Here is a 68,229-nt window from a genome sequence, read left to right on the forward strand (position 1 = left end):
TGGGCCTCTGGACGAGGTGATTGTTTATTAGTTTTATTGGCAGCTGTGTCCTGTCAGTCTGCTCTTCGGAGCAGAGGAGGAATAATTTGCTTAGGATTGGGAATGGGGTCAGAGAAATATTTTCCTCCTCTTAGCTCTTGGGGCTAAAGTGATATGGTGGGGTGGGGGAAGCAAGATCAGGATGTTGAATTTGATGATCAAGGTGAAGGAGCAGGTTCATCGGGCCGAATGACCTTTTTTAAAATTCAGTGATGGGACATGAGTGTCGCTGACTGGACAGCGTTTATTGCCCATCCCTAGTTGCTCTTGGAGGGCAGTTGAAAGTCAACCACATTGCTGTGGGTCTGGAGTCACATGTAGGCCAGACCAGGTAAGGACGGCAGATTTCCTTCCCTAAAGGGACATGAGTGACCCAGGCGGGTTTTTCTGATAATTGACAACGGTTTCATTGTCATCAGTAGATTCTTAATTCCAGGTATTTTTTATTGAATTTCAATCCCACCAACTGCCGTGGTGGGATTCGAACCCGGGTTCCCAGAACCATCTTTTGCTTCTATTTTCTCTTTTGATTGGCTGTTGATTGATTTCCTCTTGTTCCAACAGGTTGGCAGAGGTGGGCACTGTTCTACTGAGGATGCCTTTGCCACCATGGATTTGTATCAACTGGTTAGAGCTCAGTGGGAGCAGAGCCTGTGCGAACTTCTGCCGAAGGTAGAACATGAACACGTGGCCACTGAAACGAACCCTGATGTTGATCACTACATGGATGACCAATATTGGCCAGCTGATTTACACGAAGACAGTAAATGATCAGAAAAAATATTCAGTCAGCAGCAAAAATGAACATTACTGGAACATCTAATCTCCAGAGGCATGGTACATTCTCCTGGTTTAATTCTTGGCACAGCAGTTATCACTGCTGCTTCACAGCGTCAGGGACCCGGGTTCAATGCCCAGCTTGGGTAACTGTCTGTGTGAAGTTTGCACATTCTCCCCGTGTCTGTGTGGGTTTCCTCATTCTCCCCGTGACTGTGTGGGTTTCCTCTGGGTGCTCCAGTTTTCTACCACAGTCTGAAAGACATGCTGGTTAGGTGCATTGGCCATGCTAAATTCCCCCTCTGTGTACCCGAACAGGCATCAGAGTGTGGCGACCTCGGGGATTTTCACAGTAATTTCATTGTTGTGTTTATGTAAGCCTACTTGAGACAGTAATAAAATAAACTAACAAAATTCCTGAAATATAACAATACGTAACCAAATATGGCAAGGTCTCACCCGGGACCTGCAATACCAGGGACCTGGGTTCGATTCCTAGCTTGAGTCATTGTCTATGTGGAGTTTGCACGTTCTCCGTTTGCATGGATTTTCTCTGGGTGCTCTGGTTTCCACCCACAGCCCAAAGATGTGCGGGTTAGGTTAATTGGCCATGCTAAATTGCCTCTTAGTGTCAGGGGTTAGCAGGGTAAATAAGTGGGGTTATAAGAACATAAGAAATAGGAGCAGGAGTAGGCCATCCAGCCCTTCGAGCCTGCCCCACCATTCAATAAGATCATGGCTGATCTGTCGTGTCTCAGTTCCACCTTCCCGCCCTCTCCCCATAACCCTTAACCCCCTTGCCTATCAAAAACCTATCAACCCGCGTCTTAAATATATTTAGCAAGGCAGCCTCCACCACTTCAACGGGCAGAGAATCCCAGAGATTCACCACCCTTTGAGTGAAGAAGTTCCTCCTCAACTCCGTTCTAAACCGCCCCCCCTTTATCTTGAGGCTGTGCCCTCTAGTCCTACTGTCCTTTCTGAGCGGGAAGAGCCTCTCCACCTCTATCCTATCCATCCCATTCATCATCATGTACGTCTCAATGAGATCTCCCCTCATTCTTCTAAACTCTAACGAGTACAAGCCTAGTTTATTCAGCCTCTCCTCATAGTTCAATCCCCTCAACTCCGGTATCAGCCTAGTAAACCTCCTCTGCACTCCCTCCAAGGCCAAAATATCCTTGCGTAAGTGCGGCGACCAAAACTGCACACAGTACTCTAGCTGCGGCCTCACCAGTGCCCTGTACGGTTGCAGCAAGACCTCCCTACTTTTATACTCAATTCCCCTCGCTATGAAGGCCAGCATCCCATTCGCCTTCCTGACCACCTGCTGCACCTGCAGGCTGGGTTTTTGCGACTCATGCACAAGGACCCCGAGGTCCCTCTGCACCATCGCGTGCTGCAGTTTTTCGCCATGTAAGTAATAGTCCTTCCTACCAAAGTGGACAACTTCACACTTGCCAACATTAAATCCCATTTGCCAGTTCCTGGCCCATTCGCCCAGCCTATCTAGATCCTTCTGCAGACTGTCCACACCCTCCGCACAATTTGCCGTTCCACCAATCTTGGTGTCATAAGCAAATTTCGACACCATACACTCGGTTCCCTCCTCCAGATCATCTATATAAATGGTAAATAGCTGAGGCCCCAGCACCGACCCCTGGGGCACTCCACTAGTCACCAACCGCCAATCCGAATAGCACCCATTGACCCCCACTCTCTGCCTCCTATTTGACAGCCAATCCCCTATCCACGCTAACACCCTACCCCCAACTCCATGCCCCCCTGACCTTCTGTAATAACCTCTTGTAATAGAGCCTGGGAGGGACTGTGATTGGTACAGACTCGATGGGCCAAGTGACCTCTTTCTGCAGTGTAGGGATTCTATGATTCTCAAGTCTTCCCCTTTCCATATCTTGACCCAGCAAAACAAATACTTAATCCCTCTGAGTTTTACCAGTGGAATTGGTCTGAGAGGAAGCGTGGAGTGGCTGAAAGTCACTGTCTGAGTACTGCTAATAGATAAGCATACATCTGGGATCTTTCTGTACCATGTGGCTTGGTACTGTGCCAAAGAGTGGGTATTCACCAGAGAGAGTGTGAACATCTGTAAGGAGTGTGGGTGTTGCACTAGGTCCTATTCTGCTCTTTCATCCCTGAGTCCTGGGGCAAGAGCAAAAATATAAAACTGCTCTCTGTGATAGCAGGATAGCTGTTGTAGGAAATAGAGGTATGCTCAATTGAGAGTACTGTCCTGTGGTATGAACTGAGGCAAATAGTTGGGGCACAATCGAGGGAGAACTGCAGTCAGTGTCCACTCTTTATCAGACCTAACCTGGTAGTGCTTGGTGCTAATTCTGTTCCATGTGTCTTGATATTTAAATGTGCGGATGATTTGTCCATTGCTATGAGTTCAAACCTTGCTCGTTTCCCCATTATGTTCGTACATGGTGAGGTGAGTTCTTCCCACCACAGGAATCGGAGCAGGCAAGATGCAGACCATGGGAAAGTCTGTTGACCTGGTGGGATTTTCCGGTTTCAAGGCAAGTGTGACCAGGAAATCTCGCCCAGTATGTTTGGAGCAGCGACAGATTGCTGTTCTGCCACTCCTCGTTTTCCTACTTTATGAATGTTCATTTTACCAATTTCTCCTTCCTCCAAATATGCTGACTCTTGCTGGGGTACAGTTCAACTGATGCAAATTGCCCTCTGCTTGCTCTGTCACACTCATTAGAAACCCTGTGTTACTCTTCTTATCTCTGAGGCTAATTTCAACATCCAAACTGGATTCTACCAGAGATCAAAGGAACTTGGTGCAAAGCTGAATGGCACGGGGTAGTTATTCTCCATGAGGCTGACATTGGGAAGAATTGCAGGAGGCAGAATGTTTGTTTCTTTCCCCTGTGACATCATCTGTGGGGCAGTGATTTGTGGGTATCATTCCCCATTGATGATGTCACATGAGGGAGGAGTTCTATACAAAATGTCTGCTTTGAGGCTGTCTAAACAGTATAATTCAGACTAACAAAGTGTGATGGAGATGGCAGTAAGTGTACAGCTCCAGTTCATCTCTGTAAATGTTCAGCTGATGCGCAGGAATAGTTGTGGAAATGCTGTTTGTTCTCGTTTTGGGAGCAGCTGGAGAGAGAGGATGTCATCTGGATTTAATTTTTGATTATAGTTTAAAGCCATCATCTTGTGGATTAACGATTAGGAATTTCAGCCCCAAGAGGCTACCAGGCTCTTGTTGGCTCACCACTGGATTCTTGAATCCCAGTTTCTTCTTTAGACTTTTTGCCCTGTGTTTAACTTGGTCTCATTGCCTTTAACTGGTTCACATGCTCGTGCCTTCCAGGTTTTAGCTTCGCTTTGTATGTGCATTGTACCAAAGAGCTACGAGATCATAAAGAGAAGTAATTGTACTACAACTCTACGTAATTTGCAAGAAAAAGAAGGCTTGTTGTCTGGAAACCTTGTTGAATGGTGTAAATCATTACCTGCATAGTGTGAGCTTGCTGTGATTACATGTCGGGTGTTGGGAGGGGGGGGTGAATTATGAGGGGTTACCCCTTTCTTTCACTGGGGGCTGAGAAAGAAAAACAGCTGTATGAAGCCTGCTCTTTCACTGCTTAAGTGGTTTGTTGAGTTCAAATGAGCCTCAGCACATTTGGTTTCCATTTGGCAAAAATCAAACTCTTTGTCTTCCCTGTCCCAATATTCTTCCTTTCTTTTCTGAAGGCACAATGAAGAATGAAGATTCCTCTTGTGCAACACCCCCTGTCTGTTTTCTTTCCTATGCAATCCTACTTATTGTTATGTCCTTTACCTAGGAAATGTTTGTATGTGCTGAGGCCTGACTGCCCCACCTGCCTCAGACGAAGGTGAGATGCCATTACTCTGCTTGTGGAAGAGCAGGGGAAGTTCATCCAGTATCCTGGTCAACGTGTCTCTGGAGTTTGGTGGTGGTGGGACACAAAAAAACACTGGGAAGAAAAATGGTTTAGTTAATTGGTCATTTGTCTTGAGGCTGTTGGCTATGCACAAAATGGTTGCCATACCTGCCTACAACATGGCTATTGAATATCAAATAATTCATTGTATGCAAAGAGTTTCAAAGCATTGCTGAGAGATGTGTTGCCTTAATTAAACACTTTCTTGGGTGTCAGCTGTGGCTCAAGCATTGAGGAGTACCTGTGTCTCTGACGCAGGAGCTAAGCACCATTCTCTGCTGATTCAGAGACTTGAGATCAAATTAAAACTGTTCTTAAAAAAAAAACAGGTGGGTACGTTACCTTGGTGTCCTGGCCAGGATTTATTCCTTAACCAGCAACTAAAACAAACAGGTGAACCGGTCATTATCACATTGTTCTTTGTGGGACCTTGTTTTGCAGAAACTTGCTGCACATTTTCTACATTACACTTCAAAAGATGATGTCCTTAGTTCGCAAAATCCACTACAGAAATGCAAAGTTGTTTTTCGACGTTCAGTTTAATTGCAGGGCAGTCTACTTTGTTTTTCTGTATTAAAAGTTGGTTGAAGGTTTACAAAAGCAGTTTGGAATGATGTGTAATTATTAATTTCAGAACAGGTTCCTCAGGCAGGTGAAACTACCACTGTTCAGCCTGTTATTGGATTGACAAGAATTTCTACATAAGAAATAGGAGCAGGAGTAGGCCATCTAGCCCTTCGAGCCTGCCCCGCCATTCAATAAGATCATGGCTGATCTGAAGTGGCTCAGTTCCACTTTCCCGCCTTCTCCCCATAACCCTTAATCCCCTTGCCTACCAAAAACCTATCTACCCGCGTCTTAAATATATTTAGTGAGGCAGCCTCCACCACTTCAACAGGCAGGGAATTCCAGAGATTCACCACCCTTTGAGTGAAGAAGTTCCTCCTCAACTCTGTTCTAAACTGCCCCCCGCCCCTTATCTTGAGGCTGTGCCCTCTAGTCCTAAAGCTAAAGTTGCCCTCTAGTTACTCTTCTGTTGCGTTTTTGTTTTTTTTTTGTTCTGAGTTTAATGCATCAAGGCATCTGTTTTCTGATGTTTTCTCCTGTAGGTTGCATTGTTGTTTCTTTGCCGCATTCTCAATTCTCTGTGGTTCAGTTAGAGCCAGAGAGATCAGGAAGTTCCCAAATTGGCTGGTTTGAGCAGGGCAGAGGGGACACACACCACTGCCACATTACCCTTGATCTCAGCACCCTTGGGTTAAAAAATGTGTAAAAAATCATCAGCTAGTGTTCCCACTCCTCTTTAATATTCCCTTGACACCTCCCCCTCGCCCATTCAATCAGACAAAAGTGTGGAGATATTCAGTTTGCAGTGAGAACTGAGGCTTCCCAATATTGATTAGCTTGATGACAAGTTGCCTCATTTGTGAAGGAAGGTACTTGCATGGGAAAGCAGGGCATCAGCAACCTACACTGGATTGAGTTGTTGCCTTCAGGACAGAAAGGGAATGAGTTCTGTGCATGAAGTGTTTACAATTGCTTTTCAAAAACAATCGAAAGTAGATAGAGACGACCATTTGGCCTATCATAGCTTGTGCATCCAAAAGGAACCACACAGTTGCCATCATTACATTTTATGGAGTTTTTTATGTGATATTACTCCCCTAACTAATAACTGGTCGTTAATGTTGACCATTCACTCTGACAAAAGAGTTCCTGAATGTAAATCCTAATCTTGCTGTTCACCACTTTCACCCTGTGCCTGCCTCTCCCATTTAAGCAGTCTGATTTGGTATCATTTGGATGAATTTACTCCGCGGTTCATTGGGCAATAAATTGCTTTCAAACATTTGGTTGTTGTCTCTCTCATCCTGTCAGGTATGTTGGTTTCAACTATGTGTAGTCTTTGTAATACTATCCAGTTCTTGGAGTTGTCCATTAGAAACGGGACACAATAAACATTCGGGTATAGCAAGCTGCCATTTGAAGGCAGTCGGAAACCCACATCCTGTTGATGTCTGCTGCCAACGTACATTGGACATGACATCAGGTGGCATGGTTAAAATGGGGATATTAGAACTTAATTTGAGACTACAGGTAGTGCAAAGTAAACTCTGCAGTAAAATAGCCAATTCCTATATAGAATTGCATCCCTAACTCCATTTCACATTGAATGAATTTGAGGTGCGCTGACTTACATAGACAAACAGTTTGTCTACATCTGAATTGAGATGAGTGTTTTGAATACTGATTTGCAGACCCTGCTATTGTTGACTTAAGACAATTTTCCACAACAGGCTTTGATTTGACTCGACTCTACCTTAGCTTGGGTCCAATTGGTTATCCTAGGCGGTGCAGACTGGTGGGATTGGGGGGGTGATGGATTTGCAGATCTTGTCCAAAATTGCTTGACACTCAACAGTTGGTGATTTTAAGTGGAACAGGAGCAGTGGTAAAGTGCTCGGTGTTGGCCTGGGCTGTGAGATCTGTATTTGAGATATGGTTAGGCTGGATGGTACTGGCTGAAGTGATCTGATTTTCTCTCTTACCCCCTTGTCCCCCCCCTCCCAATTTGTCCTAGGGTCAATGGATTTGATGTCATGGCAAATCAAAACAGCCACCTCTGCTCTGGTAGAAGTTGGGAATCTTTTGGAAAGTGGAGACAATTTTTGGGATTTCATTAGCAACAGCCCCCTTCCCCAACATGCGCATGTGTACACTCCTATACCTCTGTCTCTAGAGATACACCTGAAAAAAAACTTGTCTTCATCAGTACTGGAATTGGGACCTGGATCTCGTCATTTTGCATGTGGAGATAAAGATAGAAAATGGATCACGTTCTATCTTGGACACTGGTGGTCAGAAGCAGCCACTCCCAAAGTAGGTATAAATTCATTGCCCAACAAAGTCCTTCAGTAAATCATAGAATCCTGCAGTGCAAAAGGAAACCATTCGGCCCATCGAGTTTGCAACAATCACAGGCCCATCCAGACCCTACCCCCACAATCCCATGCATTTACCCTAGCTAGTCCCCCTGACACTAAGGGACAATTTATTATGACCAATACACCTAACCCACATTACTTTGAACTGTGGGAGGAAACTGAAGAAAACCCACAGAACGTGCAAACTCCACACAGTGACACAAGCTGGGAATCCCTCGTGCTGTGAGGCAGTGGTGCTAACCACCGTACCATTGTGCTGCCTAGCAGTAAAGTGCCTGTTGTGTGGCATCTAACACTTTGTGGTGTCTCTGCCAATTTGCCTTCATAAATTTGGAAGGGGGCTGGTTGGTATGATGTGATAGTCACTGTGTTTTCACTTCTGGTACATGTAGTCAAATCCACTCACTGTCACAAGAGTCTTTCTTCACTGATTACATATGCTGGTTATGAAGTTTTTTTTAATGTTGCATGACTTTGCTAATTGGTAATTAGAATAATGTTTCTCCAAATTCATTTGCAATAGATGCACTCAGCTTCTGCCCCTCTACCGTTGGCTACATTTGTGACCAGGTGTCCCTGTAGTGGGAGCATGCAGTGTTCATGACATCATAAAGGCCTGCCATGCCTGTTGGGCACCGCAGGGACTGGGCAGCCTTATTGACTCTTTTAATCATATTTTGGTTTGATGGTTTGAGTTAAAATTGAAATCTGTTTCTGTTTAGGGCAGTTTCTCTTTTTTTAATTTTGTCCCTCTATTTGTCTAACTTGGTTTAATTGGTTAACTCAAAAGAGTTGCGTATATTCAGCCAAATGAGTTTGGGTTGGACTTGATTGTAAATCCCAGAGGTGAAAGTCTAGTTTAAGAACATGGGAGTAGGCCACTTAATCTCTTGAACCTGATTTGTCATTCACTAAGTCATGGCTGATCTGCATCTGAAGCTCAGTTCATAGAAACCCTACAGTACCGAAAGAGGCCATTTGGCCCATCAAGTCTGCACTGACCACAATCCCACCCAGGTCCTATCCCCATATCTCTAGATATTTACCCACTAATCCCTCTAACCTATACGTCTCAGGACACTAAGGGGCAATTTTAGCTTAGCCAATCAACCTAACCTGCACATCTTTGGATTGTGGGAGGAAACCGGAGGAAACTCGCACAGACACGAGGAGAATGTGCAAATTCCACACAGTTGCTCATCTCCATATCCCTTGATGCTTTTGTCTAATAATCAGAGTCTTGGAAGTAACTTGGCTGCTGACACCACCTGGGAAGTGTTCTAGATGCATCCTATCCTTTGTGTAAAAGAATGCTTACTGCTTTCAATCCAAAATGGCCTACATGCATTTTTTTAAGATTATGTTGCCTTGTTCTAGATTCTTCTACCAAAGGACTTAAAATTTCTCTTCATCTCCCCTCCCTAAATCCCTTTGAATTATTCACCTCAGCTGTCATCCTTCAAACTCCACAGCCTTCTTCCAACCCCCAATTTCTGACCATTTTCAGGAAATTTCTGAAGGAACCGTGGCTCTTAGCAGGCAAACAACCTGGTAGCTGAATACTCAAATCATAGTTTAACAAATTATGAAGTTAGAATGTTTTAAATTGAGTGGTTTATAGGATAACACAGTGATTGTGGAGGCTCTTGGTTGTTTGTGGCAAATGGTTGCAATTAATGTTAAACAAGAACTCGGGTGTTTGTATTTTCCTGCTGGAGGATGCCAGGTCGCGTTAGCTATTCACTGGTATGGTGAGGTACGTGGCATTCTCCAGCTTTGCACAGCATATTCAGCAGCCAGCACTGACCACTACCGTTGAATACTTAGACTTGTGATATATTGCAGTCATGTCAACAGTTGATTCTCGTCCAGTAAATAAAAGTAAGTCATTGGCCTTGTCCTTTTTAATCTATTGAGGACAATTTGTACAGATGGGAAAGGAAGATAAGTTGTACCCAGTGCATGTTTGCTTAGCCCACAGATGAAGATCCTTTGCCTTTGGCTCCACTCTCCACTTCCACTGCCACATCCTCCCCTTCCTCTGATCTACCTCCACCTCCATCTCTTTTCCTTGACCATTAAAATTATAATCCATGCATTTGACACTTCGTGGTTAGATTTCCCCATTGATTGTTGGAATCCCTGATTTGAGCATTTGTTAAAAGACAAATTGTCAAGAATGCTCTCTGAACAATCTGCATCCTTGTTAGCCATGTCCATGGCAAGATTGCTAATTTCACCATAAAGCTCACCTTTTCCTCTTTCATGCATTTCTTCCAGCCCTATGTCTACACTCCCAGTAGTCAACAACTGGCCCACTTTTTTTTAAGAAGTTTATTTATTAGTCACAAGTAGGCTTACATTAGCACTGCAATGAAGTTACTGTAAAATTCCCCTCGTCATAGAATCTCTACAGTGCAGAAGGAGGCCATTTGGCCTATCGAGTCTGCACCGACCACAATCCCATTCAGACCCTATCCCCATAACCCCACACATTTACCCTAGCTGGTCCCACTAACACTAAAGGACAATTTAGCATAGCCAATCCACCTAACCTCACATCTTTGGACTGTGGGAGGACATCAGAGTACCCGGAGAAAACCTATGCAGACTCCACGTAGACAGTGATCCAAGCTGGGAATCAAACCCAGGTCCCAGTGTGAGGCAGCAGTGCTAACCATTAATAATGGTTAATTAATCATAATTAAAAATATAAGCCATTCAAAAACAAATAGCTGCAGAATAGAGAATCACGTTGACTTATGGATCAGCCACAGGCTGGGATGTGTTCATACGGTGGTTTAGATAGAGCCACGAGGCTGGGGTTGAAAATATGGGTCATGTGTCAAATAACAAGCATGAGGGAAAAATTGTTCCTTCTTCACATAGTTCATTGTTAGATTAAATTAGTTCAAATAATCAGATTCAATTTTTAAAATACAAAAGAATCATTTAGCTTTGTGATATTTGGATCATAATTTTATTCAGTGCCAATAATTCAATTTATCTGAAATGGCGGAGATCCTTTTTAAAAAATAATTTTCTCAAATACTAAATTTCCTGGATTTGACAATTTATTTCAAAGGTACAATTTCAAAATGGTTCCTCAAACGTGCATGTATTGTCTTCTATTCCTGTGGCTGTACATGTAGTAGATGGGAAGAAGACAGTTCAGTCAATGCTGTTGATTACAATTGGACTTGTGCACCTGTCGCCGATGTAGCAAAAGTTTAACTGTCCAACCAGTATGTTAAAGTTGTCCTGTCTTTCCACAGCTCTGACCCATTGAATTACAGCCTCTGCTTTGAGAGTAGTAGGAAACATAGAACATTACAGCACAGTACAGGCCCTTCGGCCCTCAATGTTGTGCCGAGCTATGTCCAATCCCAAGATCAAGCTATTCCCTCCCTATAATTCTGGAGTGCTCTATGTGCCTACCCAATAACCGCTTGAAAGTTCCTAAAGTGTCCGACTCCACTATCACAGCAGGCAGTCTATTCCACACCCCATCCACTTTGAGTAAAGAATCTACCTCAGACATCCCTCCTATATCTCCCAACATGAACCTTTATAGTTATGCCCCCTCGTAACAGCTAAATCCACCCAAGGAAATAGAGTGGATGTGCAGAGACTATCAATCCCTCTCGTCCTCTTATAAACCTCTATTAAGTCGCGCCTCATCCTCCTCCACTCCAAAGAGAAAAGCCAGCCCAGCTCCCTCAACCTTTCCTCATAAGACCTAACCTCCAAACCAGGCAGCATCCTGGTAGATCTCCTCTGTACTATCTCCCATGCATCCACATCCTTATAACGAGGTGACCAGAACTGAACACAATATTCCAAATGTATTAGTGAACCAGGTGGGTTCTTCCGACAATCAACAATGGTTTCATAGTCATCAGTCGATTTTTAATTCCAGATATATTTTATTGAATTCAAAATCTACCACTTGCCGTGGTGGGATTTGAACCCAGGTTCCCAGATCATTAGCTGAGTTTCTGGATTAATAGTCTAGTGATAATACCACTAGGCCATTGCCTCCTCTGAAGTGCTCATTAAAGGAAGGTCGAATTTTGTACAGACTCAAAGCCAATAGAGGGATGGACGGGTATAGTCAATTAACCCTATCTGACTCCATCCCAGCAATGGAGTGGTGATAAAAAAAACCCAGATGATGTTCATGACCATCAACCCAGCTAAGATGAGAACTCATAGGAACGTAGGAAGCAAGGAACAAAGAGATAGGAGGAGGCCATTCAATCCCTCAAACCCATTCTGTCATTCACTTAGATCATGGTTGATCTGTGTCATAACTCCATAGTACTACCCTCTCAGTTCTGTAACTTTGCCAAACAAAAAATTATGAGTTTTGGTTTTGAGACCCTCAGCCACAACAGCTTTATGGGGGTTTGGGGGGTGGGGGTTGGTGCTGGGGAGAGGTGTAGAGTTCCAGATTTCCACCACTGTGTGAACAAGTGCTTCCTGACATCACCTCAGGATGGTTCAGTTCTAATTTTAAGGCAATTCTCCCTCATCCTAGACTCCCTCAGTCAGAGCTGTACTCAGACCAGTCACAGAACGTTTGAGCTATCCCAATGAGCAAAATTCTTTGCTATATTTAGTGCCTGTATTACGACATTGTGTGTGTCAGCTGATAAAAATTGTATGCAAGGGGGAATTTTGACTTACTGGTGCTAATCAGTGAACTGGTAACAGCACACAATGTGAGTTTAGCCCCCAGGCAGTGTGCTTCAAAGAACAAAGAACATTACAGCACAGGAACAGGCCCTTCTGCCTTCCAAGCCTGTGCCAACCATGCTGTCTATCTGAACTAAAACCCAACCCTACCCTTCTGGGGACCATATTCCTCTATTCCCATCCTATTCATGTATTTGTCCAGACACCTCTTAAAACTCACTATCGTATTTGCTTCCACTATTCCCCCTGCAGTGAGTTCCAGGCACTGACCACCCTCTGTGTAAAAAAAAAAGCCTCATACATCTTTAAACCTTGTCTCTCATACCTTAAATCTATGCCCCTGAGTAATTGACTCTTCCACCCTGGGAAAAAGCTTCTGACTATCCACTCTGTCCATGCCCCTTGTAATCTTGTAGACTTTTATCAGGTCGCCCCTCAACCTCCATTGTTCCAGTGAGAACAAACCAAATTTCTCCAACCTCTTCTCATAGCTAATGCCCTCCACACCAGGCAACATCCTGGTAAATATTTTCTGTACCCTCTCCAAAGCCTCCACATCCTTCTGGTAGTGTGGCGACCAGAATTGAACACTATATTCCAAGTGTGGCCTAACTAAGTTTCTACAAAGCTGCAACATGACTTGCCAATTTTTAAATTCAATGCCCCAAGCAGCGGAACCATGTCAAGGGAGTAGATTGAAGGTGTACACTCAGAAAAAAGCAAACAGGCTGCATATGTAACAAAAAAGGGGTTTGAAATTGCCCCCTTTTTTTTAAGAACAAAACGACAGATTTTTTAAAAAATTGCTGTATAGATAGAGCAGTTTGATTGGTACTTAGAAGTAAAGCTTATTTAAAATGTATTTATTAGTCACAAGTAGGCTTACTTTAATACTGCAATGAAGTTACTGTGAAAATCCCTGAGTCGCCACACTCCGGCACCTGTTCGGGTACACCGAGGGAGAATTTAGCATAGCCAATGTACCTAACTGACACGTCCGTCGGACTGCGGGAGGAAACCCATGCAGAGATGGGGAGAACATGCAGACTCGGCACAGACAGTGACCCAAGCCAGGAATCGAGTCTCGGTCCATGTTGCTGTGAGGCAGCAGTGCTAACCACTGTAACCACCGTGCCATCATGTAGGAAGGTAGGGTCTTCTAGGATGATGCCCTTTGTCAGAACCCCAATATACTGAGATAAATGATGTCCAGACGTATCTGGCATCTACAGAATGGCCTTAAGAATGTGTGTGCCCATGTGTCAGCGTTTCAGAGGGATAGAGCTAATGAACCCTGGGGGTCGGGGAGGCTGGGGGAAAGCACTTCTGCTTAAATTCAGTGGCTCAAAAGAGCAGGAACCCGATGTTAGAGGCGAGTATTTGTCAAGTCAACTTGGCTTTCTCAGGAGGGGGAGAATTCTGCCCTTGGCCTCTGCGATCAAATAAAAACAAGAATACGTGTTTAAATTCTGTGTGCATGATTGCGGAATGCAGAACCATCGCAACAGTGTAGAAACAAATGTGGGTGGCATGGTGGCACAGTGGTTAGGTGCCTCACAGCGCCAGGGTCCTAGGTTCAATTCCCGGGTCACTGTCTGTGTGGAGTCTGCACATTCTCCCCGTGTCAGCGTAGGGTTTCATCTGGGTGCTACAGTTTCCTCCCACAATCCAAAGATGTGTGGGTTAGGTTGATTGGCCATACTAGTGTCAAGGATCTAGCAGGGTAAATGAATGAGGTTGTGGGAATAGGGCCTGAATGGGATTGTGGTCAGTGCAGAATCGATGGGCCGAACGGCCTCCTTCTGCACTGTAGGGATTCTAAAAACAGAAGTGTAACGATGGGCGCTCTGGGGGTGTGGGTGCAACTCTTGTTGCTGTGCAATTGACCTGACACAAAGCCGGAAGTGGGTGACACGAGGTTTAAAGCCATTCTGTTGAAGTTGTGTTTCTGTTTGTTATGTTTTCCCATTCTCTCTCTCTCTCTCTCGCGAATGCAGGCAAGGTACTCTGTACAAAGGTGGCGCCATTGAACTCAACGAGCTGGATGAGGAAGTGTATAAAGGAGGAAGCAACGTTTCGCTGTTTCATTTTGAGTTGGCCACAGTGTGCGAGAGGTGGGCAGGAAAACTGGCCACACACAAGCCGGACTGAAAGATGGTAGACTATTCCAAGTACGTTGCCATTGATTGTGAGATGGTGGGACTTGGCCCCAATGGCTTTGAGAGTGGGCTGGCACGCTGCAGCATTGTGGACTACAGTGGGTCAGTGATCTATGACAAATTCATCAAACCAGATGGGAGGATAACCGATTTCAGGACCCCTGTGAGCGGAATTCGCCCATTAGACATGGATACTGCTTTGCCTTATCTTGTCGCCAGGGAAGAGGTAAGCCACAATCTTGTCATCTTGTTTAAAACCGTGCGCTCCTCCAAGACCCTTGTCAGACTTCCCTGGAGTGCTTTACAACTCTTGTCCTTAAAGGGAAATCATCCTAAAGGAAAGAACAAACCGAGAACCACCACCCACCACCAGTGAAGACTCGATTGCCAAAAAAAAAGTTTCCTGACATCAGCAAAACTTAATAAAGCAAAGTTTACTGAAAATATAGAGGAAATAAAGGGAATCGTAGCTCAGTTGTATGGGTTTTAGATGCTTCCGAGTTTGTAGAGGGAATTGGTTCATGATAATGGTTGGGGGGGGGGGGAAGTTTTCTGATAACTCAAAGGATGGGAGGCTTCCAGCCAAGCCAGGGGCTCCAGGACAGACCAGAAATTTGGACAGATGAGGGCAAATGTTGTTATTGGGCAAGTGAGGTGGTGGTGGTGGGGGGGGGGGGTAGGTGATCGGCAGAAGAATTAAATGTAATGGGAACCTAAGAAAAACGCCGTTAACTATCCGGAGGGCAGTAGGAGACATTCCCATGAAAGCCGAGAGAGGGGAAAAATACTACATAGTTTAAGAAATGAAAACTAAGTGGAATGCGGTCAAGTTTCAGTTTCGGTTTCCCTGCGGCAATGACAACACATTATTCGCTTGGAAAGCATCGGGTGCTACGTGTTTGTATATCCTTTCCTTTTCCGGGAAGGGAAGAGATTGTGGGAAAGAAACTGCCAGCAGGCTGTAATGAAACTGACAGCGATGCAAATACACACTTGGAGCCGGAAACTTGTGGCTTAACTCCGTTACTGGGCGGGGGTGGAGGGGGGTGTGGGGGGAGGGGAGTGATGGGGGTAACTTCCCAGTGTATCCAGTAAGGTGACACCTAGATGTAACCTGGTTGTTGGGGGGCGGTGGGGAATCAGATTAATGTAAAAGATGTCTCAAACAAAGACATGTAGATTACAGTTCGGAAGGGGAGTGGTGGGGGAATAGAGGGTTTTTGAACGTGTAGACACTGCTGTGTGTAAACGTTTGCTCACTCAGCTGGGCTATTTGAGTAAAGTCAAGGACTTTGGGACTGCGACTGTTGTGTGGAGTTTGCACATTCTCCCTGTGACTTTCTTCCGGGTGCTCTGGTTTCCTCCCAGGGTGTGGGTATGCCGGCGTTGGACTGGCGTAAACACAGTAAAAAGTCTGACAACACCAGGTTTTAGTCCAACCTATTTATTTGATAATGTACTCACAAGCTTTCGAGAAAGCTTGTGAGTACATTATCAAATAAATAGGTTGGACTAAAACCTGGTGTTGTCAGACTTTTTACTGTGTTCCTCCCAGGGTCCAGAGATTTGCAGGTTGGGGCCTTGAAAGAAATCTTTGTATCCTCACTGGCTACAAAGGAGTTCACGGGCATTCGGCCTCTGATCTTCCGGTAAACGTTCTCCAAGGCGGCCTTCACAACACACGGCAAAGCAGAGTCACTGAGCAGAGACTGATAGCCAAGTTCTGCACACGTCAGGATGACCTCAACCTGGATCTTGGGTTCATGTCACACAGTCTGTAACCCCCACAACTTGCCTGGGCTTGCAAAATCTGACTGACTGTCTTGGCTGGAGACAATACACATGTCTTTAACCTGTGCTTAACGCTCTCTCCACTCACATTGCCTGTACCTTTAAGACTTGATTATCTGTAAAGACTGGCATTCCAATCATTATTTTGTAAATTGAGTTTGTGTCTTTATACACCCTGTTTGTGAACAGAACTCCCGCTTACCTGATGAAGCAGCAGTGCTGTGAAAGCTAGTGGCTTTTGCTACCAAATGAACCTGTTGGACTTTAACCTGGTGTGTGAGACTTCTTACAGGGAAGATCCCAAAGGATTGGAGAATAGTCAATGTTGTTCCATTTGTTTGAGAAGGGTAGGCCAGTAAGCCTTGCGTCAGTGGTAGGGAAATTATTGGAGAGGATTCTTCGAGACAAGATTTACTCCCACTTAGAAATAAGTAGATATATTTGTGAGAGGCAACATGGTTTTGTGAAGGGGAGGTTATATCTCACTAACTAGATCAAGTTTTTTGAGGAAGTGAAAAAGATGACTGATGTGGGTAGGGCAGTGGATGTTGTCTACATGACTTCAGTAAAGCCTTTGACAAGGTCCCTCATGGCAGACTGGTGCAGAAGATGAAGTCGCATGGGATCAGAGGTGGGCTGACAAGGTGGATACAGAACTTGCTTGGTCATAGAAGACAGAGGGTAGCAGTGGAAGGGTGCGTTTCTGAATGGAGGGCTGTGACAAGTGGTGTTGTCTGACAACACCAGGTTAAAGTCAGCAGGTTTATTGGTAGCACAAGCTTTCAGAGTATTGCTCCTTCTTCACGTGAGTGAGAAATTGTATTCACAAACAGGACGTATATAGAATTGAACACTATATTTCAAGTGCGGCCCAACTAAGATCCTATAAAGCTGCAACATGACTTGCCAACTTTTAAAGTCAATACCCCGGCCGATGAAGGCAAGCATGCTGTATGCCTTCTTGACTACCTTCTCCACCTGCATTGCCACTTTGTGACCTGTGTACTTGTACACCCAGATCCCTTTGCCTATCAATACTCTTAAGGGTTCTGCCATTTACTGTATATCTCCTATCTGTATTAGACCTTCCAAAATGCATTACCTCACATTTGCCCGGATTAAACTCCATCGGCCACCTCTCTGCTCAAGTCTCCAACTGATCTATATCCTGCTGTATCCCCTGATGGTCCTCATCACTATCCACAAATCCATCAACGTTTGTGTCGTCTGCAAACTTACTAATCAAACTAGTTACATTTTCTTCCAAATCATTTATATATATTACAAACAGTAAAGGTCCCAGCACTGACCCCTGAGGAACACTACTTGTCACACTAGAGTCAATTTAGCCTGGCCAATCAACCTAACCCGCACATCTTTGGATTGTGGGAGGAAACCAGAGGAAGCCCACACGGACATGGGGAGAATGTGCAAAAGCTTCCTGGAGGGGAACTTGTAGGTGTTGTTCCCATGCATCTGCTGCTCACAATTTTCACCTCACTAATTTTATCCAAAGAACAGTCACAACATGCAATGAATAGCACACGTCCCCAAGACTGGTTGAACAGCCGGACCTCAGAAGGGGAAATAATCATGAGGATTTATACTCCTGATTGCTTTACTGGACATGCGAAGGTGTCTATGTGCGTGGAGGTTTTGGGCTTGGCCATGTCAACCCCATCCTCCCACACTCTGTGTACCTGTCAGGATGAATTGACTAAGCTTACCCATGATCAATAGCCAATGGGATGTGATAATGGCATGACCAACTATAGTTAAATTTTATACCCAAAAGGTGCAGACCTGATGGGCTGAATGGCCTCCTACTGTTCTGCACGACTCAATGACTTGGCACTGTCTGAAGAGAAAGGGAGAAAGTGGAAAAGCAAAAAGGGGGATGGAAAATGGAGTTTATAGTTTTGCTGGGTATTTAATATTTGGAAAAAGATGGACATTTCAATTCAGAGTATGGATCATCACCAAGGTTAAATAGAGCAGAAAGTGGACTTAGAAAGGATTTGTTGGGCGACGAGATTTGGTTTTGAAAGTCCGTAGCTTGTTAGAAAATAAGAGATGAAGGGTGATGAGGAGTTCCATACTTTTGATATGAATAGGAAAATGGGATTAGGAGATGGATGAGATGTTGCAACTTGGTGTTGACAGGCAGCTCGCAAACTAACAGAAAAACTCAAAGTTGGAGTAATTTCAACATAATTTTTTGATGGAGAAGTGTGTGGCACAAGAATAAAATTTGCCAAATCTGATGATGCAGTTGGAGATGTACAGAGAGAGCAATTGTTGGTTAGACCACATTTGGACTATGGTCTCCATTTTACAAAAACATTTCATAGAACAGTGTAGAAGGGGCCATTCAGCCCATCGAGTCTGCACCAACCACAATCCCACCCAGGCCCTATTTCCCCAGCTAATCCCCCGACACTAAGGGGTAATTTAGCATGGCCAATCCACCTAACCTGCACGTTTTTCAGATCGTGGAAGGAAACCGGAGCACCCGGAGGAAACCGAACGCAGACGCGGGGAGAGCGTGCAACTCGGCACAGATAGTGACCCAAGCCGGGAATCGAACCTGGGTCCCTGGCTCTGTGAGGGGCAGCAATGCTAACCACTCTGCCATTGTGCTGCCCTATGATGCCTAGTTCTGATCTCACTCATATTTTCCCTACATTTATACTTTTGAACCCTTCCATAATCTTAAGATATCAATCAGCTCACCCCTCAGTCTTTTCTTTTCTAGAGGAATGAATCTTAGCCTCTTTAATCTGTCCTGAAAAGCAGATGTTGCCGTGTGCAAGTTGCCTGTGGAACTTGTCCTTATCACGACTGCCCACATAACAACAGGGATCATAATTCAGAGATTATTTAATTGATTAGGAAGAGCTTTGAGATGACCTGGTGCTATTTAAATACACATTTGTCTAATGAATTGTTCACCAATTCCATTCAGATTTTGAAGATTCTACAAGGGAAAATTATTGTAGGCCACGATCCGAGATCCGACTTCCGGGTCTTGAAAACCAACATCTCTGATTATGCCATACGGGACACATCATCGTGCCGGTTACTGATCACAATGGCAAAACTGAAGACTGACAGGCGGGCCTCGTTGAAAATCCTCTGCCAGACTTTATTGGGGAAAAGGATACAGGTAAATGGGCTGTGTATGACAGGCATTCGGATACACTGAACAGCCTTCCTCCAATCCTGTTACTGTTCACTTCAAACACTGCACTGTCCTCTCTCCAAGTTCACTCATTCCTAGAACCATAAAAACCTAGTCTCCCTCAGACTACCCCTTCCACTCAGACTTGGTATCAACAAATCACTAACTTTTGATTAATTCCTTATTCTAATCTTGCTTGTGTTTTGTAAGAGGAAGCTCCATCATTCCTTGAGTCCCTCATTAATAAGAGAGTCCATTTGTCTTATTCCTTTTCCTGAGGCAATGTGTTAAGCTTTGTCCCGGATGTAAATTCTGCACCTTGCGTTCTGCCACAAGCTTAATACTCTTCCTTTCCCTCTTTTGCTCTCTCTCCTCTCTCATTTATAGAATCATAAAAACCCATAGAAAGTTGTGGGTGCAGAAGGAGGCCATTCGACCCATTGAGTCTGCACTGACAACAATCCCATCTAGGCCTTATCCCTGTAACCTCACATATTTACCTCACTAATCCCTCTAATCTACGCATCCAGGAACATTAAGGGACAATTGAGCATGGCCAATCAACCTAACCCACACATCTTTGGACTGTTGGGGGAAACCGGAGCACCCGGAGGAAACCCACGCAGACATGAGGAGAATGTGCAAACTCCACACAGACAGTGACTTAAGCCGAGAATCGAACCCAGGCCCCCGGGAGCTGTGAGGCAGCACTGCTAAGCACTGTGCCGTCCCGTCTCTGTCTTTCTCTGTTTCTCTTATTCTCTCCTTTCTCACTCCCTTTCTCCTCTCTCTCCCCTTTTTCTCTCATGATCTCCCTTTCTCTCCTCTTGCTTGCTTTTGGTCTCTTTTTCAACTCTCTGCTCTCATGCAAGAATTGCTCTCTGAAGATGGAATGGGTGACATAGATTCTTTAGTATTTAGATTGAAGCAATGCTTAAAAAAAATAAAGGAAGGCTAGATATTTTGAAGTAGCAACAAAAAATTGATGTGGGCCTGGAGTCACACGTAGGCCAGACTGGGTAAGGATGGCAAATTTCCTCCCCTCAAGGATATTAATGGGTTTTTACAACAATTGATGGTATGCTTTGTGGTCACCATTACTGAGACTAGTTTTCAATTCCAGATTTTAATCAATCCTGCCAGAGCATTAGCCTGAGTCTTGGGATTGCTCGTCCAATAACATTACGCTACACTATCACCTCCCCAGTGGAGATTAGACACGGAGTAAAGCTCTCTCTCTATATATTACGTCATGTCATCTTAGGGGTGATCTTATAACGGTTCATAAAATAATGAAGGCATAGATCAGTTAGATAATCAACATCTTTTCCCAAAGGCAGGGAGTCCAAAATGATAGGACATAGGTTTAAGGTGAGAGGGGAGAGATACAAAAGTGTCCAGAAGATCAATTTTTTCACACAGAGGGTGGTGAGTGTCTGGAACAAGCTGCCAGAAATAGTAATAGAGATGGGTACAATTTTGTCTTTTAGAAAGAATTGAAACAGTTATGTGGGTAAGATAGGTACAGAGGGATATGGGCCAAATGCGGGCAATTGGGATGAGTTTGGTGGTTAAAAAAAAAGGGCAGCATGGAGAAATTGGGCCCAAAGGCCTGTTTGCATGCTGTAAACCTCAATGAATCTATGACTGTATCAAGCTCAGTGAAGTCAGATCTATATTGGGTGGGATTTTCCAGCTGTTCCCACCTATAGGATCACCCAGTCCCGCTAAAGTTGATCCCGACCATAGGTTCCCTGACAGGCGAGCCAAGCAAATTGCCTTTGACTTTGGGATGACCAATGGCGAACAGCTTCTGTTGCGGGGAGGGTGTTTCTGGAAAATTCCAGCCATTGGGTCCGCCTCAGAGTGGGACTTCCTCAACGAAGTGTCTGAACCCTTGTCTCACTAAATGGTAACTTCGACAGCACTAACGTGACATTTTCCATTTTTTGGCCTCCAGAGACAGTTTCGCTTTTTCCTTTCTTTCACAGGACAGCTACAGAGGACACTCCTCTGTTGAAGATGCAAAAGCGGCTATGGAACTTTTTAAACTCGTGGACAAAACGTGGGAACTTCATCTCAAACAGGGACGCAAAGTGGAGATAGTGAATCGATTTGAGAATCGATATTAGTGAATAAAACAGCATTGCCAGATTAGGAAGAGGAACTCTGATTTTCATATGTCCCATGAGCAAGGAGTGATATCTGCTGTTATGAGTGTCACAAAACTGCACTGCATCATTTTATTTTTCTCCCCAGCCTCAGTTTTCTCTTGGCTGTTCACTGAATTGCAGTTCCACTGGTCTTCAAATTCATGTGACATGTGACCCAAGATTGTGAGGGTGTCACAGTCGATGCTATCCTTGCCTCCCCTCTACAATCCTACATCTTCTTCTGGGTGGCAATCAACAGCAGGAACATTGCCTGTCTATTTATCCACCTCCGCACCATGTCTCAGGCATTTGGGACAATTGTGGTGAATTTACTATTGTCCTAGGTGATTTCTGCTAGCTTAACATGGATCATGGTGACAGAGGAGGGTAGGGGGCACCTGCCATCCCCTGGTCTGATCCATGTTAACGAATCCAGAATAGATTGCAAAAAACTCTTATTAGATCCTTTCTTAAAGACCTTTGTGTGTGTTTGTATATATGCATTTTTGTGTGTTTGTATATATGTTTGTATATATGTATTTGTGTGTATATATGTGTGTATCTGTGTGTCAGTGTGTATTTGTGTGTTTACATATGTGTGTGTTTGTGTATATATGTGTGTGTGAATGTGCTTATGTGAGAGTATGTGCTTATGTGAGTGCATGTGAGAGTACGTGCATGTGAGAATGCATATGCTTTTGTGAGTGTGTGCGCTTGTGTATATGTGTGTGAGAAAGCGAAAGTGCGTGTGGGTATGTTTTTGTGAAGGAATGTGTATATGTTGTGCTTGTGTATGTGTGTGTAAGAAAGTGTGTGCGTGTGTGACTATGTTTGTGAGACTGTGTGTGTCTGTATGCTTGCGTATATATGTGTGTAAGAAAGTGTGTGCTCATGTGAGAATGTGTTTGTGAGAGTGTGTATATGTATATGTGTGTAAGAAAGTATGTGCGTGTGTGGGTATGTGTTTGTGAGAGTGTGTATATGTGTATGCGCTTGTGTATATGTGAGAAAGTGTGTAGGTATGTGTTTGTGAGAGTGTGTGTGTATATACATGTGCTTGTGTATATGTGTGTAAGGAAGTGAGAGTGTGTAGGCTATGTGTTTGTGAGAGAGAGAGTGTGTGTGTGTGTGTGTGTGTGTGTCTGTGTGTATTTTGTGCTTCTCAGGATGTGGGAGGAGAATGTCAGTACTGGCAACCAGCACACCTAACCAGGCACCTTCTGTCAGTGACAGGAACTCCCATACCAAGATTAACTCATTTAAATTCAATCTCTTCCACTTGAAGCGCTTTGCACTCTGTTATGCTGGATTCTGTCTATGCACAATGTGAAACAAGGCGTTTACTAATTCTGTCAAAATCTCTGGCCATTCTATGTGAGATACACAGCACAGAAACGGGTGATTCTTTCCTACCATCCAGACTGGTGTTTATGTTCCGTTTGAGCCTCCTCCCATCCTCGTCTAAATCTACCTACCTCTATTTCCTCACTCCTTGTGCAGTGGGTTCCACACTCTCAGCTCTCTGTCTGAAGGGGTTTCTTCTGAATTCTCTATTGGAATTCTTGGGAGTCTATCTTATACCAATGATCTCTAGTTAAGCCCTTCTCCACAAGAGGAAACATTTTCTCTGTATCCACTCTCTCAAAACCTTTCAGAATTTAAAATCCTCTATTAGGTGACCCCCCCGCCTTGGCCTTTTGTTTTTCAAAGGAAAAGGGACGCAGTCTGCCAATCCTGATATGTAAACCCACATGAGCATTCTACTATTCTATTCTACATCCTAAACTCTACCTGCCCCACTGGAGGAAGCATCCAGTCTGAAAGTTAATCAAAGAGCAAAGAATAGTGCAGCACAGGAACAGGCCCTTCGGTCCACCAAGCCTGCGCCGATCACATTGTGTCCTATCGAGACCAACCGCCTGTATCCCTCTACACCCCTGCCTGTTCATGGTGTGCCTGTTGTTGACTGAATGCAATACTCCATCTGCTGGAAGGCACAAAGATTGCACCTGTGTCTTACCCCAGTCCAACACCGGCATCTCTACATCATCCCCTTGGTACTGCGGATTTCTTCAAAGGGTAATTATAGCAGTATGGGCTAGTGGGGACTGTCGCCCTAGTTTGGGCAGGCTCATGAAGTTACCTGTTTAATCTTTGTCTCACACCAGGTGGGAAAGCGCAGCTTTGGAGCCGAGACCAGGTTCATATTGAAGCAGTACAGACAGGATAGAAATCAAAATCAATGTCAATTTGAAATCAGTGCAAAACAAATCTAAAATTGATCAGAAAAGAAATCTTAAAAAAAAAGACAGACATAGAAAATAGGAGCAGGAATAGGCCATTCAGCCCTTCAAGCCTGCTCTGCTATTCATTATGATCATGGCTGATCATCCAGCTCAATAGCCTGATCCCGCCTTCCCCCTATATCCTTTAATCGCCTTTGCCTCATGTACTATATCTAACTGCTTCTTGAAAACCTTCAATGTTTTGGCCTCAACTACTTTCTGTGGGTAGTGAATTCCACAGGCTCGCCACTCTCTGGGTGAAGAAATTTCTCCTCATCCCTGTCCTGAAAAGACAGTACAGTGTTTTGGGTTAATCCTACCAGGGGCGAGTAGTAAAGGCAGAAGCTCCCGTGTTCAAAGTGGAATCAGAAACTGTGATAGGAGTTGGGGTGTTGGAGACTTCCAGGAGGTGAAGTCGTCATTGTTCATCTTTTGTCTTCCTTTCCGGAAAAACCTGTGACTTTGATGAAATGTTTCAGGGTGTTATTGCATGTCTGTGTTGTGGCTCCAGTCCAGATTAAACAAAGTTTGAGTAATAGCTGTACTCCTCTCATCCCCAACTCCTGACTTTTAGCCGGTTTTATTTCATTCATTTGTGGGACATGGGCATCGCTGGCTGGGCCAGCATTTATTGCCCATCCCTGGTTGCCCTTGAACTGAAATGATTTGCCAGGCCATTTCAGCAGGCAGTTGAGAGTCAACCACGCTGCTGTGGCTCTAGAATCAGATGGAGGCCAGACCAAGTAAGGGCGGCAGATTTCCTTCCCAAAAGGACATTAGTGAATCGGGATGCTACAAGGTAAGAGGAGCAGGAGTTGGTCATCTGGCCATCTTGAGCCACCTCTGCCACTCAATAAGATCGTAAGATGTCTCACAACACCAGGTTAAAGTTCAACAGGTTTATTTATAATCACAAGCTTTCAGAGTTCATTCATCAGCTGATCTCCAACAAGATCATAGCTGATCTTCTGCCTCAACTCCACCTTTCTGCAATACCTCCCTCACCATATCCCTTAATTATCTTTGTGGCAAAAAAACAAATCAACCTTTGTCTGGAATATACTGCATGACAGCATTGGCCGTATTTCTGGGTAGAGAATGCCAAAGATGCACAAACCTTTGCCAATGGCTAATGTTAATAAGCAGCCTAGAGTTCACAGCTTTCTTCCTCCTTTCGTAAGTGGGGGGTGGGTAGGGGGGATTACATTTGCTATGCCCCCATCCTTGGGTACAGTTCTAGAGTCTAAGGAATTCTGGAAAATGAAAGCCAATCCATCCAGTGTTTGCAGTGGAATCCCTTTAGGATTCCATTGTCAGGTCCCAGCCAATCTGTCTCATTAATAATTGTTTTTTAATGTGTACAGATTTTCCAAGTTCCTCAATCTAAGACTCTTGGTTTCCCCGTCATTTCTGGAATGTCTTTTATCCTGCAATTTTTTGGGGGGAGGGAATCTTGCCGCATGCAAATCGGCTACTGCATCTTCCTCCAAAATAGCAATGTTTGCACGTAATTTGGGGACACCAGGGGCACAATGTGAAGCTAATTGTGCATTTTCTTTCCCGAGGAGTGAGTGGAATGTTAACAAGTGGGGTTGAAGCTCCCGTTTTTCCTCCTCACGTCACCCAAGGGAGTTGTGGCTGCGCGACTCATCTCCCTGTCCAGGCGACACATCCCTCTGCCTCCGTGGCCTGTCTGAGTGTGGGAGAGATCCCTGCCCCTCACTTAACCAACACCATCAAAATAGAAGGATGATTATCTGCATTGCTGCTTGCTTGGCCATTGTGTTCGCCTGCATACAATAATGACTGCATTCCAAAGAATAATTTCGCTTGGTTGTTAATGATAAGATTCTATATAAATGCAAATTCTTTCTATAAGATGCTGTCGACAAGATTTTTTTAACTTGGCGGGAGTGGGGGGTGGAGAGCACATCAGAATATGCCAGTTCTTCCCTTGGCGAACCCAGTGGACAGCTGGGACCAAAGGTCTAGACCAGTGTTGAACTTCAGGCTGTGTTCCACCTGAGCCGCTCACCCAATGATACCACCAGAGAGGCTTGTGTTCCGTTTCAACTCATTTTCTGAGGGAGAAGCTCTGTCTCTTTCCCCATTTATTTATTTTTTTAAAGCTAGGTGGCCCTGTGAGTCAGCCCTGGAGCATTCCAGATTCAACATGGAAACCAAACTTCAGCCAGAATCAATCAGTCATTAAATTTAACTTTTATTCAGTGTGGTGAGGTCATGAGAGAAAAAAAAGTACTGTGATTGACAGAATCAAAGTGACAATAGTTATCGCACGACCTTCTGATCTGCACAGCCCTTCAATAAATTTGTGCGTCACAAGCAATTGGAAAGAGCTCCAAGTCTACTTGATACGGAGAACTGATAACTCTAATTAACCCCCATACAAACTTCTGAAGGTGCTGACACCTGCTAGGTCATGGACACCTTTCCTCCCCCACCCAGGCCCCAATCTGGTCCGACAATCTCTTTTGGTCCAATGTAGGTTTGGTGGATTGGCCATGGTAAATTGCCCCTTAGGGTCTCAAGATGTGTAGGTTAGTGGGATTAGTGGGGTAAATAAGTGGATTTACAGGGATAGGGCTGGGCACCACTCTGGTCCCACAATCACTAATTGTCCAATTAGCACTGGCAAAGAATTTGACCAAGTACAGAACTTTTGTGCACCCTAACCCCATCCTGGCCTAATGCCTGTAAACTCCCAGCAGGAGGCAGTGGGGAGAGGGAGGGTGGTTAATGTAGGTTTGCTGCTGCTCTCTCAGCCGAGATTGAGAGAGGGAGGGGTGGGTGCTGTATGAAGTCGGGAGCGACAATCCCTGACTCCAACACACTGGGCACTGTGTTTGCCTTCTTTGCAACTGAAGTTGCTGGTGGGAGGATACATGCTGGAGGAGCTTTTGTTTCACCAACTGGTTGATGCTTCTAAGAGCAGAGGTTGTGCAGTGTTCATAGTGATATAGCTGCCATCAGCTCTCTGATGTCTTAGAATCATAGAATCACTACCCTGCAGAAGGAGGCCATTCGGCCCATTCAGTCTGCATCGACTCTCCAATAGAGCATCTTACCCAGCTCCTATCTTCACAATGCCACCTATTTACCTCACTAATCCCCCCTAACCTACACATCTTGGGACACTGAGGTGCAATTTACCATGGCCAATCTACCTAGCTTCTTCACCAGTGAGAGATTCTGATTCAAAGTAATGCCCTCATGGTGAGTCCATAGCTGTACCAACTTGGGGTGAGGGGGGGGGGGGGGCAGTGGGCTCCCAACCACACTGCAGGAGGGAATGAGCACAGAAAAGTCTGTGAGCAAACTTAACACCGGCTGCTTTGCTGCAACTTCAAGTAACCAGTTGACTGGTTCCTGCCTCTCAGTGACCTATCTCAGCTCTGAGTACTGGGAGAGTTACCTCTAGCTATCGTGTCACAGGTAATATTTAAACACATACAGTGTAAAGATTGCTGACTGGGGACTCTCATATCAATAGAATTAACAAGGTGGCTCGGATGGAGGTTCATGAGGGTCCCATTCCTGGGATGGATTTCAGCATCTTCGATCAGTGCTTCAAGAAACCCACCACAAACTCCACAGTAATCATTGCCTCACTGCCTGAACACAATCCAGTTTAGTACACAGCACTGGAACAGAATGTCCTGATTTCTGTACTAGCCGTGCTGTTGTGTGTCCATGCAAAAGTCCCATGTGTCCTCGTGAGTATCATAACCCAAAGAACATATCACCCTGTTTGGATTGACTTGAAAATGTAAACATTTAACAAGAAGGGGTTTTGATTTCTAGCGAGGATGTTACAGCTAAATCATTTTGTTTAATAGTGTCATTAGCGGTGGCCCGTGATCCCTTAAGACTTTGGAGCAGTTGGAACCGAGTCTCGGAGGGTTGAAGCCATTATTAAGCTCCAGCCACATCAGCTTGGAGTGTGATCATTAATTCTTTATGGCCACCTCCCTCCAACTTCCTCACTCTCCAGAAAGCGCTACCTAATATTTTTGCTGAATGGGTTGACTTGCGCTGTGGTATGATTCCACATTTTCCAGAGATCTATTACTGGGGGACTGCTGTACTGGCTGAGGTGCCCTCTTTTGGGTGATGTGTCCAACTGTGGGTCCAGTCTTCTGCTGTCCCTGGGGTGGCTGTAAAGGATTCTACGATATCACCCAAAGAAAAGTGGGTGTTTCTTTCTGGTGTCCTGGCCAACATTTATTTCTCAACTAATACCTAAAAACAGACTATCTAGTCATTAGTCCAAAGATGTGTGGTTTAGGTTGATTGGCCATGCTAAGTGTCAGGGGGATTGGCAGGGTAAATGTGTGGGATCATGGGAATAGGTCCTCGGTGGGATTGTGATCAGTACAGACTTAATGGGCCGAATGGTCTCTTTCTGTACTGTAGGGATTTTGTGCTGCTTGTGGGAGCTTGCTGTGTTCAAGTTGGTTGTATTACAGCAGCAATAATACTTCAAAAGTACTTCAACGCTTGTGAAGTGCTTTGGGATATCTTGAGGTGCTATATAAATGCAAGTTTTATCTTCTATGACTGACGTTTAGCAGACACGCCCCAGTCCCTACAATTGGACTGTCAAGAAAAATTAATTCTTTCAGTGACAAAGAAGATAAACCCATTGGACCACACCGAACTTGTTATATCTTCAGCTGATCCCGTTTAGTGGAATCCAAACTTCCTCCATTCAACAATATTCTTTGGAAGGGGAAGTGTGTAGACCTAATCTCTGCTGAGGGAAGATACCTATACTTGTATTGATCAGCACCTACTTAATTAACTTCATAAGGTTAAGGCGGGAGGGCAGAATATATCACAGACCATGATTCCTCTTAAACCAACATGACACCCCAGTAACTGGTTAGATCTTTCATTTGTCATTTTGTGAGATTTTGCCATGTGCAATATGGTCACCAACAACACTGACAGCACTTCAACACATTACTTTTTTGGGGACATCCTGAGATCACGAGAGGTGCTACATCAATGCAAATTTTTTCATTCTCTTACTAGTTGTGGGGTTGTCTTGAGGAAGTGAGAGGCTTTAAAAGTTGATTTATTAATCACAAGTAAGCTTACATTAAAACTGCAATGAAGTAACTATGAAAATCCTCCCAGTTGCCACACACTCCGGTGCCTGTTCAGGTACACTGAGAGAGAATTTAACCTGGTAAATGCACCTAACCAGCACATCTTTTGGACTGTGGGAGGAAACCCATGCAGACATGGGGAGAACGTGCAAAGTCTGCATAGACAGTGACTCAAGCTGGCAATCGAACTTAGGTCCCTAGTGCTGTGAGGCAGCAGTGCTAATCACTGTGCTACCATGCCACCCATTCATGCTAATTCACAGTAAGAAGAGATGACTGCGAGACACAGGTACAGGCATCTCTCTGCAAATTTTCGTTAACGAGGGACTTCAGTTGTGGGGGGAGGGGTCTGACTTTACATCTTTTAGCTGCTCTATGACCACACTGCAGGTTGATTGTCAGAATGATAACCACACTACAGTAATGCTGCACACACACAGGAGATATTGAGTGACTAGCTTACAACCGCCAACAGACGTTAGAAATTAGGTGGTAGCCACGCTCGCGTTGGCCCTCTTGTCGGTGAAGAATCTCTTCAGGATGATGACCTGGCCAACAGTCACCAGGAAAAGAATGAGAGTCTCGCCTGATGCCCAGTAGATAACGTGGGTGCTGATGTCTTCTGCGTGCAGACGATCGATGGATGCCTGTACACGTTGTTGTGTCTGCAGCTTGATTACAATGTTCAGTGCGTAGTAGATGGAAACGCAGGAAGACTCCAGCTGAAGAGAGAACCAAGAAGAGGGTCACAATGCAGTCCAACTGCCTCAAACCGTCAAGGACCGCATAATGGAGGCTGTTTCTGCTCTTACACAAATAATAATCATCAGGCCATAAGAAATAGGAACATGGGGAGGCCAGTCAGCCATTCAAGCCTACTCCACCATTTAATAAGATTCTGATTAATCTAACATTCATTAAGCCACCTTCCTGCCTAATCTCCGTAACCGTTAATTGCCCGGCTGATGAAAAACCTACTGACCTCCCCTTTGAAAAAGTTCAGGTCTCGGTCTCCACCCTTTCCTGGGCTTTGATTTGATTTGATTTATTATTGTCACATGCATTAGCATACAGTGAAAAGTATTGTTTCTTGCGCACTATACAGACAAAGCATACCGTTCATAGAGAAGGAAAAGAGAGAGTGCAGAATGTATTGTTACAATCACCGCCAGGGTGCAGAGAAAGATCAACTTAATGTGAGGTAAGTCCATTCAAAAGTCTGACAGCAGCTGGGAAGAAGCTGTTCTTGAGTCGGTTAGTACGCGACCTCAGACTTCAATATATTTTTCCCGATGGAAGATGGTGGAAGAGAGAATGTCCGGCGTGCATGGGGTCCTTAATTATGCTGGCTGCTTTTCTGAGGCAGTGGGAAGTGTAGACAGAGTCAATGGATGGGAGATTGGTTTGTGCAATGGATTGGGCTGCATTCACGACCTTTTGTAATTTCTTGCGGTCTTGGGCAGAGCAAGAACCCAAACCAAGCTGTGATACAACCAGAAAGAATAATTTCTATGGTGCATCTGTAGAAGTTGGTGAGACTTGTCGCGGGCATGCCAAATTTCTTTAGTCTTCTGAGAAAGTAGAGGCATTGATGGGCTTAACTATAGTGCCAGCATGGGGGGACCAGGACAGGTTGTTGGTGACCTGGTCATCCAAAAACTTGAAGCTCTCAATCATTTTACTTCATCCCCATTGGGTAAAGAAATCCAAAGGTTCAGAAATTTTTGAGAAAAGAAATTCTTCCTCAAATCTGTTTTCAATGAATACCCTTTTATTCTGTGACTATGCCTTCTGGTCCTACACTCTCCCATGAGTGGAAACATCCTCCCAAATATGTTTCAATTATATCACCTCTCATTGTTCAGGACTCCAAGGAGTACAGACCCACCCTGTTTAATCTTTCCTCATTTGCCATCGCTCCTTATCCAGGATCATCCCTGTAAACCTCCTCTGCGCTGCCTCCAATGATAATTGGGTGGATGTGACTAGTGGTGTCCCACAGGGATCTGTCCTGGGCCCTCAATTATTTACAATATTCATTAACGACTTAGATAATGGCATAACAAGTCAAATATCCAAATTTGCAGATGGCGGAAAATTGAGCCGCATCATTGATAGTGTTAAGAAGAGCATAAAACTAACATAGGATATTGATTGATTGGGGTGAATGGGCCAAGCTGTGGCAAGGGGTGGCATGGTGGCACAGTGGTTAACACTTCTGCCTCACAGTGCCAGGGACCTGGGTTCAGTTTCCGGCCTTTTAGTGACTGTGGTGTTTGCACGTTTGCCCCGTGTCTGTGTGGGTTTCCTCCGGGTGCTCCAGTTTCCTTCCACAGTCCAAAGATGTGCCGGTTAGGTAGATTGGCCACGCTAAATCGCCCCTTACTGTCAGGGAGATTGGTGGACTAAGTATGTGGGGCTAAAGGGAAAGGGCCTGGGTGGGATTGTTGTCAGTGCAGGTTCATGAGCTGTATAGCCTCCTTCTGCACTGAAGGAATTCTATGTTTCTATGAAATGGATTTTAATACAAGCAAGTGTGAGGTTATCCATTTCAGACCAAAAAATGGCAGATCAGGGTGTTTATTAGAAGGCACAAAGTTAAACCGAGTTGATATCCAACTGGATTTGGGGCTTCCAGTGCATATCTCCTTACAATGTCACAAACAGGTGCAGAAAGTGGTCAAGGAGGCCAACGCAATGCTGGCTTTCATATCTAAAGGGCTGCAGTGTAGGGATGCAGATGTTATGCTGCGGTTGTATAAAACTGTAGTTAGGCCCCTTTAAAATACTATGGGCAGGTATAGAACATGGAATCTACAGTGCAGAAGGAGGCCATTTGGCCCATCAAGCCCGCACTGACAACAATCCCACCCAGGTCCCATCTCCATCACCCCACAAATTTGCAGTTCTAATCCCCTCACACTAAGGGGCAATTTATGTGGCCAATTAGCCTAACCCACACATCTTTGGAGTGTGGGAGAAAACCAGAGCACCTGGAATGTGCAAATGAGCACATGCAATATTCAAACTCCACAAAGACAGTCACCTGAGGCTGGATTTAGAACCTGGATCCCTGGTGCTGTGAGGCAGCAGTGCTAACCACTGTGTGGACACCACACCTCACGAAGGATGTTTTGGTCCTGGAGGAAGTTTATACGAGTGATTCCCGGACCTCAGGGGTTAATTTATGCAATGAGATTAGACAGATTGGGCCTTTAATCTCTCAAATTCAGAAGGATGAAGGTTTTCTGATAGAAGTCTACAAAATATTCACAGGGAAGGACAGGGTGGATGAGGATAAAGTGTTTTCACTGGTTGAAGGCTCTAGAACCAGGGGCTATCATCTAAAAATTAGGACCAAACCATTCAGGAAAGATTAAGAAAACACTTCTATACGCAGACCGGGGCGGGGTTTGGAAATCTCTTCCTCAAATGGCAGTGGATGCTGGTTCAACTGTTAGGTTTAAGTCTGATATAGACAATTTTTTTATTGAGCAGGGGTATCAAGGACAATGGGCCTAGGGAAGATACAGGAGGTTAGGCCACAGATCGGCCATAAACTTATTGAATGGCAGAGCAGGCTTGAGGGGCTGAATGGCCTACTCCTGTTCCTATGTTACTCTTATTCTCTGAGATACTCATTGTAGAACTTGGGGTGTTTGCTCTAATTATTACGCTCACATCCAGTAAGTGAAGGAATTAAATCTCTCAGCGGCTCAACTGAAACCAGTCAAACGGACGGACGGACGGTCAAACTGACCCGTGTGATTTACCTGGAAGAAAGGTCATTGGAAAACGTGGAGAAATCTGTTGTTAAAAATGCAGCAAGTTGTTTACCAATGGAATGGGCTGGCTGAGGGGACAGTGAAAGTTCGGTTTCTAAAGTCAAATTGGATAAATATTTGAACTGAAACAAGTTCTGCCAAAACTCAGGGGGTGTGGCACCAATTAGAGAGCCCTGTCAAAGAGCCAGCGCCAATGTGATGGGCCAAATGGCCTCTTCCTGTGTTGTAATATTCTAAAACAGAAAATTCTGGAAAGTCTTAGCAAGTCTGACGGTATCTGTGAAGTGAGATACAGAATTAATGTTTTGAGCACAATATGACTTCTTCTGAATCTTTCTCCACAAACACTGCCAGTCCTGCTGAGATTTTCCGGCATTTTCTGTTTTTGTTTCAGACTTGCAGCAGCCACGGGTTTTGCTTTTATATATCTGTAAGATTCGCTTATCTCCTCTGGGGAGGGCGAGGCTGTTCCATTGCTCAGCCCTACACACACAACTCTCCAATGAGCCGCAGCATTTCAAATCTGAGCCTCCCCTCACCAAATCAGCTCTCTTACATTTTTCAATCTTGGTGTACTGCAATCTTGAGCCATTAGCTAGGCCTCACCATTAAAGCAAATGCACGTGAATGCCATTGGAGGGGTGACCTTACCAAAAAAAGTTCTAAGTGGTGAATGAACATGGAAACGAAAGAACCATTTTTTTCGGCGAGAGATTAAATCAAATCTTATGACATTTAGAAAAAAAAGCAAAGTGTGGCTCTCGCCAGCAGGGGGAGTCTATTCACGTCAGGAAGCCAGCTGGCGACTGCTAGAGGGCGCTATTGCGCATGCGCCCAGATCTCCCAGTGCGCTGTTTCAAGAGTACACAGTGCACTGGGAGATTGTCACTCCCATATCCTGCTGGACACTGACTTCCCCATCCCAACCCAATGAACATGGAAACAGAAGAACCATTTTTTTCGGCGAGAGATTAAATCAAATCTTACGACATTTAGGAAAAAAAGCAAAGTGTGGCTCTCGTCAAAGTCTGAAACAAAAAAGGAAAATGCCAGAAAATCTCAGCAGGACTGGCAGTGTTTATGGAGAAAGATTCAGAAGAAGAGTCATATTGTGCTGAAAACATTAATTTTGTATCTTGCTTCACAGATGCTGTCAGACTTGTTGAGACTTTCCAGAATTCTCTGTTTTAGAATATTATAACAGAGGAAGAGGCCATTTGGCCCACCAATCACCATCCCCAGTTGCGGTACCCCCGGCAAATCTCCGCCCCCATTCAGTGCCCCCCTTCCCCTGGTTGATCACCACGCAATCCATAATGCATAGTGTGTAGCCCCCACGCACTGCCAACCCTTCAGGCCCTGCCTCTCCCCTTAGGGCTCCCCCCCCACTTAGCACTGCCCAGTGTCAGGCTGGCATTGCCAGATACTAGACTGGGATTCTGGCACTGCCCATAGTGCACCTCGCACAGCTGCCCCCAACCACCTTCAAACACCCCCACCACCCCCAGGGGCCTCAGTGGCCTCTGGTCCCACGAGTGAGGTCATCGTGTCTGGTCCCCGTTGCTGGGACTCATACGTGATTCTCACCAGTAAGAACCTCCGCCGACGAGGACATTAAGGCAAGCAAGCCTGGACCATTGCTTCCCAGGCTCACAAACAACATTTAAATAAGCGTATGAATATTAAAACCAGCCTCACAGCCGGCAGACTGGGGCATGACGAGATGATAAGATTGCCCCCAGTGACCTGGGTCAGGCCTAGGTTGAGAAGTTAGATTTCCTCAGGCTTGCCAAGATCCACTAACCTGTGTGAGAGCAACATCCTTGGTCTCAGTGTTGGGGAACAATGGAGGTACATCCCCCAGCTCAAGGTGGAAGTAAACCTTCTTGTGAGTGAAGGTGGAGAATTGGTTGCCGAAACAGAAGCTGTAGATTCCAGAGATCTCCGCTTTCTCGCTGATGGAGTCGTGCTGAATCTTGTGCTTTCTGTAGATCTGTCGCCTTGTAGGATCTTCAATGAAACAATCCACATCGTAGTGACCGCCTGAAATCACCTGTTGAGAGCAAAAGTTTTTTCCAACTAACCGAACGCCAATCTAGCAACAACTAAGATAAATGCAAAATACTGAATTGGAAACAAAACCAGAAAAATGCTGGAAAATCTCAGCAGGTCTGTGGAGAGAGAGTAGATCCAACCTTTTAAGTCTAGATGACCCTTAATCAGAGCAGAGCCAGCTCTGACGAAGGGTCATCTAGACTCAGAACACTGACTCTACTCATGTCACAAGGCAATTCAGAATAAAAGGGGGCATGAACTGTTCTAATAGTTCCCTTGCCTCTGAGTTACAAAGTACCAGGTTCAATTCCAACTCCAGCCCATCACTCCTGAGGGATGGGTAGCAGTTGTTAACCTGTGTCTTCCGGTTTGCAAACCTGAAAGAATAAGAACTATTGATGTTAATGACTGAAGCATTTAAAAGATTAATTACCTCGGCTAAAACATCAATGGATGGGACTGTTCCCCCCCCAAGCCTGGGGTGGGGGGGGGGGGGGGGGTGGCGATGGCCTAGTGGTATTATCACTACACCATTAATCTAGAAACTCACCAAGTGTTCTTGGGACCCGGGTTTGAATCCCACCAAGGCAGGTGGTGAAATTTGAATTCAATTTCTAAAAATATGGAATTAAGAATCTACTGATGCGTATGAACCCATTGTCGATAGTCAGAAAACCCATGTTGTTTAGGGAAAGCAATCTGCTGTCCTTCCCTGCTCTGGCCTACATGTGACTCCAGAGCCACAGCAATGTGGTTGATTCTCAACTGCCCTTCAAGGGCAACTAAGGGCGGGCAATAAATGTTGGCCAGCCAGAGATACTTGTATCCCATGAATGAATAAAAAAAATTTCCTCCCACAACCCCCTCCCTAATACTTAACATCGAAGCATAATTCAATAATTTGGGATAGCTGCCATCTTAACTTTTGGAACTGTACAAAGTCTGGTTGAAAACAGCCATTTTGTGTGCAAAATCATCTTGACAGAGATACCCTGAAACAGAAACTGCTTCTCAACAAGGAGGCCAAAGAAGGTTTCGGGAATAGTTGTGGAACTGCAGTCCTGAATCATGCTACTAAGACTTGCAGTACCATAAAAATCGAAAATAGGAGCCTCCATTCACTCCCAGGACTCGTTCTCCTTGTCAGGTCCACCTGCAAAGGCAAACCTCCAAACTCTTCAACTACAGAAATCATCGCAGTTGCCATACCGAATCTCAACCTCACACTTGAGAAAGAAAGGGCCCACAACAATATCTGACAGAGACTGATCTTTTTCAAGATAATATTCACTCATGGGATGTGGGTGTCACTGGTTGGACCAGCATTTGTTGCCATTCTCAATTGCCCTCAGACTGAGGGGCTTGCTAGGTAATTTCAGAGGGTCAAGAGTCAACTATTTGATGTAGATCAGGAGTCACATGTGGGCTAAATGTCCTTTCTCTGAAGGAAACCAGGTGGATTTTTTATCACAATCAACAATGGTTTTCATGGTCATCATTAGACTTTTAATTCCAGATTTTTATTGAATTCAAATTTCACCAGCTGCCATGGTGGGATTCGAACTCAGGTCCCCAGAGTATTACCCTTGCTTACTAGTCCAGTGACTTACCACCAAACCATCGCCTCACCTTTTAATAGCCTTTCATCTTTATCTGCTTTTAATCTTTGTATGAGTATTTTAGTTAATACCTTTATCACTTTTACCTAAGCAACTATCAGCAGTAGTTTTGTAGTAAATTAACCTTGATCTTGTTTAAGAATAAAGCTTATCTGTTTGGATATTTCAAAATCGATCCACTGAGGGAGCTATATGCACACAATTTTTATCTCATCAATCACTTTTAGGAAATACTTTTCACATAGTTGTGACATGTGCATCGCCCACTCTGCTAGTTCAAGTGTTCGAAGAGGATTAATAGGATTTGAAAGAGGGAAATTATTCCAGAAAAAGGAATCACATCCCTACAATTAAAGATAGGATGTTCAGGAAAAATGTCAGGAAGGAACTCTTCACATGCTAGATGGTGGAAATCCATAGAATCCCTACAGTGTAGGATGAGGCTATTTGGCCCACAGAGTCTGTACCAACCCTCTGAAAGAGCACTCTGCCTCGGCCCACTCCCCACCCTCTCCCAGCAATCCCAGAGATTTATCTTGGCCAATCCACCTAACCTGCACATCTCTGGACTCTGGGAGGAAACCGGAGAACCCGGAAGAAACCCATGCAGACATGAGGAAAATGTGCAGACTCCACACAGACAGTCACCCAAGGCCAGAATCGAAATGGGTCCCTGGCGCTGTGAGGCAGCTGTGCTACCCACTGTGCCGTGGAACTCTCTTTGCAAAAAGCTCCCGAAATTCTGGGCATCAATTGAAAATGTCAAATCTGTGAGGAGGAGACATTTATTAAATAAGGGTAATAATCCATGATGAGTAATTGAATTTAAGGTGCATGTTTTTCCACAATCTAAATGGTAGAGGAGGCTCATGGTACTGAATGGCCTAATCCTGTTCCTTTGCTCCTACAGGTTAAGGTGTGGAGTTCAGGGCATGCGTTCATTACCACCTACCCCACATCCTTTTCACTCCTCTTCTAAAGCCAGACACTTATCTTGGGGTGCAATACAAGAGACACTGGAAGCACAGTGGTTAGCACTGCTGCCTCATAGCGCCAGAGCCCTGGGTTCAATTCCAGCCTCAGGTGATTATCTGTGTGGAGTCTGCACTTTTCCTGCATGGGTTTCCTTCCAGTGCTCCAGTTTCCTCCCACACTCCAAAGATGTGCGGGTTAGGTTGATTGGCCGTGCTAAATTGACCCGCGTGTCAGGGGGACTGGCAGGGTGAATATGTGAGGTTACAGGAATAGGGCCTGAATGGGATTGTGGTTGGTGCAGACTTGATGGGCCGAATGACCTACTTCAACATTGTAGGGATTCTATGATTCTACAAATGGACATTGTGTCAGCAGGGGGTCACCAATGCTGACCACATCTTTGTTCTCTTTTCAACTTCAGTAACAGCCTATTTGAAGATGTGGTTGAGGCACATTGTAGGACCAAAGTAGATGGATTTTCACAGGACTGTATGTGGCCTGAGACAGAGTGGTGATGGTGGGGAGGGGCGGACGTAGTACTCGATGGGGCAGTTTAGAGGGAGAATTACTCTATACTTCTTGCTGTCTCTGAGGCAGAGGTGCTTGACGCTAAACCTTCTCCAAAATGCTTTTCATTTAATTCATGAAAGGAACTCAAGACAGAAGAAATGTTGTAACTCTGAAACATTTTTGAATTTTTAACATTCATTTACAGGAGTTGGGTGTTGGTGGCTAGGCCAGCATTTATTGCCCATTCTTATTTGCCCTTCAGAAGGTGTAGTGGTGAGCTGCCATCTTTAGCTACAGCAGTCCATGTCTTGTAGATATATCCCATTATTGTTAGGAAGGGAGTTCCAGGATTTTGACCCAGTGACAGTGAAGGAACAGCAATATATTTCCAAGTCAGGATGGTGACTGGTAGAGGGGAACATCCACGTGGTGATGTTTCTTGGTGTCTGCTGCACTTGTCCTTCTAGATGGTAGTGGTCGTAGGTTTGGAAGGTGCTGTCTAAGGAGTCTTGGTGAGTTCCTGCAATGCATCTTTTAGATTGTACACAGGGCTACCATTCTGTGTCGGTGGAAAAGGGATTAAATGTTTGTGGAAGGGATGGCAATCAAGCGCGTTGCTCTGTCCTGAATGGTGTTCAGCTTCTTCAGTGTTGTTGGAGCTATACTCATCAGGCAAGTGGACAGTATTCCATTGCACTACTGACTTGCACTTTGTAGGTAGTGAACAGGTTTTAGGGGTGTCAGAAGGCGAGTTACTCGCTGCTAGACTCCCAGCCTTTGACCTACTCTGGGAGCCACAGTATTTATATGGCTGGTTAGTTTATGGTCAATGGTAATCCCCAGGATGTTGACAGTGGGCGATTCGGTCATTGTAATGCCACTGAAAATCATGGGGTGATGGTTAGGTTCTCTCTTGTCGGAGATGGTGTTGCCTGGCACTTCACTGTGGCTGGGTCAAAATCCTGGAACTCCCTCCTGAACAACACTGGGGGAGTATGTACAGGGACTGCAGCAGTTCAAGAAGACAGTTCATCACTACTTTCTCAAGGGCAATTAGAAATGGGCATTAATGCTGACCTCGCCAGTGAAACTCTTGCTTAAGGATCAATATTGCTGTGGGACTGGAGTCACATGCAGGATAAATTAAGTAAAGATGGCAGATTTCCTTCCTTAGAATTTGGTGAGAATAGCTTTTTAAATTCCAGATTTATTCTTTAAATTTCCCAGGTGTTATGATGGGATTTGAACTCACGTCAGTGGATTATTAGTCTAGCTTCTGGATTATGAGTCCCATAACATAACCACTCTGTAGCACCATCCTCAATTCAGGTATTCCCCATGGACTGGTATTAAGATCACTTCTCTTTAGTAACCTAGGATTGGATTGGACTTAATTTGAAAGTTTGCAATGACAGGGAGGCACAGTGGTTAGCACTGCTGATTTACAGCACCTGGGGACCTGAATTCAATTCTGGTCTTGGGTCACTGTCTGTGTGGAGTTTGCATGTTCTCCCCGTGTCTGTGTGGGCTTTCTCTGGGTGCTCCGGTTTCTTCCCACAGTCCAAAGATTAGGGGTGGAATTTTCCTGTCCCGCCCGTCACGGGAATCGTAGTGGGTGGGACACGGACCATGCAAAGTCTGCTGACCTCGGGTGGGATTTTCTGGTCTTGGGGCAAGCACAGCCAGAAAATCCTGTCCTAGGTGGATTGGCCATGCCAAAATTGCCCCTTAGTGTCCCAAGATGTGTAGGTTAGGAGGATTAATGGGGTAAATACATGGGGTTATGGGGATAGGGCCTGGGTAAGATGACCTGTCGGAGAGTCGGTGCTCGATGGGTCAAATGGCCTCCCTCTGCAATGTAGAGATTATATGATTCTTTGACACTGAAATGGATAGGGTCCTTTTTAAAAAGAAAATTAAAGCAAGGACCTATTTGTGAAATGGGAATAAATCTAGTTTAGGAACAGATCTGTAATCTAGCCTGGCAAGGGAATTGGCAACCGCCCAACTCACAATGTGCACCATTGTGCAACATTACACACCCTTAACAATCAATCCTTCCTTTTCTCAGCAAAGACTAAAGAATGAATCCTTGAAAAGTTTCAATCCATTGGGTAGAATTTCCAAGGAGCAAGTACGTACTGATTGGCACCTACAGATGTGGCTGTACTGTTGGTAAAATGCCAGCAGCATTGTTTGGAACTGTTAGTACCAGTGTCGAAACTGTGATTTGAGTAAAGTGCGATGGTTTGTATGAAACACACACATTGTGACCTCGGGCAGTGAAAAGCACCCAGTGGTTACAAGTTGAGATATCATCCTTTCAATCTTTGAATGTGTGTGTGCGTCGTGGGTCTAGCACCGGGAGAAAGTGGACGGGGGTGAGTTGAGAGCAGGAAGTACATCTCGCAGCAGCAGAATATGTGGACCTTCCTATAATGAATCGGCCTACCCACAATAATCCTTTCGACCATCCTTTCCATAGACAATTCAGAGCTCTGCACCTGGGAATACTTAAGACACAAGCTGTGGCGGGGGAGAGGCGGGGGGGTTTCCCTGTACTGACATTAGGCAGTCACGTTCACTATCCACTCCGTTCCTTTCCAATGTTTTACAATATTCCTGTCCTCTGCTTCTGCTAAAGGTGATTCATTTGTGCAGCCAAGTGCTAACTGAATCCAGACATTCTCCCGTACTGCAACATAACTGCAGAAAAGTTTTAAAAAATGCTGCTCTGCAAATGGAATGACAACAAATTGTATTTATGTAGCATTGTTAACAGAAAAATAAAATGTCCCAATGCCCCTTACCAACAAAATCTGACACTGACACATATGAGGAGCTATCAGAGCAGATGGCCTAAAATTGATCACACAGGTAGACTTCAAGGAGCGTCTTAAAGGAGAAAGGCAAGGTTGCGAGGCAGGAATTCCAGAGCTTCAGGTCTTTGTAGCTGAAAGCCCGGCTGTCAATATTGGTGTGATTAAAATCAGGATTCTTTTTTATTAATTTGCAGGATATGGGTGTCACTGGTCGGCCAGCATTTATTCCCTATCCCTAGTTGCCTTTCTTCAGAGGACATTTGAGAGTCAGCCACATTGTTGTGGCTCTAGAGCCACATGTAGGCCAGACCAGGTAAAGATGGCAGATTTCCTTCCCTCAAGAACATCAATGAACCAGGTGGGTTTTTCCGATAATCAGCAATAGTTTCACGGTCATCAGTAGATTCTTAATTCCAGATATTTTTTATTGATTTCAGATTCTATTATCTGCTGCGGCGGGATTCAAACCCGGGTCCCCAGAACATTAGCTGCGTTTCCAGATTAAGGGTCCAGCGATAATACCACTAGGCCATTGCCTCCTCTGTAAAAATCAGGATGCTAAAGAGGTCAAACATGGAGGAGCGCAGAGATCTCAGAGGGTTATAGGGCTGGAGGAGATAATAGAGAAAGGCAGTGGTGAAGCCGGGGTGGGGAGGATGGGGGGGGGGGGGGGGGGAGGGGGGGAGGCGGGCACTGAAAACAGTGATGCAAATTTTAAAACCAAGATGTTGCTTAACCAAGGGGCAATGTAGGTCAGTGAGCACTGGCTCAGGGTGATGGGTATGCAGTGTGAGAGAGGCGTGATGCCACCACACACACACACATATACACATCACATACATACCACACACAAACACCACAGACACACACTGTGCCCATCACCCCCCCCACACGCTTCCAGTGGGCTCAGATCTAGGCACAGATGCAGAATTGACAAAAATTAACTGTGTGATTGAACACAAAAGCTTGTAGTAACCCAATAATCCTGACTTACAATAAATTACCACGGAATGCATTGATGGTTGTTGTCTAGACAAACATCTTCGCCATTATGCACATAGCAACATCCCAAAAATAGCGCTGAGTTACACTACCATTTCCTGGTGGGTGGCCAGCACAACAGGAGAATCACTTCCTCTTTAAACAGTCGATCAAGATTGCTAACATCCTGGCATGTCAGTAGATGGCCAACCATCTTGTGTACCTCCTGTAGCTCAGGAGGTAGCACTTAGCTCTGAGACAGAAGGTTGTGAGTTCAGGCCCCAGTCCAAGATTTGAGCGCAAAAAATCCAAGCTTAACATGCCAGGGCAAGAGCAAAGATGTGCTGTCTCTTGATTGGATGTGAAAGTGAGACCCTACTGGCCTTCTGGACTCAAAAGTTTCCATGGCACTATTTTGAAGAAGAGCAGGGAAGTTCCTCTTGGTGCCCTGATCAATATTTGGGTGGCATGGTGGCACAGTGGTTAGCACCATTACCTCACAGCGCCAGGGACCCGGGTTCAATTCCCAGCTTGGGTCGCTGTCTGTGCAGAGTCTGCACATTCTCGCCATTTCTGCATGGGTTTCCTCCAGATGCTCTGGTTTCCTCCCACAGTCCAAGAGATGTGCTGGTTAGGGTGTAATTGGCTGTGCTAAATTCTCCCTCAATGTACCCGAACAGACGTCTGAGTGTGGCAACTAGGGGAGTTTCACAGTAACTTCATTGCAGTGTTAATGTAAGCCTTGTGACACTAATAACTAAACTTTTTTTTACTTTAATATTTACCCCTCAATCAACATTAAATAAAGACATCGCATTGCTGTCTGTGGGAGCTGGCTATGTGCAAATTGACAGCCGTGTTTCCTACACCACAACACTGACTACACTTGAAAAGTAGGTAAGGCAGCACGGTGGCACAGTAGTTAGCACTGCTGCCTCACAGTGCCAGGGATTTGGATTTGATTCTGACCTTGAGTGATTGTGTGGAGTTTGCACATTCTCCCCAGTTCTGCATAGGTTTCCCCCACACTCCAAAGATGTGCTGGTTAGGTGGATTGGCCAGGGTAAATTACCCATTAGCATCCAGAGATGTGTACGTTAGGGGAATTAATCATGATTAATGTGTGGGATTCCAGAAATAGGATGGGGGAGAGGGCCTGGGGTAAGATACTCTTGTCAGAGAGTCGGTGCAGACTCGATGGATCAAATGGCCTCTTCTGCACTGTGGTGACTCTATGACAAAAAAGCAATTGGTTTCATAGCACTTTGAAATATCTGGCGCTATATAAATGCAAGTATTTCTTCTTAATAAAAGAATTTCAATCTTAAAGACACTAACTAACTACTCTCCCTTACCAGATTACACTCGAGTGAGGTTTGAACCCATCACCTTCCAATGGCAGGTGACAGCTTTCAGCCCATTTGGTGGTGCAGTGGTTGGCTCTGCTGCCTCACAGCGCCAGGGACCTGAGTTTGATGCCCGGCTTGGGTCACCATCTATGTGCACTTTGCACATTCTCCTTGTGTCTGTGTGGGTTTCCTCCGGGTGCTGCGGTCTCCTCCCACAGTCTGAAAGACGTACTGATTAGGGTGCATTGGCCAATGCTAAATTCTCCCTCAATGTACCTGAACAGGTGCCAGAGTGTGGCGACTAGGGGATTTTCACAGTAATTTCACTGCAGTGTTAATGTAAGCCGACTAGTGACCCTAATAAATAAGCTTTAAACTTAACCTTAGTACTCCCTAAAAAAAACTAGACAATAAAATGAACAAAACAACCAGTTGCTGCCTCCAATTGCAGCCTGTAACTGCCCACTGGAGTTTTGTACCATATGGCTACCTCAATCCAGACAGTCCAGACATTAGAAAAGCTCTCTCTCTCTCTCTCTTGTGCACTTTACCTGGAAAGCAAATGTGAACTTGTCATCCTTTTGCATCTCTTCGTGAAAACATTGAATCTCTTTATCCGGTAGCTCGAATGTTAAGTCAGTGTAATTGGCCAATACCGAAGGCAGCAGCATCAGGAGAGGGAGGAACATGATCGCTGGAGGCAAGCGTGGAGAGAGCCAGAGGGTGGGGGCGAAGATGAGACGGCGAGCGGGCAGACAGCCCTGTATTCCGGCTGCATGCACTGCCAGCCTGCGCTGACAACCCAGCTTCATATTCCCTAGACCGGTCCCAGCTCCGCCTCTCCCAACCTTTAGCGGTGTTGGAGGTCTGTCTAAGCCTGACGTGGCAGCAAAGGATCAATCCTTCCGGGAAAGGGAGGGAATTAAAGAGAGATTTAAGAGTTACTTCTCAGGATTTCGAACAGTTTAAACAGTGGGGAAAATCTCCAGTTCCACCTTCACACACACAGGATATAATCCTCTCCCTCTCATGCCTATCCCTCTCTCTCTTACCTACAGGTTACATTCCATCATAGGGAAACAGATATAAAAAAAACTTAGCCGTTCGGCCCATTGGACATCTGCTAGCTCATGAATGGTGTAACTCACTTCACACCATTCTCCTCCATTTCACAGTAACTTAATTGCAGTGTTGATGTAAGCCTACTTATGACAATAATAAAATAAACTAACAGCATCATTCCTGAAATATAACTACATGTAACCAGCTATGGCAAGATATCGCCAAGGACCTGGGTTCGATTCCTGGCTAGGGTGATTGTATGGAGTTTGCACATTCTCCCCGTGTCTGCGTGGGTTTCCTCCGGGTGCTCCGGTTTCCTCCCACAGCCCAAAGAAAAGCAGGTCAGGTTAATTGGCCATGCTAAATTGCCCCTTAGTGTCAGGGGAATTAGCAGGGTAAATAAGTGGGGTTATGGCAATAGGGTCTGGGAGGGATTGTGATTGGTGCAAACTCAATGGGCCAAATGGCCTCTTTCTGCACTGTAGGGATTCTATGATTCTCAGGTCCTCCCCTTTTCATATCCTGACCCAGCAAAGCAAATACTTAATCCCTCACTGACTTTTACCAGTGGAATGTATCAGTAACTTCATTGCAGTATTAATGTAAGCCTTACTTGTGACTAATAAATAAACTTTTACTTTTACTTTAATACTTTTCTCCTTAAATATTTATCCATCGCCCTTTCTACACAACTGCTAACCCAAAATTGCTCTGTTGCAAAAGTTGCTGTCTGGTGAAAAGGCCTGGAGCCGTGGTGGGCAACCGGGGGTGCCACATGCGGTCCATCTGTGTTCCCAGTGCGGCCCCACAAGACACTTTGTTGACCGTTGTCCAGGTGCAGTGTTGCCACGTTCCACTGATTTCTGTCCGTGTAGTTTTGTTTTCCTACCTGTGTGACTGAAATGATTCGCAAGGGCAAGTGAAGTGAGGTGTGTGCTGATTGCTGACAACACTGAGAAACAAAAATAGCTGTGTACACTGACCTCAACTTTCACGTGGTGAGAAGGTTGGAGTGGGAAAACATTGAGTGAACTGGTAGCCGGCAACAAAGCCAGCACGGCCTTGGATGTGGTGGCACTGCCAATCCTCACTGCAAATGGATCAATGGTCTGCGGTCTTGCCACATCCAGTCACGAATGGCATTGGGCAATTAAAAAAACTAATGTGCCACAAATATCCACAACACCACTGACGAGGGAGCCCAGGCGGTGACGGTGGTGGTGGTGGGGGAGGGGGAGGGAGGAGGTTAGTGGTGCTGGGTGAGGGGTCAAAATGTTGGATCAAAGTAATAAGTAGTTCCATTGATGCGCAGTGATTTGTGACCCCAGAACAAGTCCCTGCACTCCCTCTGTCTCCAAAGTGTCAATATGGTTCTATTAATACATGAATGATGAAACATTTTCAATAACTCATTATTCGGCGTGTGTTAAATGTATTTAATCTTATTCATGAGGATATGGTTCGCGAACAAGCCTGATTTCAGTCTTGCGGCCCACTGAGATGAATGAGGGCCTCTCCTGCGGCTCACTCACTAACCTGGGTTGCCTGTCTGCGTCTGGAGGTTTATATGGTTAAAAATAAACTGTTGATTAGTAATCCATAACAATATACTTTTCCAATGTTCTGCCATGGGTGGGTGCTGATTCCTTCCAGACTCTACAACACCGTCTAAAATCATGTGTCTCTTTGCATCGTACCATGGGTTGTCTAGTCCCACATTAACCCTTTCTTTGCCGAACACCCTCACACTGCAATGAGTTGCTGCTATCCCTAAGAGGTACTTTTTTTGAAGAAAATGCTGGAAATGCTCAGCAGGTCAGGCAGGATCTGTGGAGAGAAAAATAAACTTAACATTTCAAGTCTGCGACCTTTCATCATCTTTTTTTTTAAACACATAACAATCATAGAATCCCTAGAGGGCAGGAGGAAGCCATTCAGCCCATCGAGTCTGCACCAAACTCAATCCCACCCAGGCCCTATCCCCACAACCCCATGCATTTACCCTAGCTCGTCCCCCTGACGCTAAGGGACAATTTAGCACGGCCAATTCACCTAACCCGCACATCTTTGGACTGTGGCAGGACTGTTGGTTCCATCCTCACTTTGAAAGTAGTTCATTTATCTTACGGATTTGTTAAGGCACTGTATAATGAAAGATTTTATTTAATAACAGTTGCTGGGCTTCTGAGAGTTTGGTTTTGGTTTAAGGCAATCAACAAAGTTTTGCTCTGATAGATTTGGTGTCCGGCATGTTAACGTCATTCAAGTAGGGACAATGGGTGGAATGGAGAGCTCAGAATCACAGACTCAGGGAGTTACTGTGGTGCAGAAGGAGCCCCTATGGCCATCCTGCCTGCACCAGCTCTCCAAATCAACAACTCACCTAGTGCCATTCCCACACTTTCTCCCTGTGACTCTGCACACTCTTCCTTTTCAGATAATGTTAATGTTCTGGGGAGCCGGGTTCGAATCCTGCCATGGCAGATGGTGGAATTTGAATTCAGTAAAAAATATTTGGTATTAAGAATCTAATGATGACCATGAAACCACTGTCGATTGTTGGAAAAACTCATCAGGTACATTAATGTCCAATAAGGACGGAAATCTGCTGTCCTCACCTGTTCTGGCCTACATGTGACTCCAGGGCCACAGATTCTCAACTGCCCTCCAGGAGTGACTAGGGATAGGCAATAAATGCTGGCCAGCCAGTGACCATGTATGAATTAAAAAAAAAATTCCCTTCTGAATACTTCCAGTGAACCTGCATCCATCACATTCTCAGGCACTGCATTCCAGACCGTAACCACTTGATGTGTGAAAATGTTTCTACTCATCTCATTTTTGCCTCTGTTATAATTACTTTAAACCTATGTCCCTTCAAAGTCAGGTTCACAGCATAGAAACAGGCCTTTTCGTCTCAACTTGTCCATGCTGCCCAGTTTTTACAATTAAGCTAATCCCAATTGCCCGGGTTTGGCCCATATCCCTCTATACCCATCGTATCCATGTAACTGTCTAAATGGTTTTTTAAAAGGCAAAGTTGTACCCACCTCCACTACTATCTCTGGCAGTTTGTTCTAGATACTCACCACTCTCTGTGTGAAAAAAAATGTCCCCTGGACACTTTTGTATCTCACCCCTCTCATAGCCTCCAATGCTCCAAGGGAAAACATTCCACTCTATCCAGCCTCTCCTTATACCTCAAACCATCAAGTCTCGGTAGCATCCTAGTATATCTTTTCTGCACTCTTTCTAATTTAATAATACCCTTTCTATAATAGGACCAGAACTGTACACAGTATTCCAAGTGTGGCCTTACCAATATCTTGTACAACTTCAACAAAACATCCCAACCCCTATATTCAATGTTCTGACCAATGAAACTAAGCATGCTGAATACCTTCCTTGCCACCCTGTCCAACTGTGACTGCACTTTCAAGGAGCTGAACCTGTACCCTTAGATCTCTTTGTTCTATAACACTCCACAATATCCTACCATTAACTGAGTAAGCCCTGATTTGATCTACCAAAATGCATCATCTCACATTTATCTAAATTAAACTCCATCTGCCATTCATCAGCCCACTGGCCTAATTGATTAAGATCCAGTTGCAAGCCTAGATAACCTTCTTCATGATCCACTATGCCACCAATCTTGGTGTTATCTGCAAACTTACTAACCATGCTTTCTAAACTCTCATTCAAATCATTAACATAAATGACAAATAACAGTGGACCCAGTGCTAATCCCTGAGGCATACCACTGAACAAAGAACAAAGAACAAAAACAGCCCAGGAAACAGGCCCTTCGGCCCAACGAGCCCGTGCCGCCATTTTAACATTACCAGTCCCCCCTCCATCCATGACCCTTATCTATGATTATGGCATTCCACATTGAGGGAAACTAATTTAGGGACAATTTATTACCTCCAATCAGCCTAATAGCACATCTTTGGGGTGTGGGAGGAAACCGGAACACCTGGAGAAAACCCACGCAAGCACGGGAGAAGGTGCAAACTCCCACAGACACTGGCCCAAATCCACAGGCCTCCAGTTTGAAAAACAATCCTCTACAGCCACCCTCTGTCTTGTGTCATCAAGCTAATTTTGTATCCAATTGATTACCTCACCCTGAATCCCGTTAGATTTAACCTTATGCAACAACCTACCATGCGGTACCTTGTCAAAGGCCTTGCTAAAGTCTAAAGTCTCTTCTCAATCCTTTAACAAACAGGAAGAGTTTCTTCCTATCCACTCTGTTCAGACCCCTTATGATTTTGAACATTTCTAACAAACCTCCTCTTCCCCAAGGAGAAGTGCCAAACTTCTCCCAATCTATCTTTATAAATGAAGTTCCTCATCCAGTCTCAGGAATCATTTAAGATTTTTTTTGGAGCAGGAACCAATGCTGCTTTAATCGCAGCATAATTTCTGTTCCTGTTCCCTAATTACACTGCTCAGTACACCCCCTGCCTCTGGGCTTGCAAGAGTTTTTGTTTGAAGTGAATTTCACCAGCTTAGAATGAGCCTGTAAAGCAACAAGAGTGACAATTCAGTGGAATATCCGGTCAGAAAGTCTGAACGGCTGCTCAACATGTGAGTTGGCAGTCGCACAGATGTGGGATGGGGGGGGGGGGGGGGGGGGGGGTGGGGTGGGGGGGAGGTGATTTGATTAAAATTCCTTTGTTTCTGTTGCCGGTTTTCTCTCCTCCTCCCCTTGAGGTGTCCACTCTTGTTGGTGTGGTCAGAGCACATGCAGCTTGGGATGGGTAATTGGGCCAGAAAATAAAAATTGGGTAGGGCAGGTAAAGAGAAACCACTTCTGCTGGTTCTAGCTGTCAGGGGTCAGAGCCCTAAAATTAAAGCCAGACCCTTCAGGGGTCAAGGTAGCAAACCCTTCTACACACAAAGAGTTTAAAGTTTGTTTATTAGTGTCGTAAGTAGTCTTGTATTAACACTGCAATGAATTTACAGTGTTGCTGCACTCTGACGCCTGTTCGGGTACACTGAGGGAGAATTTAGCATGGCCTAACCAGCACGTCTTTAGGACTGTGGGAAGAAGTCGGAGCACCCGGAGGAAACCGATGCAGACAAGAGGAGAATGTGCAGACTCCACACAGACAATGACCCAAGCCGGGAATCAAACCCAGGTCCTTGGCACTGTGAGGCAGCAGTGCCTCCTTCTGCACTGTAGAGATTCTATGTTTCTAAACGGACTACACCACACAGACATAATTTAGTCCATTTGTTAAAGACCCACTTTCTGTTCATATCGCCTTGATTTCATAATGTTTCATATGCTTAAATAAATAGCTAAACTTATCACTATCACCTTCTCAAGGACAATTAAGAATGGGCAATAAATGCTGGCCTAGATAGTCACACGCTCACCCTGCGAAAGAATAAAAACAGAAAATAAGTTGAGAAGCAAAGTACAGGAGAATTAGTTTGAGCATAACAGTATGCTGTTTCTCTGTAGAATCAACAAAAGAACTGGAAGCCACAAAGCATTGTAGCACTAACACCAACAGGTGGTTAAATTATACTGTGAACGACTGTTTGCAGGGTGGTACAGTGGCACAGTGGTTAGCATTGCTGCCTCACAGCACCAGGGACTCAGGTTCGATTCCTGGCTTGGGTCATTGTCTGTGTGGAGTTTGCACATTCTCCACGTGTCTGCGTGGGTTGCCTTCGGGCGCTCCGGTTTGCTCCCACAATCCAAAGATATGCAGGTTAGGTGGATTTGGCTATGCTAAATTGCCCCTGGTGTCAGGGGGATTAGCAGGTTAAATATATGGGGTCACTGGAATAGGGGCTGGGCGGGATTGTGGTTGACATAGACTCGATGGGCTAAATGGCCTCCTTCTGCACTGCAGACTTTCTATGTTTCTAACCATTGTGCCACCACGCCTCCTTCTGCCAGACATGATGATTCTTTACTCAGATCACTGCAAAAAGAGTGGTCAAAGTTTGGAACTCCCTCCCACAAATGGTAGTTGTCAATTGTTGGTCAGTTGTTGATCTTAAATCTGAGATTGACTGTGAGTAATAAAGGACATGGAGCGAAGGCGGGTACGTGAATTTAGATCACAGGTTTGAAGGTGCTCTCATTGAACAAGGGAATCGATTCAAGAGACTAAATGGTCAACGGAAGGTAAAATCAGTTCAAAGTTTTCCAAACCCAGTAAAAATCAGTTCCATTTTAAGGCATACAAGACTAGTTTGGACAAGTTTTACTCGTACCCTTCATGTTCCCCTCTTGAATGGCTGCACATTGATCTTTCCATCCATTACCTAAGCTTCAATCTATTTCAAAAATGTTAAACGTTCTTCAGTTCCTGTCACAAGCAATAATTTACTGGCTCTATTGCTAATCATATGTTGTCTGAAAAATTCAGCGCTAAATTCACTTTTCTCCAGTTAGAATCCTTTGCCCTGCTGTCCTGTTTTAATTTGAATGTAATCCTCTGCTTTAATAGTGGACCCAGCACTGATCCCTGTGGCACACTGCTGATCACAGGCTTCCAGTTTGAAAAACAGCCCTCTACAACCACCTCTGTCATCAAACCAATTTTGTGTCCAATTGGCTACCTCACCCTGGATCCTGTGAGATTTAACCTTATGCAACGATCTACTATGTGGTATCTTGTCAAAGGCCTTGCTGAAGTCTGAAGTCTCCTTCTCAATCCTTTTACAAGCAGAAACAGTTTCTCCCTATCCGTTCCGTTCAGCCCTCTCATGGTTTTGAACATCTCTAACAAATCTCCTCTTTCCTAAGAGAAACAGTCTCAAACCTCTCCAATCTATCTTTATAAATGGAGTTCCTCATCCTTGGAACCAGTCTCAGGAGCCATTTAAGATTTTTTTTGAGCAGAACACAACTTCCATAAGTTATACATCTCCATCACATTGTTTTAGTCACTCAGAGCCAAGTCTCTCTAGTTGCTCCCACATAGTTTGGATGTTAAACATTGGCCTTGTGGTTCCTCTCTGTCTCACATTCAAAACTTGAATGTTTCACTTGGTCTTGACTGAAACAAGACCAAGCACATGGTAAGGGTTTCTTCAACCACTGAAGATCTTCAATCTTCAAGGATTGAAGATAAGGCTGTATGGGATGACATATGTGCTATAGTTGGCACACATTAACATTTGGACCAAGCCACAATAATTCATCTATCCATATCCACAAAATAAAGGAACAAGAAAGAGATAAAGATGATAAAAAGATTTTCAAGGCTGACACTTTAATCATAGATTCATAAAAATCATTGAGGGAATTCAGAAGAAATTCTCAATGCGAAGAACGTGGGCTCACTACAATTGGAAGAAGCTGAGGTAAAACAGCATAGGTGCATTTAAGGGAAAGCTTGATAGACTCTTGATCGAGAAGGGAATTGAAGGATTTGCTTTCAGGTTGACTAGTTGGACTGATTGGTCTGTTTCAGTGTTGTAAATCCTTTTCAATTTGATTTGATTTATTATTGTCACATGTATTGACATACAGCAAAAAGTGTTGTTTCTTGCATGGTATACAAACAAAGCATACCATTCATAAAGAAGGAAAGGAAAGAGTGCAGAATGTAACGTTTCAGTCGTAGCTAGGGTGTAGAGAAAGATCAACTTAATGCGAGGTAGGTCCATTCAAAAGGCTGATGGCAGCAGGGAAGAAGCTGTTCTTGAGTCAGTTGGTACGTGTCCTCAGACTTTTGTACTTTTTTGTGATGGAAGAAGGTGGAAGAGAGTATATCCAGGTTGCGTGAGGTCCTTTTGCTAGCTGCTTTTCAAAGGCAGTGGGAAGTGTAGACAGCTTCAATGGGTGTGAGGCTTGTTTGTGTGATGGACTGAGCTTCACTCATGACCCTTTGTACTTTCCTGACGACTTGAGCAGAGCAGGAACCATACCAAGCTGTGATACAACCAAAAAGAATGCTTTCTATGGTACACCTGTAGAAGTTGGTGAGAATAGTCCTATGTAACTATATAAGAAACAGGACAAGGCCATTGCCCCCACGAACCTGTTCTGTCAGGCAATGCAATCAATCCCTATCTACTTTTACTCCACATCTCAAAAATAATCCATCAGTCTCAGCATTGAAAGCTTTAGCCATTTAAGAAAGAAAGTTTAGATTTTCATAACTGTTTTGTGGGAAGAGGTGTCTCATGATTTAACTCATTAATTTTAAGATGGTGACACATTGTTCTGGATCTCCCCTTCCGCTCTTCCATAGGAAATAGTTTCTCATCATCTATCAAACTCTTGTCATTATAAATACTGCAATGAGGTCACTCTTCTAAGCTCAAGGGGATTCGTGCAAAGTTCATGCAACTGATGCTAACAACTGAATTCAAGGCCCATTCCAAAGCAATTCTGGGTTTATCCACATCCAAACGTTTAGACTTCCCTTCACAGTGTAAATTTTCCATTTATATATTCTTGGTATGGAATCATTAACATATTCTTGACTAGGGAATCGTACAGCACCTGTGAGTTCAGTAGGTCCAATCAACCCTTGGAGTTGCATACCAAACATTTGTGTGTAACCCATGTTTATTAGACTGTTAATTCAGATGATATATTTGACAGACATTGGAACATTGCAGTGACAGTCCCACTTTGGAAAAATCAGGTGACTGTTGAGTGGGGTGAGAAGGTGTTTAAGATGGCAGAAGTTGAGCGTCATGAAGAAGGTGGACCCTTGAAACATCACAACATTCAAGGATATGGGACAAGTGCTGGCAATGGGATTAGCACGACTTTAGTGGTGGTTATTGATGGTGCAGACTCGATGGGTCCAAGGGCCATTTTTGCGCTGTATGACTCTATGGACAATTGCAGAAGGGCATTAATGAGTGGTAACTGGACTATGCATGTCTAGGGTTCAGATGTTAAACAGCTTATGTGGAATTCTTTCTCCTGTTGTTTTAACTGATGTTACCACTGGAACACTTTTTAAACAGCTTAACAACTCCATTAAACAAAGGACAAGGGAATCGTACAGCACCTGTGAGTTCAGTAGGTCCAATCACCCTATTTCTTGTGAAGTTAAGTTGTTAATCATTTGAGGTTTTTAATGCACAGTATTAAGTCAACACTGGGGAAAGGCTCAGAACTTAGGCTATGATCATATCAGCAATCATAGTTAGATCCTGTTCCTTATCCGGATCTGGGTTTGGCAGTAGATGCAAGGCAAACTAGCACTGTGATCCCAATAACCTTGGCTAGTAATTCCAGAGCAGTATAACAGAGTTTGTATGTTCAGGAATCTTTGAATGTGAGGTTGGTTGGCGAAGGGGACACTGAGGAGTATAGTCCCTGTTCCTGCTATATTGCAGCATTGTCAAAGTGGTTAAAGATATTCAACGACCCTGCCTCCACTGTCTTCTAAAGCAAAGAGTTCCAAAGTTGCATAACTCTCCGAGAGAAAATAATTCTCCTTATTCCTGTCCTTAAATGGGTGAGCCCTAATTTTAAAACAGTGTCCCATAGTTCTGGACTCACCCACAAGAGGAAACATATTTTTCATGTCCACATTGTCGAGACCATTCAAGATTTTATAAACTTGAATCAAGTCACCTCTCACACTTCTAAACTCCAATAGAAACAAGTCCACTTTACCCAGCCTTTCCTCATAAGGCAATCAGCTCATTCCAGCTATCAATCTGGTAAACCTCCTCTGGACTGCCTCCAATGCAGTTATATTGTTCCTTAAACAAGGAGACCAAAACTGCAAACAATATTTGAGATGTAGATTAGTCTCACCAATTTCCTGTATAACTAAATCATCCTTATATTTTTAAAATATTATTCCATTAGCCTCCTTAATTGCTGTACCTGCATACTTATCTTTTGTGACCCATGCACGAGAACACCTAGATCCCTCTGCACCTCAGTTGTTTGCTGTTCTCTGCTTTTTTCATTCTTCCTGCCAAAGTGGAAAGCTTCACATTTTCCCACAATATGCTCTATCTATCTGCTCCTTTTTTGTCCACTCATTCAACATGTCTATTTCTATCTGCAGCCATCTCATGTCCTCTTCGTGATATACTTTCTGACCTATCTTTGTGTTGTCTGCAAATTTAGCTACCATGCTTTCACTCCCTTCATTTAAGTCATCAATATAAATTGTAAAATGTTGACACCCCATCACAGACCTTTGTGGGACTCAACTCATCATATCCTGCGAATCAAAAAAAGACTCATTTATGCATACTGTTAGTTTTCTGCCAGCCAGCCAATCTTCAATCCAGGCCAATATATTACCTCCTGCACCATGAGCTTCTATTTTCCACAGTAACCTTTGGTGTGGCATCTTATCAAATGTTTTCTGAAAATCCAAGTACAGCACATCTACAGACTTCCCTTTACCAACCATATATGTTACTGCTTCAATGCTTGGGCAGCATGATGATTAGCCCAGCTGCCTCATGGTATCAAGAACCTGGGTTTAATTCCAGCCTCGGGCCACTGTCTGTGTGGAGTTTGCACATTCTCCCTGTGTCTGTGTGGCTTTCCTCTGAGTGTTCTGGTTTCCTCCCACAGTCCAAAGATGTACAGGTTAGGTTAATTGGCCTTATCAAATTGCCCCTTAGTATCAGGGGAACAAGCAGGGTAAATACATGGGGTTACAGGGATAGGGCCTGGGAGAGATTGTTGTTGGTGTAGTCTTGATGGGCTGAATGGCCTCCTTCTGCACTGTAGGGATTTTATGATTCTATGCACTCCGATAGATTTGTTGCGCATGGATTTATAGAACTCCTACAGTAAAGAAGGAGGCTATTTGGCCCATTGAGTCTGTACCGACCACAATCGCACCCAGGCTCTATTCCTGTAACCCCACACATTTACCTGGCTAAGCCCTTGACACGAGGGTCAAATTAACATGGCCAATCAACCTAACTGGCACATCCTTGGATTATGGGAGGAAACCGGAGCACCCAGAGAAAACTGGAGAATGTGCAAACTCCACAACACTGTAACCTGAGGCCTGAATTGAACCTGGGACCCTGGCGCTGTGAGGGCAGCAGTGCTAACACTGTGCAAATGTGCCACCCATGATTTGTCATTCTCAAAACTCTTCCTGATTAACTAGAGTTTCTCTAAATACCCAGCTATAATCTTGTTAATGATCAATTCAAACACTTTCTCCATGACAGGCGTCAGGCTAATTGGTCTATAGTTTTTTGTTTTCTGCGTCCTGCTTAAACGGAGAGGTTTTATTTGATACTTTCCAAAATCTAGCAAATATTGTAAAATTAAAACCAATGCATCTACTGGCTTATTAACCACCTTTTTTAACACTCCAGAATGAAGTCCATCAGGACTCGGAGACTTGTCAGCTGCAGCTCCATCAGTGTCACTTCCATCGGCATTATAATTCCATCAAGTTCCTCTCTCCCTTCTGCCTCTTGATTTACAGCAATTACTGAAATGTTTTTTGTATCCTCTATAGAGCCACACAGCACAGGGAACGGTCCTTCAGCCCATCATGTCTGTGCCAGCCATCAAGCACAAAGGAGATAGTCATCGACTTCAGGAAGTGTAGTGGAGAGCATACCCCTGTCTACATCATTGGGGATGAAGTAGAAATGGTCGAGAGCTTCAAGTTTTTAAGTGTCCAGATCACCAACAAGCCATCCTGATCCCCCCATGTGGATATAATAGTTAAGAAAGCCCAGCAATGCCTCTACTTTTTCAGGAGACTAAGGAAATTTGGTATGTCCACTACAACTATTACCAACTTGTACAGATGCACCACAGAAAGCATTCTTTCTGGTTGTATCACAGCTTGGTATGTCTCCTACTCTGCCCAAGACCATGAGAAACTACAAAGGGTCGTGAACGAAGTCCAGTTCATCACTCAAATCAGCCTCCCATCCATTGACACTGTCTACACTTCCTGCTGCCATGGAAAAACAGTCAGCATAATTAAGGACATCACGCACCCCAGGCATACTGTCTTCCACCTTCTTCCGTCAGGAAAAAGATACAAAAGCCTGAGGACATGTACTAACTGATTGAAGAACAGCTTCTTCCCTACTTCCATCAAACTTTTGTTTGGACCTACCTTGCATTGAGTTGATCTTTCTCTGAACCCTAGCTATGACTATATTCTGCACTCTCTCATTTCCTTCTCTATGAATGGTATGCTTTGTTTGTATGGCTCACAAGAAACAATGCTTTTCATTGTATACTAATACATGTGACAATAATAGTTCAAATTAAATCACATCAAACTTATTCTCATCCTATTTTCCTCACTTGCTTCACAGTCTTATGAAGATTACGTTGAAGTCAGGAACATTCATATTCCCACTCAATGGTTTACAAGCTATTTTTCAGGTGACCCACTTCAACCAAATGGTTCACCCACATGACCCACTAATAAAATCTGGCTAACAATAAATCTAATTGTAGGCGCAATCAAACCACTTTAGAAAAGGCAGTGTGAACTTAGTATTTCATGTATGTTTCACTGTTGCATGCTACTAGCGTGGGCAGGTTTAGAACAATTAGGGTGGTACAGGGGGCGGAACAAACAAATACTACCCCACTGGGAAAGGTAATTAATCATAGAATCCCTACAGTGCAGAAGGAGGTCAATTAGCCTTTCCAGTCTGCACCGACTTTCTGAGAGAGTATCTTACCCAGGCCTTCTAACCTGCCCATACATTTTTACCATAGCTAATCCATCTAATCTTCTAATTTAGCATGGCCAATCTACCTAACCTGCACATCTTTGGAATGGGGGAGGAAACCAGAGCACCCGGAGGAAACATATGCAGATTTCAAAGCTTTGCAAAAGTTTCAAAGTTTACTTATCAGTGTCACAAGTAGGCTTACATTAACACTGTGAAAATCCCCTAGTCACCACACTCCGGTGCCTGTTCAGATACACTGAGGGAGAATTTAGCATGGCAAATGCACCTAACCAGCACATCTTTAGACTGTGGGAGGAAGCCGGAGCACCTGGAGGAAACCCACGCAGACATGGGGAGAAAATGGAGACTCCACACAGACCCAAGCTGGGAATTGGACTCGAGTCCCTGGTGAAGTGAGGCAGTTGTGTTAATGACTGCTACCATGCCGCTCCTTTTTTAAAATCAATCGCTCCTTGAGATATTTATAAAAATAAGAGAATTTGAATTCAAACAATACATTTCTTTCTAAGCTACATTCTGCGAGTAAAGGAGGGTGCTGAATAGAGGAACTATCCATCTCAGATAAAGATTGAAAATGGAATACAGGTTTACAAATCTCACCTCCAGGAGAGACTCTTACAGAATATATTGTTATGTGTGCGTGAGGGCCAATATTCCGGGACAGAAGCTTAGTCTTTGTGTATTAGACTGTAATGAGGAGGAACCTTACAGCAAAGACTGCTACCAGTGCCCTGTTTACCAGCCTCTCTTTCTCTATCTCACTGTCTACTTGCATTCGCCAGAATCACAGCGGTGTGATATTTCCACTCTTTGCACTGATCCTACTTGTCGCGTTGAATCTGTGCTGGAGACGCAGTGCAAGACCTGGAGATCTGTTCAGAGCCAAAGTTTATTTATTAATGTAATTAATAATTAACACTGCAATGAAGTTACTGTGAAAACAACTTTGTTGCCACATTCTGGCACCTGTTCGGGTACACTGAGATAGAATTTAGCATGGCCAATGCACCTAACCAACAAAGCTTTGGACTATGGGAGGAAACCGGAGCACCTGGAGGAAACCCACACAGACACGAGGAGAACGTGCAGACGCTGCACAGATGGTGACCCAAGCCAGGAATCAAACCCAGGTCCTTGGTGCAGTGAGGCAGTGGCACTAACCAGTGTGCCACTGTACTGCCCCTACCACTGTGCCATCATACCACCCGTGAAGTGGAGATGATCAATGACTTTGAAAAGAAATTGATGGGCGCTTGAGGGAATGAACCTGCACGGTTATGGGGATCGAGTCAGGAAGCGGGATTGATTGATTGATCCACAAAGGGCCAGTTTACACTTGATGGGCCAAATGGCCTCCTTCTGTGTCAGAAAATGATCTGTGACTCTTGAGTCAAAATGATCACGCAACTGAATTTCAATGCCTGGAATTATAATTAGCTCAGGTTTGGGTTGTAATTTGCACTGAAGATCAGTTCTACACAAAAAACAAACTTGGCCTGCTCACGTTCCTCTGGATTTGACTCGGTTAATCTCCAGAAGCTACAGCTGGATCATTGCCTCATGCCTTAAAGTTACAGAAGTTGAAGTTATGAAATCTATCTTATACTCTAATATTCCCTGTACGAGAACAGTCCACTCAAACCAATAGGTGAGGTGGTGGCATATGGTATTATCATTAGGATAGTAATCCAGTGACCCTGGGTAATGTCCAGGTTGAAAATCTGCTTGGGTTTGAATCCAATAAATATATGGAATTAGAAGTCTAATGAAACCATTGTTGATTGTTGTAAAAAATCCATCTGGTTCAGTAATGCCTTTAAGGAAGGAAATTTACCATCCTTACCTGACCTGACTTACCTATGACCTTATTAAATGCCCTCTCAAAAGACCTAGCAAGCTCTCTCAAATGGCCTAGGGTGGCACAGTGGGCATAATGATTAGCACTGCTGCCTCACAGTGCCAGGAAACCAAGTTCAATTCCCAGCTTGGGTTATTATCCATGCGAACTCTGCACATTCTTCCCATGTCCGCGTGGGCTTCCTCCAGGTGCTCTGGTTTCCTCCCACAGCCTGAAAGACGTGCTGGTTAGGTGCATCGGCTGTGCTAAATTCTCCCTCCGTGACCCGAACAGGCGCCGGAGTGTGGCAGCTAGGGGGTTTTCACAGTATCTTCATTGCAGTGTTAATGTAAGCCTTAATTGTGACTAATAAATAACTTAAGAAGGAAAAACATCCAAATGGAGCAGACCTAAGCTCTGCAGTCTTGCTCCATCCAATAGTGAATGGTAGTGGACAATTAAACAACTCTCCAGAGGAGGAAGCTCCATGAGTTTCTCTATCTCAATGATGGAAGGCCCCAGCACATCAATGCAAAAGATTTAGCATTTGCAACAATCTTCAGCCAGAATTGCCGAGTGGATGATCCATGTTGGCCTCCTTTGGATTCCCCAGCATCACAGATGCTAGTCTTTGGCCAATTCGATTCACTCCACGTGATATTAAGAAACAGTTGAAGGCACTGAATACTGTAACACAGTACAGACTTAGTTAAGTTCATCTGAGTTATCAGAGTATGTTCTCAAACAAGGGCTTCCGGATGAGATGCCAGCAACGTTCAGTACCTTCAGGAGGAAAAGGAAAAGTCAGAAAGAAATGGCACAATGGTTAGCACTGCTGCCTCACAGCTCCAGCGACCTGGGTTCAATTCCGGCCTAAGTCAAATCTGTGTGGAGTCTGCACATTCTCCCTGTGTCTGCGTGGGTTTCCTTCGGGTGCTCCGGTTTCCATCCACACGCCAAAGATGTGCGAGTTAGTTGGATTGACCATGCTAAATTGCCCCTTAGCGTCAGGGGGACGAGCTAGGGTAAAATGCATGGGGCTACGGGAATAGGACCAGGGTGGGATTGTGATCGGTGCAGATGCGATGGGCTGAATAGCCTCCTTCTGCACTGTAAATTCTATGATTCTATAACAGATTGAAATATATCAACATTAGATGGCAGTACAGTGCTGGAAGTGTGGTTGAGTGACTCCGATATAAAATGTTTCCTGTGTATAAATACGATTAACCAGATTAGATGAAAGGGCTCTTATTACAAAGACTTAAAAGTAAATAAAACAATTTGATCCAGGAGTGTCTTAATTATATTAATGAAAAACTGAATATTTTACATCAGTCTTAATGCTTGATTTTAGTAAACTGAAATGTTAATCCAGATTCACAATTCGATTGTGTGTGGAGCTAATTTGAGCAGAGGGATTGGGCAAGGAGATTAAGGTGATAAATTGTTTCCGCATTAGTGAACGCTGTTTCTCTACTTCTTATTTAATCATCATGATGCCTGTGATGAATAAGATATATGTTGTGCATGAGACAGATCAGGGACCTCAGGTTTGAACCTGCAATATTCTGAATAAACCTTTCTCAATCAATAGGTGACAAGGCGGGACAGTGGTTCGCATGCATCTGGGTTCAATTCCTGGCTGTGGGAGGAAACCAGAACACTCGGAGGAAACCCATACAGGCACGGGGAGAATGTGCAAACTCCACACAGACAGTCACCCGAGCCCCTGGCACTGGGAGGCAACAGTGCTAACCATTGTGCCACCGTGCCACCCAATGCCATATCAAGGCTGTACAGATGAACAAGTAGAGAGGTGGGGCAGTATTTGTCCAGTGTGGATTTGTCCTGCTTTTTGTGTACAACTGAGTATTTGTTACATTTCTGGTTAGATGCCAGCGTTGTAGCTGTACTGGAACAGTTTGGCTGGGGGTGTGGCATATTGTGGAGCACAGGTTTTTTGCACTGGAATACTGCCAGGGCCAATAACCTTTGCACTATTCAGTGCCATTAGCTACTTCTTGATATCATATGGAGTGAATCAAATCAGCTGAAGGCCCAACCACTGGACCAGAAGCATCAGGTTTGAGTCCAATATCAGGACTTACTGAGGCCAATTCAATTTCTATCCACCGTTCAGACACAGGTGGTCCCAGCAGGGATGGTCATGGAGTTACCAAGAGTGGGCAGCCTGAATATTCCCTTCGCTTGCCTTGGGCACAGGAAAGATATCTTCTGCTTTATCACTCTGTCTGTATTTGAACCCAAGTTCTTAAGTACACTAAAGTGTCATATGATAGCATGTTGTCAATCACTTTGTTCTTTAATGCTCATTAGTTTGTTTGGGAAACATAATCAATGCAAATGCAGTAAAATGCAGCAAATGCTTAATAATGTGGCAAAACCTGACTTTACATTGAATCACATAATATGCTAAGCTGAGAATCTAGCCACTCAGTCCAACAAGTCTATGCTGGAGTTTACATTCCACATGGCCTCCTTCATTTAACTCCATCAATATACTCTTCTTGTCCCTTTTCCACCCATGAGCCCACCTAACTTTGTCTCAGGTGCATCTACACTATTCTGACTTCTTAAAATCATAGAATCATTACAGTGCAGATGGAGGCCATTTGGCCCATCCAGCTGCACTGACAACAATCCCACTTAGGCCCTATCCCCATAACCACAAGTACTTGCACTACTAATCCCCCTGACACTAAGGGGCAATTTAGCCTGGTCAATCTACCCAACCTGCACATCTTTGGGCTGTGGGAGCACCTGGAGGAAACCCACGCAAAAATGGGAAGAACGTGCAGAATCATTTAGACAGTTACATGGATAAGGAGGGCAATTGGGACTAGCTTTGGGTTTTAAAAAAAGGGCAGCATGGACAAGTTGGACTGAAGGGTCTGTTTCCATGCTGTATATCTCTATGACTCCATGACTCTCCTCATAGTTAATGCCCTCTATGCCATAGCACTGAGTTGGCAAGCCAAATGACCAGTTTCTCTGCGGCAATACTTCATGATTTGTGTTTAAACCTCTCTCCATGTTCGGCTCCCTTTAAAATTAAAATTCTCCTGCAAAAATGTCTCCAATTACATGCTTAGGAGGTATACAGCGATATATTAAAACAGCGCTTCTGCCAGATAGGTCCTCAGACAATATGTCAGAAGTGAACACGCTGACTCAATTACTCTATTAGCCGAACAGATGTAAGGAAAAGAAATTCTTATCCTCTGGCTACCAAACCTAAATGTTCTTTTTCAAATGAAGTCTCCAAGCAGCCAGACAGACAGATAAATAAGACATTACCCAGAGCATTCTGAGCCATGAATACCCCTTCCAGCTTTCCAACTGCTAATGCTTTCAACTTTCCCTTCAAACTGATTGTAGTTGCAGGGTAAGTACGAATAGCCCACACAAGGGCAAGATGCAATGGTACTCTACGCAAGAGCCAAGAATAAACAATGAACTTGTGCACCAGAGGCAGTTTGTATAACTCTACATTGTCCAGAACGTCATCTGTCTGAAAACATGTCAAAAACAGGTTCTGGGTCTATTTTACTGCCATTGTGAACGCTTGTAAAAAGCACTTAGACGCAGAGAGAAAGAAAGAACGCTTGCATCTGGAAAATGTACAAAGTAACACCAGGACTGGTCATAGATGTTATACCTACGGATAAAGAGTCTGCAGCACTTTTCTCTAGAAAGGAAGAAAGTTGGAGGGTGAACCTGATAGGATTATAGAAAATGTTTCCACTTGCAAGTGAGGCCAAAACTAGGGCAGCCAGAAAACAGAAAATGGCCATAACTAAATCAATGGGCCAGGAATAGGCAACACGGTGGCACAGTGGTTAGCGCTGCTGCCTCACGGTGCCAGGGATACGGATTCAATTCTGGCCTTGGGTAGCTGTCTACCCAAGCTAAATTGTATCCGCCTCTACTACTACCTCTGGCAGCTTGTTCCAGATACTCACCACCTTCTGCGTGAAAAACAATCGCCCCTCTGGACACTTTTGTATCTCTCCCCTCTCACCTTAGAGGTTGAAGAAACTTGGTTTGTTCTCACTGGAACGACAGAGGTTGCGGGGCGACCTGATAGAGGTCTACAAGATTATGAGGGGCACGTTCGGGGTGGATAGTCAGAAGCTTTTTTCCAGGGTGGAAGAGTCAGTTATGAGGGGGCATGGTTTTAAGGTGCGAGGGGCAAGGTTTAAGGGAGATGTGCAAGGCAAGTTTTTTACCCAGAGTGTGGTGGGTGCCTGGAACTCACTGCCGGGGGAGGTAGTGGAAGCAGATACGATAGTCACTTTTAAGAGGCTTCTGGATAAATACATGAATAGGATGGGAATAGAAGGATATGGTCCCCGGAAGGGTGGGGGTTTTTGTTCAAACGGACAGCATGTTCAGTGCAGGCTTGGAGGGCCAAAGGGCCTGTTCCTGTGCTGTAATTTTCTTTGAGCTTTTGTTCTTTGCTAGTTCACATGAGCCAATTTGTCTAATTTCACCTTGTCCAACCCTTGGCTTGTAAGCCATATCTGGCTCACCAAACCTCTGCAATAGGCCCTGCAGAATCACTGTTCAAACTACAGATACTTTCAGTGAAGGATTCTGCAAGGAGCTCATGCTTGCTGTGAATTGACTCACCAGTGAACCTCTCATCAGCAAATTCGGGGCAGAAAATCTCTGATGAGAGGAGTAGTTAGCACTGGGAGGATGAGAGAGGATGGTGTGTTCAGGGGCCAGTCTCCTGAACACAAGCACAGTGCACAAAGTGGAGGAACTAGCTGGGGTGAGGGGTGGGGTGGGGTGGGGGGGGTGGGGGGGGGGGGGTGGGGGAGGTGGTGGGTGGGGAGCGCAGGGTAGGGGCACAAGGAAGAGCAGAATGGCAGCAATAGCGTCTGGCCAGCTGGGACCCAGGCAGAGCACAGTAAGGAAATGCATCTCTTCACAGCATCCTGAATACCACCTCAGTAAGATGTCCAAATCTCCCTGGGAAGGGGAGGGGAATGAAGTGATTGAGTCTGATAGAGAATCTGAGTGAGTCTGGGTGAGTGAATGAGTGAATGGATAAGTGAGTGAGTGAGTGAGTCTGGCTGAATGTGTAAGTGATTTTGAGTGAGTGAGTGGGTATGTGAGTGCGTGAATCTGGGTGAGTGAGCAAGTGAGTGAGTAAGTGAATCAACAAGTGAGTAAGTCTGGGTGAGTGAGTGAGTGAGTCAGTGTGTAAGTCTGGGTGAGTGAGTGAGTGAGTGAGTATGTAAGTCTGGGTGAGTAAGTGAATGAGTGAGTGAGTGAGTCAGTGTGTAAGTCTGGGTGAGTGAGTGAGTGAGTGAATGAGTGAGTGAGTGTGTAAGTCTGGGTGAGTATGTGAGTGAGTGAGTGTGTAAGTCTGGGTGAGTAAGTGAGTGAGTAAATGAGTAAATGAGTGAGTGAGTCAGTGTGTAAGTCTGTGTGAGTGAGTGAGTGAGTGAATGAGTGAGTCAGTGTGTAAGTGTGTGAGTGAGTGAGTGAGTGAGTGTGTAAGTCTGGGTGAGTAAGTGAGTGAGTAAATGAGTGAATGAGTGAGTGAGTGTGTAAGTGTGTGAGTGAGTGAGTGAGTGAGTGTGTAAGTCTGGGTGAGTAAGTGAGTGAGTAAATGAGTGAATGAGTGAGTGAGTCAGTGTGTAAGTCTGTGTGAGTGAGTGAGTGAATGAGTGAGTCAGTGTGTAAGTGTGTGAGTGAGTGAGTGAGTGAGTGAATGAGTGAGTGAGTGAGCGAGTCAGTGTGTAAGTCTGGGTGAGTGAGTGAGTGAGTGAGTGAACCATGAGACTGGAAGTGAGCCAGGGGCACACACTCTGCCCTCCTCCTCCTCCTCCATCCCAAAAACCTACCCATAAAGTAGGCCAGGAGAGGAGGGAAACCCAGGCTGAATGGCCCTTCCTGATTCTGACTCCGGCTTTTGTATGAATCCCACCAACCCAGAACAGAGTGTGTGCCACCAGGAGAAAATGCAAGGGTCAATGTTAGTTATTCCCAAATCCTTAGTTCATGCCTTGTCTGACTCTCTTTTATGGTGACAAAGATTTGGGCCTTGTCTGTCTGTAACTATCTCTGCCAAAAGACAAACAAGGTTTTATTGGTCAACTCTGCTGCTTGGCACTTTTTAATGGTCATTATTATTAAATTACTCTTTTAAAAAAATTATTAATTTATTGCTCTGGCATTGATTCTTCTTTTGAATTTCCTATTTAATATTGTGCCAAACCATATCTTGCTCATTGGCCCTTTGAGGGAGAAAAAATGCACTTCTTTGCCCCTTGGGCAGTGCCTGGGGGCTCAGGCTGGCATTGCCAGAATGCCAATATCTCAGGGGCATCCCCTACTGATCGACCCTCTGGGGGATCCGATTGCTCCCCCCCCCAACTTCACTCCAGCAGGTTTGGACTGCAAGCTCCCTGCAAGTGGGGAACTACAGTAATCCCTGCTGGAGTGGACCATTCTGGCAGGGTGGGAGATGCTAACGGGCCCAAAGACTTAAGTCCCAGGTCCACTAATTCTATTTAAATCACATTCAAGTGACCATTTAATTGGTCTTTGAGTCTCCTCACCGATTTCCGGAGTGGAGCAGACGCCTCTGGGAATCCGGTGCTGGGAGGTGCTAGTGGGGTGTGAACCCTGTGAATCGCCCACCATGGGATTCTACTGGTCGGCTGCACTAAAAAATTAGCACAGTGAGATGGGAGAATCGCCCCCTGTATTTTTGGAGTGCAGTCATTGTTTCATTGTAGATAATGCGGCTGCCAATTTGCACACAGCAAGATCCCGTAGGCTGCAATGTGATAATGACCGGATAATCTGATTCCGTGCTGCTGCCTCACAGCGCCAGGGGGCCACGTTCAGTCCCGGCCCTGGCTGACTGTTTGTGTGGAGTTTACACGTTCTCCCCATGTCTGTGTGGGTTTCCTCTGGGTGCTCCAGTTTCCTCCCACACACCGAAGATGTACAGGTTAAGTTGATCGGTCTTGCTAAACTGCCCGTCAGTTTTAGGGGGACTAGGAGGGTAAACATGTGGGATCAAGGTGATAGGGCCTGGGTGGGATTGTTGTCGGTGCAGACTCAATAGGCCAACTGGCCACCTTCTGCACTGTAGGGATTTTATGGTGCTATGATTTTAACACTGCAGCAAGTTATAAAGCATTAAACTTAACACTCTCAGTGCTTTCTATCCTGGGAAATATATGGAATGTACTTCCTTGTTTCTTATATTAACTCTCCCTCACATTGATTTTGTTTGATTGGTGACATTCTTCCTCTGATTAGACGATCATGGGCAAATATGTGGGTTACAGCCACAAATATATGGGGCTCTGTCAGAGAGTGGGTACAGACTCAAAGGACCAAGTGGCCTCCTTCTGCACTCTAGGGATGCTGATTGACACCAAGAATTATAGGGAGAACCCCCCTGCTCTTCTTTGATGTAGATCCATGGCACCTTGCTGCATCCATGTGAGAGGGAAGGCAAGTCTCTCAGTCAAGAGGCAACAGAACTCCTTCATGACTGCAGTGGGGCCTCAGTCTGGGTGCGGTGCCCCACTCTCTAGATTGGGACTTCAATAAAGTCCAACAGGACTTTACCTGTTGGACTTTAATCTGGTGTTGTGAGACTTCTTACTGTGTTTACCCCAGTCCAACGCCAGCATCTCCACATTGGCACTTCAACCCATGACCTTCAGGCTCCGAGACTGACATGCCGCCCACTTGAGCCTAGGCTGATTCCTGGGCACAGGCGGGGGAAACAAACCAACTTCCTGAGAAAAGCCTCCTTCCGATCCGCTGAGAAAACTGATTCATACAATAGAGGAGCTTGCCAGTTCCTGGGGAGCTGTACCCCCACCATGAGCTAGCTCCTCCAGGATAGGAGGGAAGCAACTGTGAAAGAAATCAGCTTGTGTATCAGGAGCCGTAAGAAATGTAATACTCGGCTGGAGTTCCCAGCCCAGAAATCAATTTTCATGAATTCCTCCCACGCACGAGTCTCTCTTGATTACTGTTATCATGAAGCATTTTGTTGACTGATTTTTCATTAACACATCTGAAGCTGGGGCCAAGTTGTGAAGAACACCCGAACTAAAAAAAATCTCTTCCCACTTACTGCAGTCTTGCTGCACCCGCCCCCTTACTTACGAAACGTACTAGTCAGATCTCCTTGCATGGCCAATACTTTTCCCTTGCTGAAGTGGAGTATCCAGCCATTATTGTGTGGTGTTTGTGGAATCTTGCTATGCACAACTTGGCTTTCCTTCACTGTAACAGCGACAACACTTCAGTAAGTACTTCAGTGACGTGCTTTCGGACATGGTAAGACCACAAAAGGTACAAAAGAAAGCTCCTGGATTTGAAATGTTATTTTTCGAGGAGAAAGAATCCACACACTGGGAATAAAACAGAAACTACTGCGAATGCGCGGCTGGTGCCTGGAACTAAAAAGGGACTATATTTACATGCTCCCACCAGGCACGTTTTGGGCAGGGGGGGGGCACACAAAATAGATCAGATGCCCACCAGGGAGATGTATAAAATCGGGCAGGGATGCCCACCCCACCACCTTCCCGCCCAACCCCGGAGCTCACCCCAATAACGTGTGCGCTGAAATTGACAGCCAGCCTGCCACATTTCAACAGACAATCAAAGGTCAACCGGGCTTGTTACCAAGACAATTGACCCTGATAACACATCGCCCATGGCAGGAAAGGAAATCTATCATCCCTATCTGGCCTGGCCTACATGTGACTCCAGAGCCACAGCAATGTGGTTGACTCTCAACTGCCCTCGGGCAACTAGAATGGGCAATAAGTGTTGGCCCAGCCAACGACGCCCATGTCCCATGACTGAATATAAAAAAACATTAAATGGTGCTTAACTGTCAGTCAAACAGACTTTTTTTTAACCTTCATTTTTATATCTGGTGAAGAGAAAGGAAATGAAAGAAACATCTATTTTTTCATGATCTTTCTCCAGGGGCGCACACAGCAGAGTCCTGGAGACTGACCTGCAATTCCTGGAGGCTCCAGACCAATTCTGGAGGGTTGGCAACAATCTTAGAGATATCCTGGATTTCTGCAAGATTTTGGTATACAGAGTTAGCCCTAATGATCATTATTTTGCCTCCCACCATCTGTCGAATGCTCATACTTCTGTTTTATTATCAGTTTATATTAAACACATTAACACTGGAGAGTGTGAGGAAAATCCACCCTTAGCTGATGGTTAATTATATGTAAATATTATGCCATTTCTTTTTAATGTTCACATCACCTTAAATGCCTCTTCTTAATTAAACTAGCTGAATTCTCCTCAACGTCTGGCTGTATTTCATCGTAAAAAGTCTGACAACACCAGGTTTTAGTCCAAGGTTTTAGACGAAGGTCACCTGACGAAGAGGCTGTCCCCTCGAAAGCTAGTGAGAATAT

At 44.7% G+C, this 68,229-nt stretch overlaps 2 protein-coding genes and 1 pseudogene across 3 annotated transcripts in view; 2 read left to right on the forward strand and 1 right to left on the reverse strand.

Annotated features, from left to right (window-relative positions):
- The window catches only part of LOC145359693 (apoptosis-enhancing nuclease-like), a 15,877-nt pseudogene extending 9,260 nt beyond the window's left edge, over window positions 1-6,617 (forward strand). The window contains exon 4 of the transcript XR_013889620.1: window positions 604-6,617. The product of XR_013889620.1 is annotated as an apoptosis-enhancing nuclease-like (transcript). The remainder of the gene's footprint in view (window positions 1-603) is intronic.
- Window positions 6,618-14,463: 7,846 nt separating this feature from the next.
- On the forward strand, window positions 14,464-24,522 carry LOC145359695 (interferon-stimulated gene 20 kDa protein-like). Its single transcript, XM_080214449.1, has 3 exons — window positions 14,464-14,794; window positions 19,325-19,525; window positions 21,532-24,522. The coding sequence occupies exons 1-3, from the start codon at window positions 14,564-14,566 to the stop codon at window positions 21,670-21,672; spliced, it is 573 nt and encodes a 190-aa protein (XP_080070575.1). The 5' UTR covers window positions 14,464-14,563; the 3' UTR covers window positions 21,673-24,522.
- Window positions 24,523-26,212: 1,690 nt separating this feature from the next.
- On the reverse strand, window positions 26,213-44,019 carry LOC145359596 (transmembrane emp24 domain-containing protein 3-like). The gene is made up of 3 exons (XM_080214286.1): window positions 43,758-44,019; window positions 34,700-34,948; window positions 26,213-29,832 (listed from the first exon to the last, which is right to left on the reverse strand). The coding sequence occupies exons 1-3, from the start codon at window positions 44,016-44,018 to the stop codon at window positions 29,596-29,598; spliced, it is 747 nt and encodes a 248-aa protein (XP_080070412.1). The 5' UTR covers window position 44,019; the 3' UTR covers window positions 26,213-29,595.
- Between the last annotated feature and the right edge of the window lie 24,210 nt (window positions 44,020-68,229).

Source organism: Carcharhinus amblyrhynchos, chromosome 28 (assembly GCF_965287045.1).
Source record: "Carcharhinus amblyrhynchos chromosome 28, sCarAmb.v2.hapA, whole genome shotgun sequence".
NCBI lineage: Eukaryota > Metazoa > Chordata > Chondrichthyes > Carcharhiniformes > Carcharhinidae > Carcharhinus > Carcharhinus amblyrhynchos.

Bases quoted from the DNA above. Each gene is read 5' to 3' on its own strand.
- LOC145359695 (XM_080214449.1), top strand. From the start codon at position 14,564: ATGGTAGACTATTCCAAGTACGTTGCCATTGATTGTGAGATGGTGGGA. The intron at 14,795-19,324 runs GTAAGCCACAAT...AATTCCATTCAG, and splicing joins ATCTTGTCGCCAGGGAAGAG to ATTTTGAAGATTCTACAAGG. The intron at 19,526-21,531 runs GTAAATGGGCTG...TTTCTTTCACAG, and splicing joins TATTGGGGAAAAGGATACAG to GACAGCTACAGAGGACACTC.
- LOC145359596 (XM_080214286.1), bottom strand. From the start codon at position 44,018: ATGAAGCTGGGTTGTCAGCGCAGGCTGGCAGTGCATGCAGCCGGAATA. The intron at 34,949-43,757 runs GTAAAGTGCACA...TGCTCTCAACAG, and splicing joins AGTTCACATTTGCTTTCCAG to GTGATTTCAGGCGGTCACTA. The intron at 29,833-34,699 runs GTTAGTGGATCT...TTCTCTCTTCAG, and splicing joins AGGATGTTGCTCTCACACAG to CTGGAGTCTTCCTGCGTTTC.